This window comes from Mytilus galloprovincialis, chromosome 9 (assembly GCF_965363235.1).
Source record: "Mytilus galloprovincialis chromosome 9, xbMytGall1.hap1.1, whole genome shotgun sequence".
Classification (NCBI taxonomy): Eukaryota; Metazoa; Mollusca; class Bivalvia; order Mytilida; family Mytilidae; genus Mytilus; species Mytilus galloprovincialis.
In genome coordinates, this window is record NC_134846.1 from 40,639,515 (window position 1) to 40,711,603 (window position 72,089).

Consider the following 72,089-nt stretch of genomic DNA (forward strand, 5'->3'; position numbering starts at 1 on the left):
TACTCCGTGTGTGTTGGGAACTATGAAAATGACCTTATAGATGTAATACCAATTGGCAGCGCAGTGCAACGTGCTAAACCTGCTTCAACAAACTGTCATGGTTATAGAGAGGGTGATTTCGGTGCAGTCAAGGGAACTATATCATATTCGTCAACAGTCCGCAATGTTCAATGTGCACTCCTTGTGCAAGGCAGAGACATATATACATATATATGTGTATATATGTCTCTGTGCAAGGTCACAGATGTTACCAGTGCAGTCAACTGAGACGTATTTTAGTAGGCAGGAAGTACAGACAAGAAGAAAAGCAACGCAAAACTCAGGAAACCTCAGGCCCAACCGACTATACAAATCCTTGATTTCCCTAAATATTTCGATTTATTTTTGTAGACAGCACAAGAAATTTTTATTATTATTATTTTGCTTTAATATATGCTTTTTCATACTGATAAAGTGAATAAATTGAAGTATATAACTTTAAACTGTTAAGACAATATATAGGTTTACGCTTATTGACCTTTTACTATCTACGTTATTACTAGGTTGATGCGATGTGTGTATTATTCTCCGACAATACTTGTGAAGGTAAAATGTTATTTGCAGATTGGTAATTAGCTTGGCCTCTAGGGCACTCCGTGCCAGGTGCGACTGTCTATTCTATTCGGATCAGTGGATTATAAGACAGGAGGTCGCGTTTAATACACAAATTTAAAAAACATTTTCAAGGTGTTGACAAAACATTGGCGGGGAAGGGAATTTTTCAAACAAAGATTGGTTTAATAAAGACTGTAAAAAGGTTAGACAAGAATTTCGAAAAAGCAGAAGACTTTATAAACACTATGGCTCGAATTTACTTAAAGAAAGACTTCGACAGTCAGAAAAACATTACAAAAAAGTCATGGAAGAGAATATTAAAAAATATAACGAAAACTTGCGCACTAAGATGAGACAAATGCGATTCAAAAACCCCAGGGAATTTTGGAAAATTTGGAATAAAGTCAAACATAAAAACAATTGTAATATCACAACTGAGTCATTGTTTACTTTTTTTTAAAGATATAAACAAAAATAAGTATGAAGGAGATACTTATGATATTAACAATGATGTTAGTCAAGAATCTTCAAATTCTATGTTAAATGAAAGTATTACAGTTGAAGAAATATTAAAAGCTATAAAACATATAAAAAATAATAAATCGTCGGGTGACGATATGATTGTTAATGAATACATTTCCTCGTCTATTGATTGTATGATTGATATTTATGTGTATATTTTTAATATTATTTTTGATTCGGGTATTTTACCCGAGGCATGGATTATAGGTAATGTCATACCAGTCTTTAAGAACAAAGGTAGTTCTGCCGAACCACAGAATTACCGTCCTATCACTCTTTTGTCATGTCTTGGTAAGATTTTTACTTCTATTTTAAACACTAGATTATGTGATTACATGTATCTTGATGAGTACTCTATTTTACTAGAAAATCAAGCAGGTTTCAGACATGGATACTCAACTACTGATCATTTATTTTCAGTATATGCACTATTCGAGTTACTAAGATTAAGAAAGAAGAAACTTTACTGTGCCTTTGTCGACTTTGAAAAGGCCTTTGATTTTATACAGAGAAATTTTTTATTATTTAAACTTTTAGAGAATAATATAAATGGCAAATTTTTCCGTATTATACAAAATATGTACGAAAATGTAAAATCACGCATTATATTAAATGGTGAGAAATTAGAGTTATTTACTTGTGAAATGGGTGTAAGACAGGGAGAAAATCTTTCCCCTGTTCTGTTTGCAATATTTTTAAATGATTTACAGCACTTTTTTGAAGGCAAAGATGTACTTGGTGTAAATTCTATTAGTGATGACCTCGAACACGAGTTAACAGTATTTTTAAAAATATTTATGTTATTATATGCGGATGACACTGTGATGTTTTCCGAGAGTAGTGAAGATTTACAAAACATGTTAAATGAATTTGATGATTATTGTGAAAAATGGCAACTCAAAATAAATGTTAACAAGACAAAAGTTCTTATATTCTCCAAAGGGAGACAACCCAAAAATATTAGATTTGTTATACAGAATAGAGAATTAGAAATTGTAACTGAGTATAAATAGCTCGGTATATTTTTTGCTAGAAGTGGTTCTTTTTTAAAGACCCAAAAATATATTTGTGAACAAGCTACAAAAGCAATGTAGGGTATTTTAAAAAAGTGTAGACAAAACAGTTTGACTATAGAATGTCAGTTAGACATGTTTGATAAGATAGTTTTACCTAAATGTCTATTCTTCTTTATGGTTCGGAAATTTGGGGATTTGAAAATTTTGATTTGATAGAACGTGTACATTTAAAATTTTGTAAGCTTGTTCTACATCTAAAACAGAGTACACCTAGCTGTATTGTTTATGCGGAATTGGGTAGATATCCTGTAATTGTTAATGCCAAAGTTCGTATGGTTAGTTTCTTATGTAGATTACTATGTGACAAAGAAAGTAAAATTTCATGTCTTTTATATAAACTATTGTATATTAATTTTCATAACTATGGTCTTAACTGTAAATGGATATCATTTGTAAAAACTGTTTTTGATACATGTGGAATGTCAAATATCTGGTTGAATCAAATGTTAGATAAATGGGTAATTAAGAGTATTGAGTTGAAACTTAAAGACCAGTTTTTGCAGAATTGCCTAAGCGAAATTAACACTACTCCTAAATGCTTATGTTATAGAATTTTTAAAACTGATATTAAATTAGAAAGCTATTTTTCCAAATTGTCATTATATAATCAATTTTTATTGTGTAAATTTAGATGTGGAAGTCACCGATTACCTATCGAGACGGGAAGGTGGAATAACATATCAAGAAATGATAGGTTGTGCCATCTTTGCGAATCAAGAGACGTAGGTGATGAATATCATTATGTTATGTCATGTAATGCTCTAACTCAAGAAAGAAAGAGGTTGTTACCATACTATTGTACTCTTCGTCCAAATATTTATAAATATCAACAATTAATGAGCTCTAATAATTATATTGTTCTTGAAAAACTTTGTAGATTCATAAAAATTATAAATGTGAGGGTCACTCCTCCTGGTTAGTTTGTAATTTAATGTTTATGTTTGTATTGTTCACATGTGCTTCAATATTTAATGTAATTGTTTATATATTCTCTGTAACTATGTAATTTGTAGTTTATGAGAAATAAAATTCATTCATTCATTCATTCATTCATTCATTCACAAATACAAGTGAATCGCCGTGGAATTATTTAATTATAGTTGATGCTATTATTTTATTTGAATTCAAATAAGTAACTAAACTAAAAAAATGAACCGGTTAAAGTATGGAAATTAAATTTAGTTTTCGGAATAAAATGATAAACACTCGTATGATTTATTTATGTTTTTTTAAAAAGGGAAAATAGAACTAGTTTTACAAAAGCATTTTAATTGTCTTATAAAGGCAAAAAATGTACGGGAACACTTAAATTTAGACATTTGAAAGCCATGATCAAAGAAAGGTTATTATTAATTATCTGATATCATTTGGATTATGGAAGGAGCTATACTATAACAAGAATGTGTCCAAAGTACACGGATGCCCCACTCACACTATCATTTTCCATGTTCAATGGACCATGAAATTGGATAAAAAATATAATTAGGCATTAAAATTAGAAAGATAATATCATAGGGAACATGTGTACTAAGTTTCAAGTTGATTGGACTTCAACTTCATCAAAAACTACCTTGACCAAAAACTTTAACCTGAAACATGCACTTTCATTTTCTATGTTCAGTGGACCGTGAAATTGGGGTCAAAAGTTTAATTTGGCTTTAAAATTAGAAAGATCATGTCATAAGGAACATGTGTACTAAGTTTCAAGTTGATTGGACTTCAACTTCATCAAAAACTACCTTGACCAAAAACTTTAACCTGAAAAACTTTAACCTGAAACATGCACTTTCATTTTCTATGTTCAGTGGACCGTGAAATTGGGGTCAAAAGTTTAATTTGGCTTTAAAATTAGAAAGATCATATCATAAGGAACATGTGTACTAAGTTTCAAGTTGATTGGACTTCAACTTCATCAAAAACTACCTTGACCAAAAACTTTAACCTGAAGCGGGACAGACGGAAGAACGAACGGACGAACGAACGAACGAACAGACGGACGGACGAACGAACGAACGAACGGACGCACAGACCAGAAAACATAATGCCCCTCTACTATCGTAGGTGGGGCATAAAAATACATAAATTTATTACCAATACACTCGCAGGGGCGGATTTAGGCGGGGGCGTGGCGGGCGTGCGCCCCCCCCCCCCCCTAAAATTTGCAAAGCATGGGTTGACTTCAACATATTTAAGTATCAGAAGAGACCATTCAATCTTTTTTAACATTCAAAGTATATAAGTCATATAAAACAGTCAGTTTAACAGAATCAACGTGATTACTAATCAACTGACCTACGCTTTATTAAAGTTCTATAAATAACTTCAAAGGAAGGTGTCAAACGCGGAGCTGCGTTTGATGACAAATATAATAGGTTTTTAGTAGTTAAAGTAAAAACAAATGTTACATTGTATTTGCGGTTTTTATAATCAATTTGTTTGATAATCGAAGTTCCAAAACATCCCTTACTCACTTTCACAATTTCATCATCATACACGGTCAAGAAAACAGTGAGATTCTTTTATAATATCCCGGCTTAATGAAAGATAGAAATACTGTTTCAAGCGAAAGGTTAGTTTATTAATTTGTTTCTCCAGATGTCTATATTTATTTCTCACTTGCAACCTAAATATTTAGCCGAATTCTGTACCGTATTACTGTAAGCTTGGGATCCCAAGAAAATAAATATAACTGTAAATGCATCTCATTCTGATTTTAGTTGTTTGTGGCGAACACAGTGAAGTCTGGCACGACCTCCGAAAATCAAAAAAGTAAAAAACAGATAGTATGAAAGGACAATTAAAAATCGCTGGTAAAAGTAGAAATTTTCGTTTGAAAAGCATATTGGTCAGGTGAGCAATTGTGATCTGTCTCGTCTCACTTTGCGTCCGTCTGTCCGCTCGTCTATCTGTAGATTGTTGTCAGGTGAAAATTAAGGCGGTTTCAGCTGGAAACTTTAATTTCTCGCTAATTTTACCACACAATAGTTCGAAATATCTACATTTCACCCCTTTAGAAGAATATTTCAATAGTTTTACCTAAAAACACCTCCAAAATTTTTTCGCCTCGCTCCGCTCGGTGAAAATAAAACTTTGCGCCCCCCTAACTGGAAATCCTGGATCCGCCCCTGACTCGAGATCAAAGGTTGTTAATTTTGCTGTTCAAGTTAACTTTTACTCACATATTTTTATATTTTGATTCGAGCGTAATTGTTTTTATATGACAGTTTTTTCAGTTCTCTTATCTCGTTAGACGAAAGCAAACCTGCACAGTATATTCTGCATTTGTATAGTCCGGAGTTTACAAATTAATATTCTTATTTCACATGTAAAATGAATGAACAGAAACTGTTATTAAAATAAAACGGCATTCATTTCAAAATATACTACTGTTTTCTAGAGTGAAAATGAAGTCACTAGTTAAAAACTAGACGAATTACTTATATGAAATAACGGGACTAAAAATTATATATAAAAACGGAAGAATAGGTGCTGAAATATAAATAAAAGTAAAATTGAAATTAGATAACAGTGGGATATAATAATCCGAGATCTCGATATAATAAATCGAGATAACGATTTAATAATCCGAGATCTCGATATAACAATTTCGTTTTATCGAGATAACGATATATTTTTTATCGAGATCTCGGTAAAACGGTAATGTTTTATCGTGATCTCGAATTTAAAAAAAAGTTTTCTTATGTTTTGTGTGTCCCCTTACGGCTTCCGTAATAATCTATACGTATTCTTACAATCGCTCTTAAAAAAATTGTTAGATTTTGTACACAGGCCGTATATCACGGACAGTTTTATATTGGTATATTTTATAATTTTACCTGTGCACACCTGGTTCACTCGCGATCACGCATGTGATTCATTGACCTTGTTCATTGTGTATTAAATTAAACAAGCCTGCCAGGAAGTCGACTGTTAGAATACCCGAATATGTCACATTTACAATACCACGGTAATTACCTGTATTAAGCAATGCTGATAACAAGAAGACAAGTTTTTGAACGTGGGTCAAGTTAATTAAAAACCCAAAATAAGCTAAAAATATAGGTTAGAAAAAAAAAGCATTTAAAAAAACTTTTACATAGGAGATAAATCTCAGTTTATAATAAGTATCTCCGGACTTTTTTTCACTTTATTGAGACTACTTTAACAGTATTATAGCATAATTCATACAATACTTGATACTGTATCTGGGTGCCAAAAATGTAAATTTATTGACCAGCTAAAACCATTGTACGATATTATGTCATTTACAGCTTTTTAACCTGACCTCAGCATTGTACGTTGAATATTTAACCCTCTTAAAAAATTAAGATGTTTTTTAAAGTATTTTTTAATTATTCTTATCAATCTTAGTGAAGCATTACTTGATTTGATGATCTTGAAAACTATGTAGACTTCTTCAGCTTCCATTACTTGGTCGGGTAGAAAATCCATCAGCTTGACAAGTCATATTAACACTGATTAACGGACATGACGCCGTGTACTAGGACTTTGTGGTAATTAGATATCCGTGGTCATTAGTCTTCAAGATGGCGTCTTGCCGAGAATTTAGAGTCGATTTTAAAAATCTAATAACTCACTTATCTAGACAAATAAAGCTTTAATATTTTGAGAATATGCTTATTTATTTAGGATGAACATAATATCAAATTTTTATTTTTTTGCGAATTTTCCCTTTAAATTAAGCTACAATGTACACTTATAAAAGCAATTACTATATGACGTTATTTGTACATTACATACACTAACTATTTATTATTATATAATTCTTCAGAATATCGTCGGCTAAAGATATCGATGGAGACAAACTGGCTTAAAAAATTCTGTCAACGAATTTTAAAAGACAGCATAAAATTGTCAACCTCAGCGTTGAGTATATACATTTTCTTAACACAAAACACGAACCAGTTTACCGATCTTAGTTAGTTGTTATACAAGATTCACATAAGCTGATACATCGCTTGGTGCAATATCATTATATCTCCTACTATTTGAAGGTTTCTGTTACCTACCATTCGCAATACGTTGAATGTGTTTGCTCTAAGGATTTTCAGTTTGTTGTCCTCGCAAATTTGTGGGTGACCCCTCAAACTTTCTACAAGTAGCGTAAACAGTTAAGTCGGGGTATAATTTTATGAAATCAAATATGGACGGAAAATACGTTTATTTAAAAATTAAATGCTTCCTTTTGTAAATTTATTGGAGTGTATTAAATAAAAGCGTTGACTGAAGTAGATTTTGTATGAAGCGCTTCATTCTAAAAATATACACACGGTCAACGCTTTTACAACCAAATGAAATTTCCAAAAGAAGCATTCAATGCTTATAACTACATTTATTTGCTATGATCATGAGAACGCAATTACGATCAAGTTTTTCTTTACCTGTGCACTTAATTGTAAGTAGACGCTCGTACGCGTGTCATCATGAATGTTACAATCTATTTTTTAAATGAAGGGTGATTTCAAAGTGACGCGAGATTGCTGTAAACCAATCAGAATAACGTATTATACGGAAAAATAAATCTAATAGATTCACGGCCGACACTCGGCTAACCGAGAGTATGGAACGCCAAAACTGTCTTGTTATGACCATTTTCATTATATGATGTGTATTTACCTTTATATGATGTGCACTTGTCATTGTATTATGTGCATTTACCTTTACATGATGTGCACTTGTCATTATATGATGTGCAAACACCTTTATATGACCTGCAAATATGCTTATATTATGTGCAAGTATCTATATATGATGTCCAAACATCCCTATATGATGTGCAAATATACTTATATGATGTTCATAAATACTTATATTATGTTCATAAATACTTAAATGATGTGCAAATGTTCTTATATGATGTGCAAACATACTTATATGAAGTGCAAACATTCTTATATGATGTGCAAATATCCTTATATGATGTGCACATATACTTAGTTATATTATGTGCAAATGTACTTATATGATGTGCAAACATCCTTATATGATGTGCATTTTCCCTTATATTATGTGCAAACATCTTGATATGATGTGGTTGTGTCATTATATTATGTGCTTGTAATCTTATATCATGTAGTTCGGTTAACTTCATTATATTATGTCGAAACGTCATTATATGATGTGCTTTCATCGTCGTTATGGTCAATGAACATGATTACGATTAGAATGATTACTGTCTACGTCATAACTGATTCCGATCTGCTTCTGCAGAATTAATATAAACCCGGATCAAATCTGTAGGTATCGTTTGGAAAATGGTTGAGATGTAAAAAATAAAAAAAAACTTGACATGTTTGTTCCTCGATTTAAGATATACTTTGTTGCCAGACGAAAACTTTTTAGAAATAAGGGGCCAAAACGGCACTTAAAACAAGCAATTCTTAGTGGTCTTTGATATGTTGAATCTAGCAATATATTTTGATTTCGGATATTGGACAATATAAAAGGTAATGTGTCACAAACCTATGATGCGTCAAATATTGAATAATGAATAAATTAAAATTCAGACCTGTATAAAGCTGGAGTGGTTATGTCCATACTTGCCTCAACTGTTTAGGGTTCGACCCTCATCGTAAAAATTAATAGTTTTGACTTGAAAGACGTCAATTTTACGCCTAGCTCCGCTAGCCTCGTCTGTTAAAATCTAAATCCTTATTTTTTCAACAAATAATTATTCCAGCAGAGTATGTTTAATCTTAAGCTAGTAATATTAAATGAAGGTGTGATAAATATCAATGAGACCATAACCGGCATATCCAAATTAAATTCCAAGTCGCAAACAACTTCCACACTTGAAGTTTTAGATACACTATTGACGTGCTATTTCAAACTTATATAATGCAAAAGGAATTTAATGTGTTTTTTTTTGTTATTACGAACAAAATGACAAATGTATTGAAAAAGGTGTGATTTTGTTCTCTGGTGGGTTTTTTTAGGGGGGGGGGTGTAAAGTATTTGTCTTTGGAATTATTGTGTTTTCCCCCTATTTCACGTTAAAAAAATTATTAGAGGAATTCCCATCTTTCCTATCCCGTCCCCACCACCAATGGTGAAAATTGAAAATGACAATAATTATAATTTACTTATTTTTAAATCTGTTTTTATAATATAAAAAAAGAAGATGTGATATGATTGCCAATGAGACAACTCTCCACAAGAGACCAAAATGACACAGAAATTAACTACTAGGTAACCGTAAGTCCCTCAACAATGAGCAAAGCCCATACCGCATAGTCGGTATAAAAGGCCCCATGATGACAATGTAAAACAATTCAAACGAGAAAACTATTTTGCTAAGACACGGTTTCTCGATAAATAAGTATCAAGATAATATGCAATAAAACAATAAAACTCATAAGAGCCAAAATGGCCCAAAATTATACTTAGAAAAATTAAAAACACAACTATCTATCTGCCAGGGACCACCAGGCCTCAGTAAACAAAAAATAAATACAGTGTGTTTATGTTCATTCAGACACAAATCTAATTAAATTACAGATATTGTGTGTCCAAGCTATGCTTACGCGGATCTGAAAACGCTCCATTCTATTTTCTGTTTAAAGACCATTGGGATTCTCGGTTTTGTCGGATTTATATACACCTTCAAAATGTGAAGGCCGAATTTCATTAGCTGATGTAATATTTACTAGAACAAACTGTATCAAAGGACTGAAGTACTGAACATCATATGACCGCAAGTTCTCGTGGATGGTCAGAAGCACTTGTCTTAAAGAAAATCACATCTCAATACCTGAAAGTGAGGTTAACTTACAGAGATATATTTTTTTTTGAGACAAGTTCGTGCTTGGATGATGAATAAACAACAGGGAATTCAACCTCACCGTATTCACAATTATATTGTAGTGATACAAATCAGTATACTCTGGTTTGTTGTTATATATTAAAGTAATATTTGTATATAACAGTTACATGTATACATAATTTTGATCCAAATGCTATTCTACTATTCTAATAATAGTGCAGTGCAAGTGCATAGTGAAAACTCTTCTGTAATAATTCGGATTTTCTAATAGTTTGGATTTATGTAGGTGTCACCGGGGAAACTTGGTGACTTGTTAGGATGTGTAACAAGAGCCTGACTGAATGGCCTCTTGTTACTGAAACTGTGTGATGCACCTGACCACACAACGAATGATTGCTGTGAATAGCAATGAGAACTCTGAGACTGAAACTCTGGTGAAACCTAACTTCTGAGACTCTGGAACTAGCGACGAATAAACCAATAATTCAGCATGGAATACTAATACTTTTATTACAGATGGACTGTGTTCAGTGTAAAGTCCTGAGTCCGAATCTTGCTTATTAAAATTATAAGCAAGTATTTATACACAATTGAAATGACAAGAATAGACATAACAAATAACAATTAAATTGAGTGATATTGTTCACTGACAAAGGTTAAACTATTTTTAGAACTTGAAGAATAGATATTAAATGATAATCTGATTATGACAATTAAGAACATACATTATGAATAAGGTAAAATGTCACTAATTAGGTAACAGATTGAAACATGTCACTCAATGTCCAAACTAAGAATTAAAAAGCATGATGTTGATTTTAAGTCCTGGATACGAAATGTAAATAGAAAAGAAATTATAAAATAAAATGAATTATAAAACACAGAGAATTAAAGTCTAAAATATCACAATTGAGAATTTTGTATTAAAGTCCAAAATAATAAACGAAGCTGCTTTTTCCACTGTCACATATGCCTCTCCTCCCAATTAAGTCCGTCCTCGGACTTAGCACTATCTAAATCGGCCTCCTCTGCGGTTGGTATAATGTCTGTTGTTGTAGTTAGGTCGCTGTTGGTGTTGACTGGAAGACAACATATAATTTTCATGCCGAAGGCTTTGCAGTTCTTCTGTCAGCTGTTTGACAGAATTTTCTTGAGATTGAAGTTTAGAATGAAGGTCTGATTTGTCATTTTTTAATGTTTCTATTTCGTCCGTAAATTCGGTTGAACGCATAAAGTAAAGATCTTGCACCATTTTCACAGTCTTGTCTTTTTCAATTACTTGGTCCTTTAATTCTTGAATTTGATTCACATATTCCTGTACGTTTATACGCGAGGCATTTTCTTCTTTATGTTTACTAATGTTTGCAAGCTCTTGCTTAAACTGATCTCTCTCGGATTTAACACTCTCTAGATGGTTCATTTGAAATTTTAAGTCCTGAATGTACTGTTGATGTTCTGAATTTTTCCGTTTTTCCTCTGATAATTTCGACTTAACACTATTTAGTTCTGTTTTTAACACATTTGCAATGTCCAAATGTTGAATGAAGGCCGAATTTCTCATACCTGAGAACGGTAAAGCTCGGATGATGTTTTTGCGCTCAATATAGCTGTGTATTCTAGCTATATCACGTTCTTTTTGTTTTCTAGATTTCACATGAACTGGTGTACTTTGTCTGTCTTTTGTTGCTTTTGAAAAACACTTACTTGAGAAATGTCCGAATTTTCTACATGAAAAGCACCTTTGATTGACAGAATTACAAATATAATGTTTATGGAATTTACCGCATCTCCCACATGCTGGACTGTAACCTGACTGGACGTTCCATGGTCTCCATTGTGGTCTGAAGCTGTACTCCATCACTGAATATTGTTTACGCTACTTGTCTGGGGAACTTGCTTGGCTGCTTGAGGTCTCTGGATCGTGTGCTGAGCATAGAAGTCAGCACGCCGTCGTCGTCCACCAATCTGTCACCGGGGAAACTTGGTGACTTGTTAGGATGTGTAACAAGAGCCTGACTGAATGGCCTCTTGTTACTGAAACTGTGTGTGATGCACCTGATCACACAATGAACGATTGCTGTGAATAGCAATGAGAACTCTGAGACTGAAACTCTGGTGAAACCTAACTTCTGAGACTCTGGAACTAGCGACGAATAAACCAATAATTCAGCATGGAATACTAATACTTTTATTACAGATGGACTGTGTTCAGTGTAAAGTCCTGAGTCCGAATCTTGCTTATTAAAATTATAAGCAAGTATTTATACACAATTGAAATGACAAGAATAGACATAACAAATAACAATTAAATTGAGTGATATTGTTCACTGACAAAGGTTAAACTATTTTTAGAACTTGAAGAATAGATATTAAATGATAATCTGATTATGACAATTAAGAACATACATTATGAATAAGGTAAAATGTCACTAATTAGGTAACAGATTGAAACATGTCACTCAATGTCCAAACTAAGAATTAAAAAGCATGATGTTGATTTTAAGTCCTGGATACGAAATGTAAATAGAAAAGAAATTATAAAATAAAATGAATTATAAAACACAGAGAATTAAAGTCTAAAATATCACAATTGAGAATTTTGTATTAAAGTCCAAAATAATAAACGAAGCTGCTTTTTCCACTGTCACATACAATCTGTCACCGGGGAAACTTGGTGACTTGTTAGGATGTGTAACAAGAGCCTGACTGAATGGCCTCTTGTTACTGAAACTGTGTGATGCACCTGATCACACAACGAATGATTGCTGTGAATAGCAATGAGAACTCTGAGACTGAAACTCTGGTGAAACCTAACTTCTGAGACTCTGGAACTAGCGACGAATAAACCAATAATTCAGCATGGAATACTAATACTTTTATTACAGATGGACTGTGTTCAGTGTAAAGTCCTGAGTCCGAATCTTGCTTATTAAAATTATAAGCAAGTATTTATACACAATTGAAATGACAAGAATAGACATAACAAATAACAATTAAATTGAGTGATATTGTTCACTGACAAAGGTTAAACTATTTTTAGAACTTGAAGAATAGATATTAAATGATAATCTGATTATGACAATTAAGAACATACATTATGAATAAGGTAAAATGTCACTAATTAGGTAACAGATTGAAACATGTCACTCAATGTCCAAACTAAGAATTAAAAAGCATGATGTTGATTTTAAGTCCTGGATACGAAATGTAAATAGAAAAGAAATTATAAAATAAAATGAATTATAAAACACAGAGAATTAAAGTCTAAAATATCACAATTGAGAATTTTGTATTAAAGTCCAAAATAATAAACGAAGCTGCTTTTTCCACTGTCACATAGGCATTCATTTTCCCAACATAAACGTTCTGGAGATATTATTTCCGCATGCGATAACACAATTGTTCTGTACGTGTGCATATATATTACTTACAAATGTATAAATACATTTCTAACGACACAACATTTTCATATTATTATATATTCTAAAAAAAATGTTTTTATGAGTATTACTTGAAGCGACAAATAATGTTATTTTGCACTCGATTATGTCTGCGTTTTTATACGATCAATTACATGTACCAGTCAAAATCGAAAGTCAAATCTCTGTTGCGACAATACATCGGAATGCCCTCACGGTCAACGTGATGTAAACATGAAGTGTGGGCATGAGGACGTGTACTTCCTTGTTCCAGGACAAACATATTTTTAGACTTTAATGAAAAAACTCTTTTTTAAAAATAATATAGTTTTTTTCTTAATTTCATTATTGTTTTATTTTTTCTCTCATTTTCAATGGAAACAATTATTTTGATTCCCCCCTGAAAAAGATAAAATAACTTTCAAGAAACTTGGAATCAAACATTTACAAAAAAAAACATGCCCCCATTTCCCCTGCAATCACCAAAAAAAAAATGGTCAGTATGTTAGCCCTGTTTACGCAGTTGTATATCTGAACGGCTTTCCTTTTATTTTACGGGTAACTGTCTAGTGGCGGTGCTTTCATGGTAGCATGTTAGCCTCTAGTGTTGCTGGTCGTAGGTTCGAATTCCGGCCGGTTCAAAACCAAAGAATTTAAAATTGGTATTTGCTGCTTCCCTGCTAAATCAAGGAGTAAAATCAAAGACTTGTTCGGCTCGGAATCAGAATAAACTGTCCGGGTAACACCGTAAGGTGAAATGGATTTCTGCGAAGTAGCATGCTAAAAATCCGACTCAGGGTGCCGGTCTAATACAAAACAGGGTTAATATTCATTTCACATTAATTTGTTCTCGTACGAATATGCACCTGTCCCAAGTCAGGAGCCTGTAATTCAGTGGTCGTCTGTTGATGTGTTACATATATATACCGGTAATTTCGTTCATTTTTTGTACATAAATTATGCCGTTAGTTTTCTCGTTTGAATTGTTTAACATTTGTCATTTCGGGGCCTTTTACATCTGATTATGCGGTATGGGCTTTGCTCATTGTTGAAGGCCGTACGGGGACCTATAGTTGTTAATTTCTGTGTCATTTGGTGTCTTGTCGAGAGTTGTCTCATAGGCAATCATACCACATAGTCTTTTATTTATCAATTTTCCGCTGGACGTCAAGCATACATTCATAATCATGTAAGTGTGCAATAAATGCATGAATAAAAATAAAAAAGATGCAAGCAAATGTCATGCAACGAGTTGAAGGTCATCCCATATCTCCTTTCATTCCTTTTTTTTTTTTTTAGGGGGGGGGGGGGGGGGCTCGGTGGCCGAGGGGTCCAAGTGTCTAGCATGTCAACACTTAAATGTAGGTTGTGAGTTCGAATCACACACGTGGCAGGTAAGCTCGACTCCAATCACAATTGAATAGAATTATTAGTTTTTCGTACCGAAAGTCGGTGTTTCTTTCCGGGGACTTCGGCTTCCTCCATCAATATAAACTCACCACCACGAATTAGCATGATAGTGTTAAAAGTGGCGTTAAAAAGCAATCAATCAACAAATTAATCAACCAATCATCCATACCGGTATAATTCTATATGCAAGAGAGGATAATATTGTAGCTATCGTTATAAAATATTTTTGAAATTGACTTGTGAGTTCATAGGTGTCTTTTGAAATGAATAGAAATAGGAAGATATGATATGAGTGCCAATGAGACAACTCTACATCTAAGTCATAATGTGTAAAAAGTAAACAATTATAGGTTTAACTACGGCCTTCAACACGGAGCTTTTACTCAAACCGAACAGCAAGCTATAAACAAGAGCCACACAGTTTGTTTTATTTTATTTTCGCCGCTGCCGGGAAATACTTCAACTAGTTCCTGCATTAATTGATCTTTATCTTCCGCCGAAATGTTTGAAACTTTAATTTTTGTTAAAATGCACTTTGTTTAGGGGCCAGCTGAAGAACGCCTCCGGGTGCGAAAATTCTCGTTGCATTGAAGACCTGTTGGTGACCTTCTGCTGTTGTCTGCTCTATGGTCGGGTTGTTGTCTCTTTGGCACATTCCCCATTTCCATTCTCAATTTTACTGTCTCACTTTATCTTAAAAATGCACTTTCGCTTAAAAGATTACAGATTTATTTCTAAAACGTAATAAGTTAACTGTATGCTCATTATTGTAGATCCCGTATATTCATTATTGTAGACCCATCGATAAAAATATATAATTTGACAATTTTCCATCAATACTTGGTGTGATTTTTTTCATCTTGAAAATCGAGGAACAAACATGTCAAGGTTTTCCTCTTTTTAAATAACCTCAGATTTGATCCCGGTTTATATCAATTCTGCAGAAGCATATCGGAATCAGTTATGACGTAGACAGTAATCATTCTAATCGTAATCATGTTCATTGACCATAACGACGATGAAAGCACATCATATAATGACGTTTCGACATCATATAATGAAGTTAACCGAATCACATGATATAAGATTACAAGCACATAATATAATGACACAACCACATCATATAAAGATGTTTGCACATAATATAAGGGAAAATGCACATCGTATAAGGATATTTGCACATCATATAAGGACATTTGCACATCATATAAGTACATTTGCACAGCATATATGTACATTTGCACATCGTATAAGTACATTAGCACATCATATAAGTATGTATACACATCATATAAGCATGTATGCACATCATATAAGTATGTATGCACATCATATAAGTGTAGTTGCACATCATATAAAGATGTTTGGACATCATATAAAGATGTTTGGACATCATATAAAGATGTTTGGACATCATATAAAGATACTTGCACATAATATAAGCATATTTGCACGTCATATAAAGGTGTTTGTACATCATATAATGACAAGTGCACATCATATAAAGGTAAGTGCGCATCATATAATGACAAGTGCACATCATATAAAGGTAAATGTACATCATATAATGAAAAAAGGTCATAACAAGACAGTTTTGGCGTTCCATACGAGAGATTGGTCGGTTAATCTATATTGAGTATGCGGCTATATCGGCGGTTGGTCTGTTAATCGGGTTGGATAAAGTCTGTTAATCAGGTGTTATCGAGAAAATCATTGCAAGTTCAGTATGTTTCATTTTATAACTTTTTAAATATATTTTTATCATAAAAAATATTTATGTCTGACAAAATAATTCAATGTACTGAATCAAGTGGTGTAATTATTTTTTTCTACCTTCGATAAACGATCTATAAAATGAAAAGGCGGTTTACTCATCAATAAATTTATACACATTTTACACACACAAAATGACACGATGGTTGAATCTACTTGCTTGCAATATTTTGAACATCGAAAAAAGACAGGCATTATGTTTGTTTACCGTATTAATATCATTGTGTGAAAAATCTACACGAAAATCTGTATTTTGGTGACAGTAATCATTTTTTTTATTTTAAACCTGGTCTGTTAATGGGTCGGATGTATAAAACCCGGTCTGTTAATTGATCTGTTAAGAGTTATGAATGGCAATACAAGTATAATTTTATTGTTATATGGGGTGTTATCGGATCAAATGGGTAGGCTCAAGACGAGTGGATAAAATATACAGAAACATCACATGAACAATGAAACATAAAATATACGGAAACAACACATGAACAATGAACAATTTAGACAATGAAAATTGAAAATTGATAAAAATGGTTTCAAAAAGTGTAATAGTAAAGTAATAATAATTTCATCCAAGAATGGTCGCATATATCATGTGGATTCTGTTTAATTGTCATGAATGACACCAATTTGTCATCTTCATTTGTAACCAGTATATAAATCAGAGATAAACGTCGTAATGTAACTAAACATTAGTAAGTAAAATATACTGAGATGCTAAAATATAAAGAATAGAGAAAGAATAATGAGTAAATAAATTAAATCTAGAGAAAAGTGACCGCATGCTAACAATTTAAAGAATACAGAAATAAACAACACCCCCTATCCGGACCATCATGGTAAACACGAGAATCTGGATGGAGACGCAGAATATAGAATAATAGATAAGGACAGTAGAGAGTGATGCATTGCTAAAAAGAGAGAGAAAAAATAATAATTGTTTAAGAATACAGACATGAAACACACCTGGGTGTTGAAACAGTAACGGATTGCGATGTACTCAAAATGGTGACAAATGCTAGAAGTTTACATGCGGACAACTGCAGTTCTCATCTGCACGTATGTAGAAAGGAACTAAACGGATTAAAATGAATTAAAACTTAAGATAACCAAATGTAGCTGCATTCGCTCCTTTCCATTTACTGCTTTAGAATGATTTGTAAACAACATATGATTAAGTAATAGAAGAAAAGAACCAATTTGATAATGCTGACGAATTAGGGTTTAATGTCCAGTGACAAATTTCATGTACATATGAGAACGACAACACGTTATATGTACCCTGTGTTGTATTAGAAAGACACTTTCAGTCGGATTTTAGAACGTGATACTTTGAACAGACACCAAAAAATAAGGCTGATTGAAAACGTTAATAATAAATTCATGCATATTCCAGCGGCCATATTCACGCTATATTGAAGTGACACACCCTAATGAAATGCAAAGAAATTCAAAATAAAAATGCTCTTACTGTCGTAGTGTCATTTTTTTTTACTCAAGACCATCTCATTCTTAACTTTTTCAATGGGATAATATAAAGGTAGCAAAACTATTGTCGTGGCTAAATAACTCTTAACTGACACAATTTTAATTATCCAACCCATTAACAGACTGTATTCCCATAATTTTCATTAAAACTTGGTATTATTCACGTTATATTACAATTATGAAATATTTACTAATGTCAATTTATTCTTTAGAACCAGAGTACTATTTTGTGTCCTTCAAATGATATCTAAAATTGTTTGTTTCGCCTTTTATTAAAAAAAAATGCTATATAACGCGTATAAGCATAAATACTACATACTTACGCGACGCCTTTTAGTTTTACTGAAAACTGCGCAGACTATGAAATGTTTTTACAGGTGAAAAAATGTTCTATGATAGATATCATTTTGTCAGACACTTTTCTTTTTTTTATTTGATTCTTACAATAAGCCAAACATCTGTTTATTTAACAGAGTTTAACATAAAATTGTGCATTTTACTCTTAACAGACGTATAACCAACCCGATTAACAGACCAACTGCCAATATAGCCGTATACTCAATATAGATTAACCGACCAATATCTCGGTTAGCCTGGTGTCGGCCGTGAGATTAAACTACATTCATTTAAAACCACATTTACGTTGCAATCATAGGTGCGAGACGACTTTTTTAAACATGTATGTTTATGTACTGAATGCACTTAATAATGTCCTTAGTGTTTTTATTATAAAAATTATGTACACATATTTAAACCATTCCGTCACACACCTGTGTACTTACAAACATATAAACATTCCAAAATTGAGTCATTTACCTTTAAAATTTTGTGAGTATACGTTATAGTGGATTAATTGTCTCCTACTTGTACATTGTAACTTAGTTTCAAAGTGAGTAATATGTATTTTCATTAATAATTTATACGGTTCATATTAGAGTGGTAATTAAGCTTTTGTCTAAAATAAAAATTAGTATGGCGAACCGGAAATGAATTGTAGGTAAGTGAACAGACACACCTATGCAATTGTGAAATAACTTTTAAAACATGTCTGGACCTAGATCTATAACATACAAATGCATTTTGTGTTTCGTATTAAAGTAAAAACGGTCCTTGAATGTGGAGACACCCCCTTGGAAAAAAAGATATCAAGATCGACTGATTTTCCACTCAAATCATCAGTTTTTAGTGTAAATTTAAAGTACGCAGGTAGGTTAAGGCACTTTTAAACGTAAATAGGGGCAAAATGTGATATTTCAAGAATAAAATTGTTTTAACAACAATTCATAAATCTTATCTTTACTACATGAATATATAAATTCAACAACTATCAGTAAACCGAAATTTTGGTCATGATCGCCTAAGTCACGTGACTTCCACAGGGGTAAAATGCCTTAATCAAATTGGCAAAAAACGGGTTACTACACTGAATAAAAATCAACAAAGTTTTTTTTAAACGAATCCTTGTGCTTTCCCGATGCTTAAAAGTGCTGCGCGATTTTCCAGAAGTGAACATATTAAATTAAAATAATATTTTTAGTTTACCCGGCAGCATATAACGTTAAATTTGTACATAGTTTCGTTCTTAATTTGATTACTGTTTCATATTCATTAATCGCGCAGCACTTTTCTATTAGGTAATAACTATAGCTTTCTATTTCAGTTAATTTTTTTGAGAAATATCGTCTCTGGTAACCCGCTTTTTGTGAATTTAGATTTCGTAACTATGGTTTCGATAAATATGTCTATGTCATTCAAGCGCACTGACGACCCGAACAATCATCAAAGAACCGCAACTCTGTTGTCACAGTTAACAATTCTGGAGTATTTACATTATTAAACCTCAACATAAATTGATTTTATTGACAATATCCGTTGAAATCATTTGAACTTTGTAATAACCGACGATAGTAAAACAAGTTGTGCGTGTTTGCCGCACTTCTTCAGGTTTCAACTGTATGTAGAAAATCGAAAAAAGACACTGACAAAATATGTGCAGTTCCACCTTCATACATAAATTGTAATACCAATTTCTATGCAAATGTGGGTGCTTAAACTTTGAAAAGTAGTCTTATAGTGTATATGTCGGTTGTCTGAGTTCTAGATATATATGTCAGGAGCGGATCCAGCCATTTAAAAAAAGGGGGGGGGGGGGTTCCAACCATATGCTCCCATTCAAATGCATTGATCGTCCAAACAAAGTGTGGGGGGGGGGGGGGGGGGGTTGCAACCCTGATTCCCTGATCCGTCAATGTATGTTATGAGTTGTCCTTGGTCCAGTTAGTCAACCATTTATTTTCCTCCAGCCCCAGGTGATTAATGACTATGTCAGACTGTTTATTTTGGGTATAGCTAGATCTTGCTATATAAATCACTGATCTTTTGCTAAATAAATCCTTGATCTCAACATATTTAAATCCTTTCTATTAAATGTGGATTTGTAAATTTATGCTAATAGTATGCATTAAACGTTGAATATTATATACATTTGTAAAAGAAAAAGCAGTTCTGACATATTCAGTTGCAAAATATGTTTGAAAATCAGTAATACAAATTCAATCAGAAGTCTTGAAAAGTATAGAGAACCAACTTAATTTTAAATGGAAGATAATTTCTATTCAGGGTGAGGCAACTTCAAAGTTTTCTATCATATGTAGCTACACAGACAAATTTTTTTTGGTGGGGGTTGCTCACTGTTGCTGTTGCTGTGTGAAAAATTATTTTCACTTTTTCCCTCCATTTTGTGTTTTTCCAATTCTTACTTTAATAAGGCAAGGATATTCATTTCCAAAATTGATGTCCCAGTCAGTACTCGCATACAATTACATTTCATCTATCATGTATTTTGTGTATATATCAAACATCACATTTCATTTTGTGACCAAAAAAAATATTCCGTGTTGGTGTTTTACAGTTTTAAAGGGACAGTGGCTTGCTTTAATTTGGTTCATGTCTGTAGACATATCTGTTTTTTTTATACATTAGGCTGTCAAGTTTCTCAATTGATTTTTTTTTTATGGCCAAGCCATATTTAGTCCACTATTCAGTATGAATTTTCTCATTGTCAAAGGAGGTATTTGCCTATAGTGTAATTACTTAATTATAAAGCTATTTCATTAGAACTTGCAATTGGTGGATAGTTGTCTCAATGGCAATCATACTACATCTCCTTATTTGATATAAAAACAGACAAATTGCATTAAAGTCTTTGTGTGACCATGTATTGCTTACATGTTTCTTGTTGACCCGCGCCCCTCTTTAAAAAATCTGGATAAACTTAGAAATTATATAACCAACACTAACCAAATTAAATTTCACATAAATATATATGTTGATTTTCAACTTTATATTTTTGAAAAATGATTTATTATTTAAAATAAAATCATTTTATAAAACATGTAAAATCAGGATACCCAGCAATTTTTTTAAAAACTGTAAATACTGAAAGTTTTGCATGCATCTATTAGCCTCTCAGATAAAGCTAAAAAAGCATATTTTGCATTGAAGTCAAAACTACCATATAGTGAAAATTTGTCTGTTAAGACTTGGCTCCAGCTTTTTAATTCAATGATAACTCCTATTTTAACTTATGGATCAGAAGTATGGATATCAGAATTCAAACCAAATTTTGAAGCATTAGACAAAAGTAAATTAGAAAAAACACAAAACTCCATATTTAAAAACATACTTGGGGTTCATGGAAAGTCTTCCAATCTAGCAGTGTGGTGTGAATTGGGCACTTTACCCATTAGCATTAAATGTTATCAACTTATGTATAAATATTATGAGCGTCTCAGTGATATTGGTGAACGGTCTGGTGGTCCGCATGAAATTCTCAAGGCTGCTTTTGAAGTGGACAAAACTCTCACAAATAGAGAAAATTCATGGTCTTATAAACTATCTGAATTAATGAAATATATTGGAATACCCTTTAACAAGCATTGTAATAGTAATTTCAAACAGAAACTAGAAGATTTCTACAAAAATAAAATTATATTTGAACTTTCTAAGATAAAAGATGGAAACTGTGGTAAACTTTTATTTTTTAGTAATATTTATACTAAATTTAAACAACAAGAATATTTAAATTTTAATATTCCTAAATACCTTAGAAAAAAACTCACTAAATTAAGAATTAGTGCACACTCATTAGCAATAGAAACTGGGAGGTATGCAAGACCAAAAATACCATCTAATGAGAGATTTTGTAAATTTTGCACAGGAAAAATTGAAAATGAGATTCATTTCTTGATTGAATGTCCGCAATATAACAAAATTAGATCTAAATATAAAATTAATGATATTAATTCAAATAATTTGAATGAAAATTTTACCAAAATGTTAAATCCTATGTCTGAAAAGGAATTAAAATCTATTTGTATGTATATTGAAGAAGCTCTTGATTTGAGAGACCACCATACCGTTTCACCAGATAATAATCTTTTACATTAGTTTGTGCATATGCATATATATATATATATATATATATATATAAATCTTATATTGTGTGTTTTAAGTAAATATATGAAAATCTAGAATAATACTGAAATATAAGTTTATGGTATCAATATCAGTTTATTATGTATTTGTATACATAGAATTGGCTCATGACTTGTTACATGAATCTTTATTTCATTTATGTGTTGTTTTAATATTATAATTGTCTGTATTTGGATCACGCCTCTATTGTGCTCTTTCCAATAAAATATTGAATTGAATTGAATTATACTATTTCCAGTATATGATTATTTATTATTGTATTTATTCAAGAATGTATGCCTTAGCTGTTATCTGCTTTTTGGTTGGGTTGTCTCATTGACATGCACATTCCCCAAATTCCATTCTCAATTTTACTAAAAAATGTTTATTTATTCAGACTTGTAATTATTCCTCATAAATGTGCATGTTTTAGTTACAAACGTTTTTTATTGCTATATTTACCTAGTCACATTATTCGCATTCAATTATTTCTGAATTTTCAGTACTGTACATGTATAGTTTGAGTGGTTTATAATAGGCAAAATGTGTTATGGAACTTTACGGAAGAAAAATATATAAGCGAAGACATTGATAGAAGTCTCATCTGTGTCTTATTTTGATAATGGAAATGGCAATATTTTATGATTACATGTACGATGTATCTGTATATTTAACATGACTGAAAGTATGTTTTCTGTCCAAATACAGTCTAATGGAACATACTTCAAGTTCAACTTTTACTGGGATTCATGTTTAGTACCAAATTGTTGCTTTTATATATGTTTAACTTCTTTAAATATTTCTTTGTCCTTGTGCATGTTTTGTGTGTTTTACACCAATCAAGTTTGATTGAGCTATTGATATACTTTTTCTTTTTTCTGCATTGTCTACAGCCATGACCGAGTTTGAACTTCGTCAATTGCTGGTATTCATTGATATCTAAAAATGTACATGTCATTCATGTTGACCGACACTCTTTACCTTATAGTAGATTCTTTTAAATACAATGTATATTGCAAGAATATAAAAATCCTAAATTTAGCTGGTGAATGTACATGAAACTTTCCGTAACATAAGAATTAAAAGTACATGGTACCACCTTCTATTGAACAACCTGCATCTCAAACTTTGAACCTGTATTCACCACTGCATGTTTCATGTGTTTCATTTGTCATTATTTACATAATTTTCTAAGGATTTCTCAAGGTTGAATTTTTTTTCTGGTTTCTTTTTATTGAATTTTGTACTGCAATTGTTAAAGGCAGTACAATTTTCAAGACGAGCATTTCAGCTAAATGACTATGTTGTATGAAATTTGCTCATACATGTAGTTGTAGGCCTAACACTGACCTTTAGTTTTTTACTTTTACATCATTTAGTTGCTTGCCCTTATTTGGGAGAGTTGTCTCATTAGCAATGAAACCACATTTTCTTAATTTTGTATGTACCCATACATGTACATATTAAATGCCCTTTCTTAATCTGATATGTTAATGTCACAGAAAAACTCTCAAAAACATGTTTACAATCACATGACTATTGTCTCATTGGCAATCATACCACATCTTCTTTTTTATATTTACTAAGTCACATTTTATGTGCCAGTCTCTCAACATGCTTAAGCTAAAGCTTATGTTGTTCTTTTTTGGTTGCTGTCTGTCATTATTTGTTAATTTGTTTATTAAAGGTAGCATAACTCATGTACAAATGTAATTGTATGTATAAATGCAAATGATAAAGAGTTTTACTCATTGTTGAAAGCTGTACAGTAACCTATAAATAGTTGTGATGAACATGATGAAACATCCAAGAACTTTCATAAAAATCTGAAATCAAACTGGCCTTATTACTCATGAAATTGTAATGCAAATACAGTGCATAAACAATGATAAATAGAAATATTTAATCAAATTAATGTTTTGATACACAGGCTTGACAAAAAATTAATGGATGATGTTACTGTTCAAATGTTGATACTGCAGCTGTTCTTATGAACATAATGTAAATTTACAGATATTTATAACATTTAGCCCTTTTATGTTGGTCTTCTGTTCGTAATAAATTGCACATGTAATTTTTCCACTATACAGGTACAAAATTGTACAACGTACATGTATATGAGCACAAATTCTTTTTAATCAAATTGTACTTGTTTAGATTAATCTCTGTGTGACATGTCTGTGTTCATGTTGAAAACTAGAACTGTTCACCTTTGGTCATCCCTAACTGCTGTGGAACGATCTCTACGAGGCTGCTACAAGATGTTGAATTACTTTATAGATTACATGAGGTTTTTTCTTTACCCGTGTTTCACTTTCTGCATTCTATTTAAATGGAGGGTTTTCTTTCTGTCCAGAAAAAACAGGCAAGAAAAAGTGGGTGTCAAAAACTGGATCCTGCTTTCACCTTTAAGCTGAGTCTTACTATATTGTTTTTAATCATTTTTAACATGCTGTTTGACATCACCATGATCACACTGTGGAACGTCTGGTTGGAAAGTTATCTTTATTCCATTTCAAAAAGTTATGTTGCCCTGAACATGCTGAACACATGTTGTCCATGTTTTCGGTTCGTACATCCTGCAGTCACGTATTGCGATGTACATGTAAGGCTTATCTTTTGCACTTTTGTTCTCATCATTGTCATCTTGAACCTGTAATAAAAAAAAGTAACAATTGACAATCGTGTACACAAAAAAAAAACATCTAGTAAGCAGTATAACAGTATTACTGATACAAATATTTTTCATATACATGATATATATAAACATGAAGGACTAATTATATTGTAATCCAAACTTACATGTACATGCAAAAATTCTGTGAAAAGAGATGTGTTAAAACTTAACAATATCCACCTAACATTTTCAGGGTTGGCAAAAACCTGGGTTTTATGAGTATTGCCCAGCCCAGTGGGAAATACTGGGAAAACCCGGGTTTTACTGGGTTTTACTGGGTAATAGTGGGCAATACTGGGTAATATAAGATACTGGACTGAATTTAAAGAGGATTCAGTAATCAAACACAAATACAATACATTTAAGATATATATATATATAAACTTATTTTTAGTTATAAATAAGTTTACTTGTTTGAGTCTTATAATACATGCATGTACAAATGTATACATTTGAGAGCGAATTATTTTAACAACTCTGAGAATTTTTTTTTTCAACTAAATATAGCAAGTATAAAGTATTTAAAAATTACATGTAAGAAAAATTATTTTGAAATAATTTATATGTACAAATGTACAATACTCATTAATAAGTAATTATTCAGATTAGAACATAGATATGTTTATATAACAATAATCAGCCTTTTCATTTCTATAAGAGTTAATGACAAGACCCTCTGGGGTGTTTGTTTAGCAATCATAATTGCATATATAGCAATTTAATTTACAATCTTCATAAACACTGCAATAAAATGTTTAGATTATTGAAACAAAACTTCAAAATTAACAAGGAATTGGGCAAATCTTGCATTTTGCCTTCATAGAATTTAAGTGGAGAAGAGAATGAACTTGTATTTTTAATCTGCTAGAAATGACTCTCTATGGTTATCTGTATAAAATGTATATATTTAGCTATAATACTATGAAACTACAACAAGTCTTTACTATTTTGTGTTGAAATAAGCTTAAAAATTAACATTGCCCAGTATTTCCCAGTATTACCCGTTTCTGGGAGTATTGCCCAGCCCGGGAAAACCCGGGTTTTCCCGCCCAGTAAAACCCGGCCGGGTAATACTTTGCCAACCCTGAACATTTTTGTAAAATAGTCACTAACTATCAAAATAACAACTTTTTGCAAAATTAAAATATCTCCGCTACATTATGTATGTATGAAAATATTTGTGCCTGTCTCGTTTGATCATGTTGAATTGTTTTACATTGTTTAACATTGTAATTTCGGTGTCTTTTATAGCTGACTATGCGGTATGGTCTTTGCTCATTGTTGAAGTCCCGTACCGTGACCTATAGTTGTTAATTTGTGTCATTTTGTTCTCTTGTGGATAGTTGTCTCATTTGCATTTATACCATATCTTCTTTTTTATATTAGTTAATTCAATTTAATTCAAACCGAAACGAATTTAAATTATATGCTTGTTTCCAGCCTCCAATTTGAAACAAAAAGGTTCAGGTAGTAATTCGCCTTTTCAATAATCTATATATAGGACTGGGTAAATGGTAATCTCATTGTTCGTACACCAAAATGAAAATAACGCCACATCATTAAATGTAATTCAAATATTCGGTGGGGGGGGGGGGGGGCACCATGAACCATGATTTTTTTTGTTTTGATATATATATAGTTGCGAGTGTGTACTAGGTATGTTTTTTTGGAAGGGGGGGGGGGGGGGGGGGGGGGGGGGTTCAGATCATCGTTTCTGTATTTCGATATGTTTTTTACTTTTTCACTTAACTTCCAATTGATCTTTAATGAATTCGACCTAGACATGCATCAAATATTTGCAGAACCTTCTTTTAGAAAAGTTGTTTCAAATATGATGTTGTTTTCCTCGTTTTAAGTAAAAAATTCTAAGCTTTTCCAAGGATTTGTATAGTAGCACTATACACATCCTTGGTTTATTCTATTTTTCTCTTCTATAACAGTAAAATAACCCCTTACTTGAAGAAGGGTTCTTCCAAACCTGATTATAACAAATTCAAGTCATTTATCGGCCTTTTACACCGGCTAGGGCTATGACCCAGACTAAACAGCAAGCTATAAGGGCATAAGGGACCCCAACATAACTAGAGTACACAATTCAAACAGGAAAACCAACAATCTAATATATATACAAACTGAGAAATAACAGGCTATGAACCACATCAACAAACTACTGAACGACAGGCCCCCAAATCAATCCTGACAGGTACATAAACATGCAGCGAGTATGGGTTGTTTTGTTCTGCCGGCATACAACATATTTGCAATATATTTGCAATTGAAGCCAACTGTTCTTTAGAAGTTCTGACAACGAACATATTTTGTAAGTAAGGGGAAGGAAACCAATGTACAGGCATTTTTTCCTGTTATATATTTATATCGGAGTACTCCCACTTGGGATACAATGTACATGTATATAGGTTTAATTATTAATAAAAAAAATTACACAAGATATTTATACAGTGTGGTCGGGGGGGCTTATAGGTTTTAAACAATAAATACAGGTAAGACAGTGATTTGAAAACAAGTGTTAATATCTTTTTTATAATATTTACAAAAAATGATACGGGAAATGGACATGACTACATTTCCAGATGCGGGAAGGGGGAATATATAAAAAAAAATCCTGTTTTGAAAAAAATGTGCGGGCGGGTTGGTCAAACAAGGAATTAAATTGGTGTGGCCTTTATACATGTTACTTATTTCATAAAGACTGTAACATGTGTAACTAGTATAGCAACAGAATAAACCTTATTCTGGTAGTACAAAAAGAACTTCTGTAGCTGTCTCATGATATATGATTATGTACACACAAAATGTACAATGTACACCCTACAGGCCCATAACCAGGAATTTCCAAAGGGGGGTGGGTTCGTTGGACTCACAAACTCAACCACAGTCACAATTCGAACAGAACATTGACTTTAACAGTGCTTTTTTGTTTTTTCTTCTCCTTTTATTCATATACCGGTATATACATATTAAAGAACTTAAACATGAAGCATACAGAATAAAATAAGGGTATATATTGTATATATATAAGATTTACACTTGGGTACAGGACAAATAGCCCAGGTTTTTAAAAACTTCTTTTAGGTCTGTCAGAATTTCTATTCAGTAAAGTTCTACATTTGCTTGTACACTACAGACGAATAAGAATACGTACTATCAGACTATGCAAAATTTTCTTTAGAAAATAAGAATCTGGCCTGCGGCAGCCTAAGAATAAAACATCAATCAGCATACAGTTACTCTTAAGTCTTTCAAGTCTTTATGTGAATAGAAATCTAGAATTTTTGTTGTTTTAAAACGTAAAAAAACTGACCTTGCATTCATGATGCAGCTTTGAAATTGAGGAAAATGTAGTTTGTACATGTACATACATGACATAGCCATGATAGCTAACTTTAGAACATCTGGCAGTGTCTTGCCTACACACTGTCTGCAAAGTTATAAACTCTGTGATAATAAAGGTGCTCACTACAGTTCCTATTGATAATATTGAGGTGGGGTCTTTGTTGAAAATTTAGCCTAGTGTCTTCTTCTACAGATTCAAAATTTTTAGACCAGCAACTTATTATTATGATTGCCAATCTCATGTTCTTATATCACTCGCTCTCAAAAAAAATTATATCCATGATTCATGAATTCAAACAGATTGACTGTCAGCTGGCCAACCATGGAATGATGCATAGACTAGACCTTAATTTTTTTTTACATCAACAAGTGAAACTATAGCATAACAAACTTCCTGGACAGCTCATGGGTATTCTAAAACTTCACCTAAATTGCACATAAACACTGTGGACCATGAAAAGACTTGCAATTAAGACAGTTCAGGCATAGTATACTCAGAGGCGGATTTAGGGGGGGCCAGGGCTCCCCCTTTTTGGGAAAAAATTTGGTTGCTTATATAGGGAATCATTGAAGCGTGACTGGAGCGGGCCCCCTCTTAGGTCAGTCAGTGGGCCCCCACTTATGAAAATTTCTGGATCCGCCACTGATACTATTCAATTCCTTGGTTCAGGGATAATTTCTAAAAGCAGATGAAAAAAGGGGGAGAATTTCAACTTCAAGGGTAGATTTTTGTCAAAATGAAGATAGTCGGGTACAGAAAACAGCAAAAAGACGACAGAATACTTACTCATAGTCAAGTTATGGTGTACAATTCGGCTTGTAAGCTGAAATCCGTGGGTACATAGGCCATTATTCGTCTCTTGCAACAAAAACATTCCGTCCGTTCAAAACATGTGGGTTTCAAGCTTCCTGTTGAATCGGTTTTCCAAATAAGGAAAACAAGCCACGCCTCCGTTGCGAGATCGACAAGTAGGATTTTCATAAACTACAACAAGGCCGTAGCTAGGGTCTGTTAAATAGTGAGGCAAGATCCTTTCGCGGAGAGGAGCAAGGCGAAAAAAATTTGGCAGGGGGTCTGGGGGCCGCACAAGGTCCCCAGAAGCTCTGGGGTAAATGGTGCAAAATCCTGCTATCTGGGCGTTTCCTGGGCCTATATTAGGGATATCGATCATATGGGTTTCATGTGCCATAAAAGTGATAAAACATTTTTTTTTTCTTGGGGGGGGGGGGGGGGGGGTTACTTATGTGTAAAATGAATAAATTGGAACCTCTTTATCTGGTAAATTATAAATGTGGTACTGTTTTCAAATGCACGGTTATGTGCATTTTTATGTCATATGTAGATATTATCGGCGATTATGGCAAATAAAAACCAGATGCTCCGCAGGGCGCAGCTTTATACGACCGCAGAGGTTGAAACCTGAACGGTTGGGCAATTAAATAGTTGACACAGCATAGGTTTCTGACACAGAATGAATGTGGTCTAATGAACTTAAAATATTTTTTTTGCCTTTGAGCAATTCACTATGCTGTTGAAAAAATGTTTGAAGAAATTTTCTTTTTATTTATGAAATCTGAAATAAGAAAAATTTACCCCCCCTTTTTTTTCTTCACATACCCCCTTTCCCTTTTTCTAAAACTGATCTCAATTCAAATTTCTAATGGAGTTTGCAACAATAACTACTCATTTAAACACATCATAAAATATTAAAATGTAAAATAAAGTGCTTGTTATCACTGAATGGTAAAGATTGTTTTAATTTATCAGTTGGTAGTAAAAGTGAATATACATTGTATATTGTATAAAACAATGATTTAAGTTGATTCAACTACTCTTCTGGACAAAGAAAGATAACTCCAATTGAAAATTTCTTGCTATTGCACAATATTGTGCAATTAGATATTTCATGATATTGCCCAATACTGTGCAATTGAAAATATTTGCTATTGCACAATACTGTGCAATTGAAGATTTCTTGCTATTGCGCAATAGTGGCAATTGAAAATTTCTTGCTATTGCACAATACTGTGCAATTGAAGATTTCTTGCTATTGCCGAATACTGTGCAATTGAAAATTTCGTGCTATTGCACAATACTTTATATAATAATTTTGGATCCTGATTTGAACCAACTTGAAAACTGGGCCTATAATCAAAAATCTAAGTACATGTTTAGATTCAGCATATCAAAAAAGCCCAAGAATTCAATTTTTGTTAAAATCAAACTTAGTTTAATATTGGACCCTTTGGACTTTAATGTAGACCAATTTGAAAACGGGACCAAAAATTAAGAATCTACATACACAGTTAGATTTGGCATATCAAAGAACCCCAATTATTCAATTTTTGATGAAATCAAACAAAGTTTAATTTTGGACCCCGATTTGGACCAACTTGAAAACTCAATAATCAAAAATCTAAGTACATTTTTAGATTCAGCATATCAAAGAACCCCAAGGATTCAATTTTTGTTGAAATCAAAGCTTAATTTTGGACCCTTTGGACCTTAATGTAGACCAATTTGAAAACGGGACCAAAAATTAAGAATCTACATACAGTTAGATTCGGCATATCAAAGAACCCCAATTATTCAGTTTTTGATGAAATTAAACAAAGTTCAATTTTGGACCCTTTGGACCCCTTATTCCTAAACTGTTGGGACCAAAACTCCCAAAATCAAAGCCAACCTTCTTTTTATGGTCATAAACCTTGTGTTTAAATTTCATAGATTTCTATTTACTTATACTAAAGTTATGGTGCGAAAACCAAGAATAATGCTTATTTGGGCCCCTTTTTGGCCCCTAATTCCTAAACTGTTGGGACCTCAACTCCCAAAATCAATCTCAACCTTCCTTTTGTGGTCATAAACCTTGTGTTTAAATTTCATTGATTTCTATTTACTTATACTAAAGTTATTGTGCGAAAACCAAGAATAATGCTTATTTGGGCCCTTTTTTGGCCCCTAATTCCTAAACTGTTGGAACCAAAACTCCCAAAATCAATCCAAACCTTTTCTTTTGTGGTCATAAACCTTGTGTCGAAATTTCATAGATTTCTATTTACTTAAACTAAAGTTATAGTGCGAAAACCAAGAAAATGCTTATTTGGGCCCTTTTTGGCCCCTAATTCCTAAAATGTTGGGACCAAAACTCCCAAAATCAATCCCAACCTTCCTTTTGTGGTCATAAACCTTGTGTTTAAATTTCATAGATTTCTATTCACTTTTACTAAAGTTAGAGTGCGAAAACTAAAAGTATTCGGACGACGACGACGACGACGACGCCAACGTCATACCAATATACGACCAAAAAATTTTCAATTTTTGCGGTCGTATAAAAACTGTCAGAGAAAAAAGATAAATAAAATAAAGACAAGACTTGTGGTCATTAAACTGTTTCTTCCAAAAATCAAAATTTCACACATTTATAAGGGCTATATTTCATTTAAGTGAAATCTTCTAGTCAAATGTCAGCTTTCCAATCCGTCTGTGTCCAGTTCTATTGAATCTTAGTAGAATATCCTCCCGTGAAAAATCCTTGTCCTTGTGAGTATGAAGCATTGCCAGACCACAAAGGCGTTCCTCACTCATTGTGGACCTTTCCCACGTCTTCAGTCTACTGAGTCCTAGAAAGGATCTTTCACAACAAACCTCATCGGGTGACAGGCATTGTCAACAGTAGCACAAATATCCGTCTGATATTTGGACAAAAGTCTTGATGTGTCTGTTTCAAAGAAGATTTGAGTGTTCCTGGTAATTTGGCTTTCGGGATGTCAGAAAATTTAACCTTCCACTTTGTTTACTTCTTGTTCCCATGTATTTACATCTGGCAGATCCGGGGAATAAACTTGAAACGTCTTGTATGGTATCATTAAGATTTGCCAATTTTGATGGAACCAAGTTTTGGTCTAACATCATCTGACGTTGGTCATGTGGAAAACGTCTCTCCATCTCGGTACAAACATGGTCTAAGGACGCAAAGTAGATAGTTGTCCATCCACGTCTTTTAGGATTAGTTTTGGTCATCACTCATTATTTGGATATATAAATGAATTTTTTTAAACATCAATACCATACTTGGTCATTTTTTTAGTGAGGCATTTGCCTCACTTGCCTCAATGGATGCTACGGCCTTGTACAAGTTATGGCTTGTAAAATAATGTGACATTTTATTTTTATTTTCAAGAAATTATCATTATTGATCTAATTCTGCATAGTTCATCAATAAAAAGATCAAAATACAAGAGCGATTGACGACCAGAGAAATGAAGCGGACAGCGTCGTTACTATGGAGACGCAACGTTACTCATTAATATTCATGAGCATCACAAGAGTTATTTGCCCCTGAAAAAAATGCCTTAACATACCCGCGTAAGTTAATTAGTAAGAACTTTCGAATAAGCATGTTTTATTTAGATAATGATTATTAAAATATATAGTGTATTGATTGGCATGGCCAAATGAGAGACAATAGACCTTGTATATATCTGAACAACAAATGTTTGTTCCCTACGGAACTTGGAACTTTCCGTTTTGATTTTTTCTTGATATTTCTGCTGGTTTGAATTTTTCTGTAACAAATATTACTATACTCTGCCTGCTTATTTATTTTGTCTTTCGATTTTTTGATTTTAGTGTTCAAATGCCTCTTGTTGTTTATAAAAATTGTTAACATAAATTCGGAGTTATTAATGGGTGTGTTTACTCCTTTTCTCACAGTTTTACTTTATACGTGCTGGCCGTCTATTCGTATGTGGAAAATGAGAACAGATGGACATCACGTATACATGATTGTATTTGTAAATGTACACCGTATGAAAACACATCAGTTACATGTACTATATATATATAGTAAGTTAAAAAAAAGTTAAAGGTTAGGTTAAATATAATAGTACAAATAATTTAGACACGGGGTAGGGAGTCCATGACCCTAACGCGTGTTCTTTAACTTAGTACGGACAAACAAGTCGACCGAATAAAGTCCTTTAATTTGACACTAGCAATGAAAAAATGGCAGATAAACCAAAGATTTAGACAATATATCAAATTCAAATTATTCCAGAAGTAGCTTGAGTTGATTTTTGTCCAGTGGACAAGCTGTTAACAATATATTCCCGTGAAATAAGTTACAATTAGTTTTAAAAATAACTAGTTGGTATAGATATTCGTATGGTCCAGCCCTTTAATATTCAAACGAATATATACATTATAATATCTAGACGAGGAAACTGGTGATCCATTCGATGGATCTGTCGTAGACTTGTTTAGTCGTATTTAAAAATTAATTTTCTGTGACTGCATCTTACATGTACGATCTTTTACGACACATAATTATATAATCTGCAATTAATTTCATCTTCATGTCTAATGAATCATGTACTGTGTTACAATTCTAGATTCTTCTGACGAGGAATGACACCACCAGACTATCCAACGCTTAGTTCAGTCTAGGTAGTCGAGTGGTCTAGATCACTTGACACTGTACTAGTGTAGGCGGTGTTGTCACGATATCCCAATAATATGAGTTCGAACTCCGGCGAGGGAAGAACAAACATTTGATTCTTGCCTAATATATCCTGGTATGTGTTGCTACTCCAGATATACTGACGAGGAAACGTTACGATAAGCCACCAAAGGTGAATTGTTATTTCCGTCTAGGTGGCTGAGTGGTCTATAGAGCACTGGAGACTGTGAGTTTGAATACCGACAAAGGAAGAACAAACATTTGCTCTTTCAAATTTGCAGATTTAACATTGCTGTACTGATACTTAGCATTTTCAGAGTAGTTTTGAATATTATTTGTTTTCAGCCGTGTGTCAAAACCTTCACTGGTGATCAATGGATTGAATTGTCACTTGTTTATACGTACTTTTCAAATTATTATCCCAGACCCGTGACTGCAATCAGTCTAGTTAACAGAATAATCTAGAGCGATGACTATAGTGTAGGTGGTGTTGTCATGATATCCAAATAACACATATCAGTTCGAATCCCGGCAAGAGAAGAACTTTGCTGATTTAACATTCATGTACTGATATTTAGAGTAATTATCCAGATAACTTAAAATTATGTTTGTTGGCACAACATTGGCTTTTTGTTGGCATCTTTTTGGTCAAATGAAGGCAGCCATTGTTTTTGGCTCAACAACTTTTATCCCACATATTACATGTAATGCCAACCATATGCTATCCATAAAGCCATGGATAATATGTTGGGCTTTCATTGGGCCAACACGTTAATTCAGTATATACAGATGAAACATCATTAATTAATGAGATCACATTTCATTTTTTTTATCATTTTTTTTTTGGCGTTGTGCTTTTGCTGCTACAAGTATTGTACCCTTAGGTCTATCTCTCAATGAATACTTTTCCTCGGTATGCTGAAAGCACAGATAAATGTTAATTGAATAATTTATATTTCCTTGCATAACGTTCAGTTGCAAATATTTCTTGCATATGCAGGACAATGGTAATGTTGTATATGGTTGTTTTGTATAGTACAATATAATATGTGTTTTTCTACCAAGATAGTTTTATTGCTATATTTCTATCGCACAAATGTAAAACAGTTCAAACTAGGAACCTAACGGTTTGGTACCACTTAATTGTCGAGACGACACATTTCATTGAATCTACAGATACACCGAAGACAAACAATTTTGAAGTCAAATTGTTCATGATGTGTTTTATTTTTTTCTTTGCAGAGGTTCAAACGAAAAGCAGATGATACACTGTTTACCTTTGTCAGAAACGAAATTCCTATAATTGTAGTTGTTTAAACAATGGTATCATTAAAGAAAACTTCTAAAGATATACAACTGAGGAGCAATTTCACTATTGAGCGTAATACGTCAGTTTTCATTCTGTGCTCGGACAGGGAAAGCGACTTATTATGGACTAAAGAGTGTGCTAAATACTTAAAAGAGGCTGGAATAAAGAACCTTAATACATCTTTTGAGCTGCAAATAGGATGTCGTGTATATGATGAATTAGAAATACACTTAAAAACTGTCAATAAGCTGGCTATTGTTCTTTCACAGCAATCACTGAATGTTTCAAAGTTTAAGAGGATGATGCAGTGCGCGATTTTATTTGTCCAAGAGGAAAATGAATCCTGTCGAATTATACCGATTCTACTGACAGAAAAAACAGTGTTGCCGTTAATATTACGAGAAACTGTACCATTTTACGCTTGGCGTGATGCAATTACAAAATTACAACAGGCAATAATTGTAACAAACGAAAACCACCTCTTAAAAACATACGTTAATAACATATGCCAAATTTCTTGCACAGGGCAATATTTGCACAGTTTAAATATTAAATGCATTCGTCCACAAAATATCTGTACTCTAGCAAAACAATTTGCGATCGATGTTTTAGAATGGTGGGTATAAAGGTGATTTCAGATGTGAGATCTATGTACATGTAACAGCATATTTCCGTCCGACAATATTTAGATTTTACGTGGATTTACAAATTTTCATTATGTAAACTTTTACACCTGTCATAAGTCAGGAATCTGATGTACAGTAGTTGTCGTTTGTTGATGTAATTTATACATGTTTCTATATTCTTGTTTTTTTTTATATAGATTAGACCGTTGGTTTTCCCATTTGAATGGTTTTACACTTGTAATTTTGGGGCCCTTTGTATAGCTTGTTGTTCGGTGTCAGCCAAGGTTCCGTGTTGAAGGCTGTACCTTGACATATAATTGTTTACTTTGATAAATTGTTATTATGATGGAGAGTTGTCTCATTGGCACTCATACCACATCTTCCTTTATCTATTAAGAAGATAGACATTTATTTGATCAATTAGTTGATATTTATTTGAAATGCTTAAAAACAGTAACCCTTGACTTTGAATTGAGATATAATATTGGTATTACTAAAAACGCCATTATGTGAAAATTCTAGTAAGACCCTAGCTATAATTGGTCCACTGTTAAAATGCTTTAGTTTAATAACCCATTCAAATATCCACTATTCCAAAATGGAAGCGCTTGAAGCAAGAGAAAACTCGTTAAACACATTTCCAGTAAAAAGTAGTACATTTCGCTCCAAAATTGCAGATGCTGGTTTCTTTTATTTCGTTTTCATAGATTACGTGCAGTGTTACTGTTGTGGTGGATGTTTGAGAACCTTGAGCATAGACGACGACCCGTTAGAAAGACACATAGAAAGGTTTCCATATTGTTCATTCCATGTTGATATTAGAAAAAGTAGCAATGAAGAATCAAGCCATGGACCGATGCCTCCTTTTATTGATGAAGCATAACATTCAGAAACTGTAGAGGAAATGGTCGAGGATAAACTGATCCAAAAATATGACAGTAATTATTATAGGGAAAATTTCAGTGAAGTTACCAACCGACGTTTAACGTTCGAAAAGTTTAAAACTAATACCGATGTTGAAATTGATGAATCGGTGTTCCAGCAAAACGCGGAAGCTGGGTTCTTTTATTATGGTGTAAAGGAAGATGTTGTTTGTTTTTCCTGTACATTAGGATTGGCACAGATAAGTAAAGATATAAATCCATGGGCTCCCCATTTACAATATGCTCCAACTTGTATATATGTAACATCAAATATTGATCAATTTAAAAGTACCGTGACAGAAACGCAGGCCAGTGATGCAACAGATCCTTGCATTGAATTTGAACTCAACATGTATTAGTGGCTGAAATAGCATGCCAAATTATTTTCCTAATCATTCTTTGAAATTAAACTAAAACAATCTGTTTGGTCGCTTTTTATTGAACCTTTCTTAAAATCAGTCTGAAAATGTTTCGGGCACAGTTCACGAATATAGAACGGTTTCTGACAGACGCAGTACTACTATCCTTGACAATTTTAGTCACAGTGACTTCTATTTACAACCGATTCTGACAGTTCTACCAAAGAACATTTTTGGCTGTTACTGGTCTACACTAGAACTGATTATGCCAGTTTTACTCCGAACTAGTTTTTACCGTTCTTACCTAGATATGATTCTGAAATGTCTACCAAGAATAGAACCCGACAGTTCTATCTCCAGAACAGTATAGGCCAGTTTAATCTAATAAGATATTTACCTTAATTTCCCTAAATTATATTTATAACTGTGTTTTATTATTGCATTACTGCATTAGTTATTTTAACTTTATTTTTAGTGTTTTTATTGTCTCGCCTTGTTAAAAAGTGTGACTTGCCGATTCCGTCTATATATATAATAAGAATTGCAACAACTTACAAAATTGCTAACAAAATGTGACTAAAATCATTGCCTGATTAAAGATATATATCATACATGAAAAACGAAAAATTCAGATTGCAGTCAAGAACAACCACTGAATTACAATATCTGACTTGGAACAGTCATATACAGAATGGAATGGTTTCAAACATCATGATAGTGCGCGTTCAAATCGGTTGCCTTACTATGAAACCAGTCAAATCTCTTCCAAACAATGGCGGACATTTGCGGTTTGTCGCATCACGTGACTTGTTGTTCATTTAAATGTATATACGGCAATACCACGAACACCTCCACTGCCAATAATCCGTGGTGTAAAAGCAAACACGCTTAACGATTTAGTTATGTTAGGCCAAAAAAGGCAGCATTATGACAAAATTTAAAGAAATAAAATGCAAAACTTACTGATACATGTAGACAACAATAAACAGAAAACAAATATGATACATACATTTATCGGTAATTCGTATATTTTCCCTTTGATCATACTGCCTCATATTTTCGAGTACCAACGTACTGGCTGTATCACTGAAAATATTAGGCAATACATTGTGTGACGTCATAATTACATATAAACAGAATAATAGGTAGTTTCGTTTTTGATACTGACTATATAATTTGGAATATCTTAGCTCGCCCCTAATGGGCTCGTCTAGATATTCCACATGATATAGTCAGTATCAAAAAAAGAAACTACAGTGGAGATCACTTCTAACCTCTCATTAGAACCGTCAGAATAATCTGTCATAGAACTGTTCTAACCTGTCCTAGAACAGTTTTACCTATAACAGTTCTACCCTATAACTGTTCTAAGTAGAACTGTCAGAATCAGTTCTAGGTAGAACTGTCAGGATCAGTTCTAGGGTAGAACTGTCCAAAATCAGTTCTAATCGTAGAACTGTCAGCAGAACTGACTAAATCAGTCGGGACTGTAGAACAGTACTAAATGACTTCACTGCAGTAAGGGTACTTTAGAATTTATAAGAAAAAACTCAGTTCCAATAACTTTACTATATAATAGCAGAATTTCTATATTTTTTACTGATCAAACGTTACATGTACATGTACAAATATCGAAGTGGATAGAAAGGTTATCCAACTCATCGGAGAAATATTTTTATAAAATTGCATGATAAACATCATTGTTTACGTTTCTTTGTTCCCCGTTTTTAACAGTCTCTTCCTCAATATAAATAAATTGCATTTAATTCATGGAATTTTAATCGTAATTTACCTTGTTTGCCTTGGATTTACATTCATAATTTAAGATTCTGTCACGTTTGACAAAAGTTCAAACGAAAATTGTACAGTTGATGAATTATGGGATATTAATAAAAAAAAGTGTTGTATTTAATTCATGGAATTTCAATCGTAATTTACCTTGTTTGCCTTGGATTTACATTCATAATTTAAGATTCTGTCACGTTTGACAAAAGTTCAAACGAAAATTGTACAGTTGATGAATTATGGGATATTAATGAAAAAAGTGTTGTATTTGGTTTTCATGTTATGTTTGTTATTCTCGTGGTGTTTTGTCTGATGCTTGGTCCGTTTCTGTGTGTGTTACGTTTCGGTGTTATGTCGTTGTTCTCCTCTTATATTTAATGCGTTTCCCTCGGTTTTAGTTTGTTACCCCGATTTTGTTTTTTGTGCATGGATTTATGAGTTTTGAACAGCGGTATACTACTGTTGCCTTTATTTGTATAACGTAAAAAAACTATGTACATTTGCACCATCTCGTCAATTTAGCCAGACTTATCCATAACGATTATAAATGATATCTGGGAGTCTGCAACTCAGAAAAATATACTGGATTTGAACATGAATGAAACATTTGCCCCTGGACGTTCGGCTACAAACAAAATCGTGCATTTTTCTTTGCCTTCTTCAAATTATATTAACAGTATACTATTCCATGAAGAGAAATTCCCATACATGTACTTTTTATTTTATTTTTAAAATAAAGTATATGAATCAGTCATGTGAGTGTTGGATGATGCCATTAAATAGTTTTGTTTTAAAAAAAAAACATCACAAACTACTGACTTAAACATGTTAAAAAGTCACTTTAGCATGTTTAATGACGGTTCATTATTATGGATACAGAGAGAAAATAACGGCCGCTAAATTCTTAGATATGGTATAAATACACCTTGTCGCTATTTGTCTGCCATTACTGGATATCACACAGGTTCCCGTAAAATTTTGACGTCATAAAACAAAATATCTAAAGCCACAATGGAAAAGTCATTGTTGTATGCTTCAAAAGTTCAAGAGGCCGGATCAGCCAGGATTAGCGATAAGGTGTATTGTGTTTCAAAGTTGGTGTCATTTTTATCATACGATCCGTCCTTACATAGAAATAATATTGGTTTACCATGTTTAAAATGAGGCCATATTCATGTACATGTATATTTACATGATAAAGTGTAAATAAGTTCAGTTTTTGGTTGATGCGGTCAAATAATTTTGTTAAAACAACTCTCACTCAGTCTGATATATCGAAACCACTGAAATTTGTTTAAAATTCAATATTTTAAATAAAAAAGGACTTGAATGACTTGCTGATATTCTAAATTGATGTGGAAATTTTTTTGTAGCCAATGTGTTCCAATATTCATTGATATTGCTGTCATTTGAATTATGCAATCCATCGTAATATGTATTACTATAAGTGATTTAGTATGCGGCTATATATATACATGTATTAAGATTTACATAACAAAGTGTAATTATGGTCAGTTTTGGATGATGCTGTCACATATGGTCAGTGTTGGTTGATGCTGTCAAATATGGTCAGTTTTGGTTGATGCGGACAAATAATTTTGTTATATTCATGAGTCAGTCTGAGATATCAAAACTACTGAAATTAGTTTATGATTCAAAATTTTGATGAAAAAGAGGACATGCTGGCACTATAAACTGATGTGAGCATAATTTTATTTTCCAATATTGCTTTCATTTATATTAAACAATCCATCCTGATATAAAAATATAGGTGATTTACTTTGCGGGTATTAAGATTGACATCATGTACATAATAAAGTGCAAATATGGTCAGTTTTGGTTGATGCGGACAAATTATTTTGTTATACCAGTCAGTCTGAGGTATGAAAACTACTGATATTTGTTTATGATGCAATATTTTGAATAAAAAGAGGACATGCTGGCATTCTAAATTGATGCAAATGAAATTAGGTAGCATTGTGTTCCAATATTTCTATCATTTGTATTTTCATGATTTTACAATCCATCCTTACATAAAAATATTACAGATTTACTATGCGACTATAAGAGTTACATAAAAAAAGAGCAAATATGGTCAGTTTTGGTTGATGCGGTCAAATATGGTCAGTTTTGGTTGATGCTGTCAAATATGGTCCGTTTTGATTGATGCAGACAATAACTTTGTTACATGATTACATGTTACTGTCAGTCTGAGGTATGAAAACTACTGATATTTGTTTCTGATGCGATATTTTGAATAAAAATAGGAAATGCTGGCACTCTCAATTGATGCGAGAGAAAAAATTGTGGTCATTGATTTCCAATATTGTAGTAATTATATACTACAGTCCCTCTTCACCTAAAATTATAACTGAATTACTGTACATGTGCAGCTATTAGATTTACATAAAAAAAGCAAATACGGTAAGTTTTGGTTGATGCGGTCAAAAGATTTTATTATACGACTCAGTCTGAAGTATGAAAACTACTGATATTTGTTTATGATTCAATATTTTGAATAAAAAGAGGACATGCTCATTGGCAGATCAACAGGGGGGTTCAGGAGTTGGAACCCCCTTTTTTTGGGCGATCAATGCATTTGAATGGGAACATATAGTTGGACCCCCCCCCCTTTTTAAAATGGCTGGATCTGCCCCTGCATGCTGGCACTATAAATTGATGCGAACAAAATTGTTTTCCAATATTGCTGTAACTTGTATAGTACAGTCCCTCTTGACCTAAAATTAAAACTGAAGTACCGTGTGCAGCTATATAGATTTGCAGAAAGAAAGAGCAAATAATGTCAGTTTAGATTGATGTGGTCAAAGGATTTTTGTTAAACAGGTCCGTCCGAGGTATGAAAACTACTCGTAAACAGATATTACATTTGGTTAATGAGGTCAGATAATTTTGTTATGTGATAACGAGCCATCACAGAATAACAAATGTAAAACAATTCAAATAATAACCCCAACCCCCCCCCCCCCCCCCCCCCCACATAATACTAATTAACGGCCTAATTTATGTACAAAAAAACGAAAGAAAAACAATTATTTTATGTTACACATCAACAAAAGAAAATCACTTAATTACGGGCTCCTGACTTGGAACAGGCACATACATGCAGAATATGGCGGGGTTAAACATGTTCTCTTGCCGATTATAAATCTGAAATAAAACCGGCAAAATAGCAAAACTCTATATAATATTAATCGCTATTTTGCCGAAGCCTTTATATTAAGACAAATATTTTTTAAAACTTATAACTTAAAACAAAGATTTGGTCAGTTCTAGCTAGAACTATCTAAAACTGTTCTAGGGTAGAACTGTCAGGATCAGTTCTAGCTAGAACTGTCCAAATCAGTTCTAGGTACATTGTAGAACTGACCAAATCAGTTCTAGCTAGAACAGTTCTAACCTAGAACTGACTAAAAGGTGTCAGGCTGACAGTTTTACATACTGTTCTCCTGACAGATTCTGACAGAATTTATTAGAGGTTAGAACTGATCTCCACTGTATTTGCACTTTATTTATATGTACATGATGTAAATCAGATCTTAATAGACGAAAAGTAAATCACTTATATTTTTATATCAGGATGGATTGTTTAATGTAAATTAAAGCAATATTGGAAAGCAATAACTACGAAATTATGCTCGCATCAGTTTATAGTGCCAGCATGTCATCTTTTTATTCAAAATTTGAATCATGAACTAATTTCAGTAGTTTTGATATCTGAGACTGACTCATATAACAAACTTATTTGTCTGCATCAACCAAAACTGACCATACATGTGTGTGACAGCATCAACCAAAACTGAACATATTTACACTTTTATTATCTTGTAAATATATATATATATATATGGATTCATTGTAAACTAAAAACATTTCTATGTCAGGATGGATCGTATGATAAAGATGACACCTGAACTTTGGAACACAATGTATACCACATCAATTTAGCGCACCATTATTTCCTCTCTGTATCCATAATAATGAACCGTAACTAAAGTGACTTTTTATGTCAGTAGTTAGTGATGGTTTGTTTTTTAAAACAAAGTTATTTAACGGCATCATCCAACACTCTCATGACTGATTCTCATGTATACTTTATTTTAAAATGAAAAGTACATGTATGAGAAGTTCTCTTCTTGGAATAGTATACTGTTAATCATGTAAATATAATTTAAAGAAGGCAAAGAATTTTGTTTGTAGCCTAACGTCCAGGGGCAAATGTTTCATCCATGTTCAGATCTATATTTTTCTGACGTTCCAGACTCACAGATATCATTTATAGTCGTTATGGATACTAAGTCTAGCTTAATTGACGAGATGGTGCAAATGTAGTGTACATAGTTTTTTACGCTATACAACACTTTTTTCATTAATATCCCATAATTCATCCACTGTACAAATTTCGTTTGAACATTTGTCAAAACAGAATCTTGAATGTAAATATTTCCAAGGCAAAGAATGTAAATTACGATTAACATACCATGAATTAATGCAGAGTTATATTTAGGAAGAGACTGTTAAAAACGGGGAACGAAGAAACGTAAACAATGATGTTTCATTTGCAATCTTATAAAAATATTTCTCCGATGAGGTGGATAACCTTCTATCCACTTCGATATGTGTATATGTATATAAACGTTTGATCAGTAAACAATATAGAAAATCTGCTATTTATTATATAGTAAAGTAAGTGGAACTGTTTTTTCTTCTAAATTCTAAAGTGCCCTTACTGCAGTGAAGTCATTTAGAACTGTTCTACAGTCCTGACTGATTTAGTCAGTTCTGTTGACAGCTCTACGGTTAGAACTGATTTGGACAGTTCTACCTAGAATAGTTTTAGACAGTTCTACCCTAGAACTGATCCTGACAGTTCTACCTAGAACTGATTTAGTCAGTTCTACCTAGAACTGATGCTGACAGTTCTACTTAGAACAGTTCTAGGGTAGAACTGTTCTAGGTAGAACTGTTCTAGGACAGGTTAGAACAGTTCTATGACAGATTATTCTGACAGTTCTAATGAGAGGTTAGAAGTGATCTCCACTGTATGTCTTTTGCATACTTACATTTCTTTGTACAAGAGTATGCATAATAAGATTGATTCCGAGGACTTTAATGTTAAATTAGCATGATTAATTTTACAGTTTCTCAGCTCCATGTGTACAATTTGGGAGTATCTTGTATAGAACGCCATGACTGCCTTATGTTAATGATCAGCATTATATGCAGTGGTCACAACATTATATGAAGTGCTCACAACATTATATGAAGTGCTCACAACATTATACGCAGTGGTCCAAACATTATATGTAGTGGTCACAACATTATATGAAGTGCTCACGACATTATATGAATTGCTCACAACATTATATGAAGTGCTCACAACATGATACGTTTTTTGTTGATGAAGGTGATGATTGGTGATGGTGATGATGATGTTTGATGTATGATGAGATTGATGTATGATGAGATGATTCGGGGCTTTTTTTAGCGGAAAATAAGCGAATCCATATTTGGTAATGCCCAGCAAACAAATTCAAACAGTTATTAAAGTCATGTTATCATTAAGACAGTATATAATATTTAAAACTGATTGAAATAAGGAAATTAAGAAGTATGATCAATTTACCACAAATGTATTCCACGCCAGGGCAATTTAAACTTATTTTGATTATTATTTTCATCATATTCACAACTTAATATGTATATACTTTAAGTGTTTAATCAATTGCTTCGCCGAACGCAGCTGGATACGACCGCAGAGGCCCAATCCTGAACCGTTGGGACAAAAATGGACACACTATTCACGCTTGATACAGGTCTGAATTTGGAATGTAATTAAAAATTTGACACATAATAGGTTTCTGACAAAGAATAACTGTAGTCGAAGAACTTAAAACTGATTATATAATTTGAATTTATACTTTTTTTTTTGGTGTTGCACTTCGCTGTTGCGAATTGCCCTACCCCCTCCAAAAATTAAAAAAAAATACCCCCCTTTTTTGTTGATTTTGTGCAATACACTATGCTGTTGCATATTGACCCCAACCCGAAAAAGAGAAGGAATGTATCCACCACTTTTTTTGCAAAAAAAAAATATAGGAAGAAATGTTCTTTTTAATTACTTTTTTTAATATTTTTATTTATTAATGTTGGTCAGCAATGTTATTCGAAATAGAATTTTACCTAAACATTTACGATTTTCAATCTTATTTTAAAAAGGCATAGCACAGCAATGTTTAATGCAAAAGGACTAGTTTGTGAATTTAAATCCTTTTAAGTATATAATCGGACTATGCTATACATAAAAGTCAAAATAGTTTCAACAATTTCCCGATTTTTACCCCGTGAGTGATCCATATACAGAAGAAAGAATCCCCACAGAAACAATCAAGATCCATCGTCAAAAGTAACTTTCCAGATAACGAAAAATATTCAGATATGAAATTTTCAACCTCTTACATTGATCCTTAAATGGGATATATGGAAAAAAAAATGTTAGCAAAAATAATAGAAATCCCCAGACTATAGACAAGCTTGTTTGTGAGAAGAGTTAGAACGTCAATAACAACAACGAGAAGAATTCACAGTAAAACAATACTAGCAGTTCTCCATTAATATAATTATATTACAATTATATATTGACATAATAACGAGTTTCGTCTTTTTTTGTGCTTCTGTAACAAAAATGTTGTGTGGACCTTCAATGAAATCAAAGAAGTGTTCAGCAACAAATAGCATTCCTCTTTTATGTGTTGTTGCTATCATCTGGACCTTAACACAAATTTGAATCTTTTTTCAAGGTCCATTGTTATCAAAGAAGTGCGATCTAAAGATATCATTCTTCTTTGACTTGTAGTTGATTAGAGATTGTATCTAAATGTATCTTAACCAGAATTAATTTAGGTCAAGATGACTCTTTCTTCATGGACAATCGTTACTATCCATAAATAGTAAATCATTTTTTTTTACTTACAGTTTGTTTCAATCTTTACCTAAATGCAAAACTTAGATGCATGATTTTTTTTATTAGTTGTTAGTGACTTTGAACTAGCTGTCAGTAACTGCCAGTACTCTCAGATCAGTACTTAGTGTCTTTTTGTTGTTGGGATATACAAGTACCCGGCCACGTCCACTCTGTTTTTTGTTTGATGTTTTTATATTTGTATCCATCGATCTGATGAGTTAAGCCTTTTTCAGCTGATTTTCAGAGTTCGTTCGTTACACCACTGTCCCAGGTTAGAGGGATGGTTTGGATCCCGCTTACATGTTAAAACCCGCCACATTCTGTATATATGTGTCTGTCCCAAGTCGGAAGCCTGTATTTCAGTGGTTGTCGTTTGTTAATGTGTTACATGTTCGTTTTTCGTTCGTTTGTTTGTACATTAATTAGGCCGTTAGTTTTCTCGTTTGGAATGTTTTACGTTTATCATTTCGGGGCCTTCTATAGCATAGCTGACTATGCGGTATGGGCTTTGCTCATTCTTCAAGCCGTACTGTGGCCTATAGTTGTAAATTTCTGTGTCATTTGGTCTCTTGTGGAAAGTTGTTTCATTGACAAACATACCACTTTTTTCATATATTAACCGTGCAGACTGACGAACAAACGTAGTTAACGTTTTATTCACCCCAACAAACTCAGTTTTCATAAGAGATGATAACTTTAAATGAAAATGTTAAACTGGGTCTTGAAAGGTTATTTTTTTCTTATGAAAGTTTGTATCTCTCTACAAGACTGCTGGTCACATTTAGAAGACAAACTGCTTGGCGTGCTTAAAAGCTTGTTTAAAAATTGGAATAATTGATGTAAAGTTGTGTTAAACACCTACAATGAAATGCTTTAAACTGCATTTTCCATATCTGTTAGATACTTATTCATGTAAAAATGCCAAATTCTGAAAATCGATGCCAACAATGACTCTATCATGACATATATAAGCTAGCGTAATATGGCTTGTTATAGAAAACTGACTATTTTATTTAACAGGCGATTAAGCTTGTTAAAACTGAGTACTGACTATAAAGTGGCACCTTGCTAAAGTTCTTCGGTAGAAAATGAACTCAAGGCATATATCATACAAATTTCCTTCGATATTTCATTAACTAAAATTTCATTATTTAACTTAGATTATGCCATGCGTATTTCTTACGATGAACATAACTAGTTCATTCATTCACCTCTTAGTTTCATATTTTCCTCAGAATGAACTTCAAATTAATTAATAAAATTATATCTGTCCAATTGCAGACAATAGCAGGCGTAATTTTTTTTTCTGATATAGTTTTCAATCGAATTGCCTCGATAACACGACTTCAACAACTGTTTCAATTTGTTTGCGGGGCACTATCAATTATGACTGTAATCGGAAATTTCCGCTAAAAAAACCGAAGTTTACCGAATCATTTCTCATACATCAATCTCATCATACATCAAACATCATCATCACCATCACCAATCATCACCTTCATCAACAAAAAACGTATAATGTTGTGAGCACTTCATATAGTGTTGTGAGCAATTCATATAATGTCGTGAGCACTTCATATAATGTTGTGACCACTGCATATAATGTGTGGACCACTGCGTATAATGTTGTGAGCACTTCATATAATGTTGTGAGCACTTCATATAATGTTGTGAGCGCTGCATATAATGTTGTGAGCACTGCATATAATGCTGATCATTAACATAAGGCAGTCTTTGCGTTCCATAATCTTGCAATACTGTTAATTCTGATATTCAGAACTTATTATGAGGTTTTAATTAATGCAACTGAGAGCTGTATCTCATTCTCATTTCTGATACATATCTATGAGCTGAAGATCTAGACCAGTGCCGAAATTTTCTCACTGCATTAAAGACCCATAGGTGACCTTCGGCTGTTGTCTGCTCTTTGGTTGTGTTGTTGTCTCTTTGACAAATTCCCAGTTTCCACTTCCCATTTTATAACATATGTATGCAGATTTTCCTTAAATTACAATAATCAATCACGCAATTTTGTCCATTATTCAAAATAAGCAAAAATAAAGCTAGCTAGATGGTATGCCGGGACGGATCCAGCCATTTTCAAAGATGGGTTCCCAACCTAAGATTTAAGGAGGGGGGGGGGGGAGTTTCCAACTTTATGTTCCCATTCAAATGCATCGATTGTCCAAAAACAAGGGGTTCCAAGTTCAACTTCCAACCCCTGGAATCCTCCCCCCTGGATCCGCCACTGGTGTGGCTTTTGCTCATAGCTGCATTTATATTGTTACCTATACCTTACTTGTGCATCATTTGGTCTCTGGTAAGGATAGGCCTACAGAAGAAGGTTCAACTTGCAATTTGCCAGATTATGAGTCTATTTATCCAAAAATGTAGAAGAAAGACATGCATAATAAAAACCAAAATAATTATGTTCAAACAATTAGTAATTGTAACAGGATGCTGTTACTAAGTCTTCCAAACAAAGCTCCCATAACTCGTCATTCCTATTGTCTCATATTCATTTGATTTGTTTAATGGTCTCATACAACAAGAATATATATGGTTATGGGGGGAATCAGGGATCCGGATTTTTTTTCACCTTACCACTGGGGATCTCAACCATTTAAAAGTTTTTCAAACATGTGAGGGTGGGGGTTACCCCATGGACTTTCCCTATATTTCATTTGATGTGTTTTATTGTTCCATACAAGAATATATGATGAAGACTCAGGTAAATGTCAATTCAACTTTTATGGTATCCAAATTTTTATCCTCCAACGTTGTATAAAATTAATGTGCAATTAATTTATACCCGTCAGATAATACAAAATATGTTGGATTGCAAAGTCTCAAAACTCAGATTTATCTTTTTTGACGACCGTGACAAGAACCGATTAGAAGCAATACAATCATGGAGCTTTTGCATATTTTTTCTCTAACTAAATTAGAATGCATTACTAAGAACTTGGTTGCTGATGAAATTTAAAACTGATTAAAAGAAGAAAAAAATCTGTGACAAGATACCAAAAGATACCAAATCAGGTCAACTTCAGAAATTAACCGATTCAAAAACTCAAAACTCAAAAAAATACAAATAAAAACAAATCCAACAAATTGAACAAATTAAAATGAACTGGAAAACTTAAAGAATTTCATCTGGATTTGTAAAAAATTTAAAAAAAATTGTAAATAAACACCATTTCTATTAAAATAAGTAACAAGTTATACAAATCATACGACCTGCATATAAGTTCTCTTATTTGCGGGTCTATGTAAACCAATAGCGTTACAGCCCTTTGGATACGAAAAAAAAATACGAAGAGTCCACTAACAAAATCGGCAATTAATGTTAAAATGAAAAAAAAAAATACTGATCTTTAGTCATCAGCCAATTAATTTAAGACAAAAAACACTTTCTGTAAAATAATAATCTAGGAACCGATGACATTAACCTGAGTCTTCATCATATATGGTTTAGGGGTGGGGATCTTGACCGTTTTCAAGTTTTCAAACAAGAGGGAGTGGGGTGACCCCCTAGGGACTTCCCTTTTATTTCATATCATGCATTTTATTGTCCCCTATATATGGTTTAGGGGTGGGGATCTGGATCGTTCACAAGATAATAGCACATTGTCAAATTGAACGGGGTGGGTGACCCCCAGGGACTTCCCTTTAATTTCAATTGATTTGTTTTATCGTCCCAATCAAGAACATATATGGTTTAGGGGTGGGGAACTACAGTTTACAAGATAATAGCATAATCTCAAATTGGAGGGGGTGGAGATTACCCCCAGGGACTCACTCTCCCTTCTTTATAATATACCCCTTAATAGACCACAATGCACATATAATTTACATTATTTTCCTTGATTTACACTTAAGAATACAGGTATACATTTTTTAAGATAATACAACTGACAACCACAGTGGTGGATCAAGAAATTGTCATAAGTGGAGCCCACTGACTGCCTAAGAGGGGGCCAGCTCCTGTCATGCTTCAGTGATTCCCTATATAATCATACCAAACTTAATGATAGATATCTTAATCATTGGAAAGAAAATATATTTGGTGATAATAAATCAGTACACGGTAATAAGCTGAGAACATATATAGCTTACAGAAAATTATAAATTCAAACCTATGTATTGTTAAATATAGACCGAAAAGTAATAGGGCATTTTGCTAAAATTCGCATAAGTAATAGTGTTCTTAGAATTGAACAAGGGCGACTTAGGGCGTCACACTAAAACTCATTTAGAAGAAAGAATTTGTCCTTTGTGTCTCTTAGAAGTAGAAGATGAATTTCTTTTCACTTTAAAATGTACAAAACTAAATATAATTAGAGACCAATTGTTTTCCAAAGTTAGTGAAGTAGTTCCCTCTCTTTTGAATATGACTGATGGAGCAAAAATTATTTTTTTGTATATATGTGGTGAGACTCATATAATTAGAATTATTGTAAAATGTACATTTCTAGAAATTCTTTATTAAGTACTAAATAACTTTGTGGTACCACCTTCTCATATATATATATAATGTTTCAAATTTGGTATGATATTATATGTTTGTATGTTTGTGTATATTAAAGGCAGTCATGGCGTTCCATAGCTTCACCCTCAGTTGCCACTACATATGTAATGCTAAAATTGAAAGAAAAAAATTGTTTTCAACTAAATGTCGCCAAAAAATAGATTGTTTTTCGACGAAGGCAAAAAAAAAAAAAAAAAAAATTGTCCGGGGAAAAAATCCATAGCAGTTTTTTTTTCAGGGGTCAGCTGAGGACCACCTCCATGTGCAAGATTTTCTCCGTGGGTTGAAGACCCATTGGTGGACTTTCCGATGGTCATTATTTATCAGCTGAGGGGGTCTGTTCAAATATTCACATCAAAAGTTAGCAACCCCCATAAATTTTATAAAGCACATAATGACCCCCCCTCCTTAGAACGATGTTTCATAAGTATGACCCCCCCCCCCCCCCCCCAAAAAAAAAAATCCCTATTAATTAACAGTGAGCAAATAGCTATGAGAAGTATGAAGACATTGACACTATCTGCTATGAGTGAGTATGGCAGAAATAATTATTCCTTGATTTCAGTTATTTTCTTTGATTTTGTACTGATTTTTTATAGTACATTATAAACAATAGTTCTATTATTTCATATATATTTTAGTTTGTCGGTGTCTTCAACCTATGCCAACATTTGATAAAAATATATTCAACCTATGCCTACAAACAAAATACAATAGGTGTTGTTATAACAATTACTAATTAATAAAGGTATACTGTCAGTATATTTAAGCATTAAATATTACTCTTTTAACATTCAGAAACAAAAATAAAGTATTTGCAAATTATGTTGTAGTAAAAATGGAATAATACAAAAAAATCTAAAATGATTAGGTTTGAAAAGTATTCCGTGTTTTTTTATTCATTATATTGGGTTGTGAGAATTATAGACATTTGGTGTCTCTAGCTTGGAACTCTATCATCCGAATGATAATTAGATACATGATGTAAGAATAAGATAATTTGCAAAATTAATATAAAAAATGAGTGAAATTTATATAAACACATTTGTTACTATCCTAAGACCATCATAAGAATCCTCTCGTGTAGTCCTTACTTTGTGACCAACTTAAAGATGTCCAAATTTAGGACCACTTTGTGAAACCCTCTTAGGACTAGAATATACCATAAAACCACCCTAAGACATGTCTTACTCCTGAGATAGTTTTGTGAAACTTGCCCCAGAGACTGAAGGAAAACAAAACGACATCAGTTGATTGGACAGATGCAGCATCATATCTTATACCAGAGACATAAACTACAATAATTGGATTATGTGTCTATGCTTATACTATGACTTTTGAGACAATCATATATATAAGTGAAATTTATCTTATTCTCTGTACGTGTAGGAATTAATAGTGAACATTTATAATAGATATTTTACATGAGTCAGTATTTATGAAATACACGAGTTTCAATGATGTTGTATTTCATTGTATTTGAAGGAACGTATTTTAAATAAAATTTAATATTTTTATCATATAAAGCAGTCATTAATAACTGATGTTCTCTAAATATTTTCAAATATTATTATTGGATAAAGCACATAAACTATAAGGTAAATATTATATTGCTTTGGTGTTCTTCACGACCTTTAGTATTCTATGTTTTGAAGCTGATTGAACTGATTTTGTTTAGTGAAATCTTAAGAATTTAAGATAAGTCGGGTTATAAATTTTCACATCTTATGGACAATGAATTTTCGAACCATATAACAGATGAGTGATCAGATTCACTACCCTTAATTGAGAGATTGGGCATCCTGGTGGTGCTGTACACTATCACTTTTTTAAGATTTAAAAATGAGAGAAATTATCTTAAAGATTGCATGCTTACTTCAATGTCAACAATTTATATACTTGACAGACATAAAAACTTTCATTGTGTGACCCCCCCCCCCCCCCGTAAGATAAAAATTTTGATGGTAACCCCCCACCCGCACCCCCCAAGATGTGTGATATTTTTGGTAATGACCCATGCCTAAAATGCACCGACCCATTCAGCTGATAAATAATGACTGTTCCCTAACCAATGTGTATTGTCTTGGTACATAGCCAGAAATAAATAGTGCTTTTGCTAATTAACATTCATAATATGTAAATGAGAATTGTACCACGTGATTATAGTTTAAACTAGACTGGCTTGATACATTAAAATCTTTAAAACACGGATATTATAAGTTGTCCGTCATAGAGTCCTTGTTTATCATCACTCTGATATTTCCGTAAAGTTGTCAGGCGCCAAAATCAAACCAATGAACGCGAATTAAGTGAAATATTCGTGTTCTCGTGAGTATATTCCTTTTGAAATATTGGCATTTTAACTTTACGTGGGAACCTAGAGTTCAACGACTACACATACAAGGTTTGGACTTGCTTATTCTTTGGACATCCAAGTTTTAAGTTTCACCCGGCAACTTGTTTTTCTAATGACCTTGCTAGCCAATTGTCAACACAAAGTTTGCAAATTTGACGTTTCAGCCATTTTAGCCTGTATTTTATACTGCAATGTTAAAAGCCTCTCGCTTCGATTTTCAAAATAGCTCAGGAACCTTGATTTTTGCAACGACAGTCATAATGTTTCGTATAAATGGTGTATATTGTTGTGTATATTATTTTCTGCCCCGGCAACCTGTCTATCACTTAAATTAAAGTTAAAATAGACATTTTTTTTCAAAAATCCCTATCATTTCAATATAATTTTAGTGACCCGTATCCGATTTCATTAGTATAATATTCAAATGAGCAAAGTGGCGTTGATTTCTGGATATGATCAATCCTGTCATGCCTGTAATTTTGGATTTCAAACCAATAAAAATTACTTACTTACTTACTTACTTACTTACTTTAACATTTTTTTTTCAAAAAAAGGGGCCCTGAACTCCTGATCAGCCCCCCTTTTCCTCATTTCAATCACCCTGATATAAATTTAGTTTTATTGTAAAGCAAAATTATATCCGGGCGAAATTTGATCCGGAGGAAAAAATGTCACAGTAGTTATTTTTTTATCCGGAAGAAAATATTTCCCTGGGATATTTTCTCCTTTGCCGTGAAATTCTATCTGGGTAGTTAACTTATTGCATAGTTATTAGAAAAAAAATATTCTTTACAAATACTATGAAATAATAATAGTGTATTTGAATTAAACCTATTTTGTAAAAAAAGTATATTTTATTAATTATCATTGAAAAAATTTCCAGAAAAATTTCAAGTAAATATCATTTTTTAAAAAAAAAAATTATCATTAAACATAAGAAAGAAAACCAGAAATAATTTCAAAATTCGTAATTGTGAAATAATATCATGATTAAATAAGGTAAGTGAAATACATGTTAAAGTGAGTTGTTTTCAGATCTCAGTACAAATATAAATTAAAACGTAAAGGTAGACATATAGTTGCATTACTACTGTTAACAGTAATGGAAGAATTTGATTATGATAATATTTTTAACTATATAAATAGTCTGGGGACAAAGATGTTGTTGATTATATTGAAATCAGATAAATTATAGCATAACAATATATTGGAACAAAAGCAATTTTAACAGCTGGATAGTATTTACCTGTGAAATGTTATCTGTCTTATTAAAAATTCATGTTGTAAGTCATCTTGTTATATAAATGAATATTTAAAAAATAAAATTCAAGGAACATTTTTACTATGAAATAGATTCAGGGGGAATATATTATATTAATATCTTTAAAATATAAATTGCTCATAATTACCTCCCTTTGATAAATTATGCAAATTTGTTCTACCTTTGTGAAACATTTTATAATTAAAGTCAGGTATATATTGATTGCGAGTAACTTACATACTGGTTAATGGGACAATATTTCACAAGGTTCTGTGAAATATGATACGCCAAATGTATACCGGTACATACTATCCGCATAACACACATATATTTTAACTCCTCTGGAAAAATTCTACCTGTGAAATCCCATGCCTGGAAACAAATTACCGTGACAAATTATCCGCAGGATAAAATATCACAGAGGAAGAAATAAACCGTTACATTATCACTTACAATAGGAATGGTTTAAATTCTTTTTTTCTATATTTCTAATACTTAACACTTTTTTCCATTATTCTCTTTCTTTCACTATTCTTTATTCCTTTTTTTCTTTGCCCGTTTTTCTCTATTCTGTTAATTCACATCCATACCCTCTTATGTGTACTTTCGGTGGTTTATTTTTTAGTTTTGCAGAGAGAGAAGAAAAAAACAAGATATGCCAAAAGAGAAGAAAATAGAAGCTTTGGTGACTATGTCTTAGCCACATATGTTTATGACACAGTGCTTTGCTCCCACCATCCGTATAGGCTGAAACTATCTACCGCTCTGTTTGGGATCCATACTTACAACATGACATAGATAGAATTGAAAAAAGTTAAGGAGGGCTGCGCGTTTTGTTACCAACAAATACAGAAACACCTCAAGCGTCTTGAATGGCGCACTCTCTGGCAGAAGAAAAGACTCCAGATTGGTAATGCAAATACAAAATTGAACACGAAAAGGTTGCAATACCTAAAAATAATAAATTAATTCCACAAAAAAGACAAACAAGACATTCTAATTCGAACAGCTTCCAAATTTCATCCTGCAAAACACAGCACAGAAAAGAATCCTATTTTCAAAGAACTATTACCGACTGGATCAAACTACCGGATAACATTGTAAATTGCACTTCAGTAGACTCTTTAAAATCTTCAATTTCAAAGCATCAATATTAACTCAATTATAACATCTTATTATACAAAACATTTTATTTTTTAATTTTTCGTATTTTTTTTTAAAAATGTATACATTTTTCAATCTATGTCTTGTTGTAAGTTTCCTCCTGTGACATAATTTTCAATTTGTTGAAGGCGGTCACTATATGGTAGAATAGAGTAGAACACGTACCAGTAATGGAGCAGAAGCATTCCACAGGAATTATTATGAACTGGACAATAAAGTGAAGTTACAAGCTACTAAACATATTAAATTGGGAAATACACATGCAATATAGCAGTAAGAAGAAAGTATGTTTCAGAAAAGGAAACATTTGCCTGTGAACTGCCGGTTCCAAGTCCGAATAAAGGAGGAGGAAAGTCATTTTTATTCTAATTGGCGCAAGTGTATGTTTTAATGACACCATGTAATTTTAAAACAGTTAGCGCAAACGTAGCATTAGAGGAAAAAAGTTGTGGCGCAAAAGGACGCATTTTTGGCGCAAACGGATCTCTCCCGTTTACCTATGCTTGTAAATAAAACTGGGCAAACCAGGATAACACCTATATTCGAATATATGAAGAGCAATAGGTATAAAAAAAATGAAGAAGAAAGGTTAAAAGTAAAAGAAAGTCGTTGAATTAATTATTTTACAATTGTTTAAATATAAGACGGAATGTTTTAGGCGAATTGTCTTTATTTACAGATAAAGGAATTTTAGTTCAGGAAATCAGTGATCTATTCTTCTTGCGGCTTCAAATATTTTTTTTATCAATAACTTCTACACAAGGAGACATTTTTGACTTTTGACAGCATGAACCCTAGTTGATTAGCAAACAAATTAAGAAACAAAATTGTTTGCAATTAAATTTTATAGACGGAAAAGGGGGGGGGGGGGGAGGGGGTAATACGCTCACATACTTCTAAAAAGATTTGCATACGTAAGCTGTCTAAAGATATAGTACGGCGGCTTTGTGAAAAATTGTGCACATCCTGATACAAGCATGAAATTTGGCATAGACCTTCCTCATCTATTACTCTTTTATTTCAGATAGGGAGGCATTTGAAAAAATGTCGCACTTCCGGTAAAATCCAAAATGGCGGACTTCATACTTAAATCAGCCCAATATCGAAGGCTAGTGTGTGAAAGGGTGTTATAATCATGCTACTATCATAATGTTTGGTACAAACCTTTGTTTTTTACTGCTTTTGGATAAATTATATAGATTAGATGTCTTGAAAAATCTTAATTCCGGTTAAATCTAATATGGCGCACATTGTAATAAAATAAGCTTATTTTTTAGGGAGGGTAATTGAAATATGTTTAAACATATTGCTACTATCATTACATTGTGCAGGAACCATTTCTTTGGTGCTTCTCATGGAAACAATGTATAAGACACATTTCTTTAAAACCCTTACTTCCGGTAATATCCAAAATGGCGGACATAGAAATATCATTTTTTTTTTTATATATTCAACTTTTTTCAAAATGTAAAGAAAATGTTTTTTTATTGTACTGGCTTTACGTTATACTCAAAACCACTTATTCTATTCTACTGTAAATGTTTAAATACAAAGTTATCACTTCCGGTAAAAAAAAAACAAACAATCTGGCGTAAATTTCAAAGATGAGTCTTCGGTGTAGAGTTTTGGATAGATTGATTAAAACAAAATAAAATTACTTAAGTACTAAAACATTTTTAAAACTGCTACTACAATTCGGCCAAAAAGACATGTTCATTCACGATCACTACCTCATGCACACAAGGCAGTCTACGGGAGACACGATTTTTCACATCATCCTTTCTAACATCCACATGTACAAGCTTCTGAAAGAATGATGAGGCCTCAGAAAGAGTTTTTTTCAAAGGGATCCTCTTTGTCCCTTCGCCATCCATTAGCGCCTGGACTGAGTAGCATAAGAGCCAATTCCAAGCTCGTCCCCCTAAATACCTGCCTTAGTATATTGCACGTTTAACATGCTGGAAAAGACTAGATCAAGTTGGGGGAATAGCCTCAATTAACCTTACCTTTTGCGCAAATAGTTATTTTCTTGCTTCGTTAACCATGTTAACCCAATCTGTTAAATTTGTGGTGCGATCTTATAGTAAAACCCCGGTGATTTAGGTTGATCAATCATCATTCTTTATGTTAAAGTCACATTTTCAAATGCCACCAATGTCTGTCACGCAGTCTTTTTTCTTTTCGAGCAAAGATAGAACTGTATCACAACTGGTAAAGGCATGGATCACAATAAGTGTGTGTGATCACTCATTGCCTAGTGCATTTGAAAGGTCATTGATAGATATTAATTTAAAGTTTTTTGCCCTCCCAAACACAATCAATAACTTCGTCTACCCCTATGTCACGGAATAGCGAAACAGTAATGACAGCATCATCAGTAACGACTGTTCGAATCATGACTCGTTTAAGTACGTGTTTCACTGCATCAGATACATGCACCATGATTCTAGTGTCATCATTTGTTGCTACAACTACCATACGCATCCGAGAACTCATCCACTCGTGTTACAGGTATTTTATTAAGGACATAATACCCAATCAGCATACTCGTTAGCCTGCAAATACATGTTTATTCACAATCGAAGAGCTGATTTTCCACATTTACAAGGACTGGTATTGTTTCTTACATTCATAATGTACAAGCTCCTGATAAGATGAAGAGGCCTCACTAAGAGTTCAAAAGGGTTCCCATGGATCATATTTGTTCCTTCGCCATTCATAAGCGTCTGGACTAGTTAGCATAGGAACCAATTCCAAGCTTGTTACTCATTCATAGCCGCCATGGTATATTGCACGCTTTACATTCTGAACAAGACTAGACTGAGTCGTGGGAATAGCCTCAATAAGTCTTTCCTCTTCCAAAAACGCATGTTTTTTTGCTTTGTACTCATTCTAAATGCTTAAGTCACATCTTCAAACGCCACCCATGTCACCAACGCAGTTCCTTTTCCAGCAAACGTGTAATCTCTCAATGCCTAGCGCATTTGAAAGGTCATGTATAGATATATATCTAAAGTTTTTCCCACTTCAAAATGCAAACCAAAGTTCGTCTGCCCCTATGTCACGGAATAGCAACATAGCAATGACATCAGTATCGACTGTTCGATGGTGCTAAACTTGAAGCATCATCAAGTGGTGGATAACACTGAACATCCTGAGCATTTGTTGCTACAACTATCTTAATTTTCCTCAAAATTTTATTGAGCAAGCTGCTGTGAATGAAAACTAAATATTTCTTTCTTATTGTCGTCATCTCTCAGAACACTTTGCCAATTTTGAGGAATTTGGTTTGACCCTGGATTCGTCTGTGTATTCTCTTTTCCTAAAATGTAGCTCTTGCTTCTTTTAGCAGCCTTCAAACTACCAGTATTGTCTATGTACGCATCCGAGACTATATCCACTATTGTTACAGTTTCAAGGTGTTTCCTAACGAGTATGCTGATTATTATGTCCTTACCTTAATAAAATACCTTGAAACTGTAACAAGAGTGGATGCAATTTTTGATGAGTATAGTAGTTGTAGCAACAAATGCTCAGGATTTTCAGTGTTATCCACCACGTGATGTATTTCAAATTTAGCACCATGTTCACATTAAGAGGCTGACAGTAGAATCATGGTGCATGTGTCTGATGCAGTGAAACACGAACTTAAACGAGCCATGATTCGAACAGTCGTTACTGATGATGCTGTCATTGCTGTTTCGCTATTCTGTGACATAGGGGTAGACGAACTATATGGATTGTGTTTGGGAAGGAAAAACACTTTGGATTACTATCTATCAATGGTCTTTGAAATGTACTAGGCCATAAGTGATCACACACACTCATTGTGACCAATGCCTTTACCGGTTGTGATACGGTTCTCTCTTTGCTTGGAAAGAAAAAAGACTGCCTGGGAGTCATTGATTGCAAATGTGACTTCAACATAAAGAATGATGATTGATCAACCGAAATTACCGGGGTTTTACTTCACATAAGATCGCACAATGGGCTAACATGGTTAACGAAGCAAGAAAATAACTATTTGCACAAAAGGGAAGGCTAATTGAGGCTATTTCCTCAACTTGGTCTTCTCTTTTCCAGCATGTAAAACGTGCAATATACTAGGGAATGTGTCTAGGGGGACGAGCATTGGATTGGCTTTTATGCTACCCAGTCCAGGCGCTAATGGATGGCGAAGGGACAAAGAGAATCTCTTTTAAAAAAACTCTTTCTGAGGCCTCATCATTTTGTCAAAAGCTTGTACATGTGGATGTAAGAAAGGATGTTTCGGTCGTTGTTAATGTGAAAAATCGGGTCTCCAGTGCACTACTTTGTGTGCATCTGGTAGGGACTGTGAATAAACATGTATTTTTGACCAAATAGTAGTAATTTTTAAAATGTTTTAGTATTATACTGATTTTTTTTTATCAATCTATTCAAAACTCTACATCGAAGAAATGGATTGAGTACTCATCTTTGAAATTTACGCCATATTTTTTACCGGAAGTGTCAACTTTGTATTTGAAAATTTACAACAGAATAGAATTAGGGGTTTTGAGGATAACTTAAAGCCAAAATATTAATGACCAGCACAAAAAACAACATTTTCTTTACATTTTGAAAAAAGTTGAATATTCAAATAATGAATTGATAGTTCTATGTCCGCCATTTTGAATATTACCGGAAGTAGGGGTTTTAAAGACAGATTTATTATACATTGTATCCATGAGAAGCACCAACGAAAGGTTCCTGCACAATGATAGTAGCAATACGTTTAAACACATTTCAATTACCCTCCCTAAATAATAAGCTTATTTTAGTACAATGTCCGCCATGTTGGAATTTACCGGAAGTAGGATTTTTGCAGACATCTAAACAATATAATATATCCAAAAGTAGTACAAAACAAAGATTTGTACCAAATATTATGGTTGTAGCATGATAATAACACCTTTTCAAATACTAGCCTTTGATATTGGGCTGATTTAAGTATGAAGTCCGCCATTTTGGATTTTACCGGAGGTGAGACATTTTTTTCAAATGCCTCCCTATCTGAAATAAAAGAGTAATAGTTGAGGAAGGTCTATGCCGAATTTCATGCTTGTAGCAGGATGTGCACAATTCGTCTGAAATATGCTTGTAGCCGCCGGATTATATGTTAAAGTATTTCAGGAGTTTTGAAAAAAGAATATATATATATATAATTGAGAATGGAAATGGAGAATGTGCCAAAGAGACAACAACCCGACCATAGAAAAAAACAACAGCAGAAGGTCACCAACAGGTCTTCAATGCAGCGAGAAACCCCCGCACCCGGAGGCGTCCCTCAACTGGCCCCTACACAAATATATACTAGTTCAGTGATAACGAACGCCATACTAATTTCCAAATTGTACACAAGAAACTAAAATTAAAATAATACAAGACTAACAAAGGCCAGTTTAATTATTTCTACTGCTACACAAAAAGTGATTATTTTTAAAGATTAATCATTAATCATTTGGTAGGTACTTTAGTTTCTACTCAAAATTTCTTTTTGAATTGTTAGATAGCTATTTAGGAGAATATTGTATCTGTTCTTTATGTAATTATGGTGATATTGGCGACGACAATCATTATATTATACATGTAGCAAGGGTTTGTACAAATCCTTGCTTATAGAATGTTCGGCAATATAAATAGACGAACGTAGACAAACACTTATTAAACGGGGTTTATATATTTTTAGTAGCATAATTATTAAATTGATCTATCTTTAATTAAGAGGTTCTCCGTAATACTTGGAAAATCGGTTACACTCCCCTATCACCTGTAGTACGGCGGCTTTGTGAAAAATTGTGCACATCCTGCTACAAGCATGAAATTTGGCATAGACCTTCCTCAACTATTTCTCTTTCATTTCAAATAGAGAGGCATTTGAAAAAAAAATGCCTCACTTCCGGTAAAATCCAAAATGGCGGACATCATACTTAAATTACCCCAATATCGAAGGCTAGTATGTGAAAAGGTGTTATTAACATGTTACTATCATAATATTTGGTACAAACCTTTGTTTTGTACTACTTTTGGATATATGATATAGAAAAGATGTCTTCAAAAACCCTACTTCCGGTAAAATCAAACATGTCGGATACAATAAATCAATAAGCTTATTTTTAGGGAGGATAATTGAAATGTGTTTTAAAGTATTGCTACTATCATTATATTGTACAGGAACCTTTCTTTGATGCTTCTCATGGATACAATGTATAAGACATATGTCTTTAAAACACTTACTTCCGGTAATATCCAATATGGCGGACATAAAAATATTGATAATTTTTCATTTTTAATATTCAACTTTTTTCAAACTGTAAATAAAATGAATTTTTTGGGGTTGTCATTAAACTTTTGGCTTTAAGTCATCGTCAAAACCACTAACTCTATTCAGCTGCATATGTTTTAATACAAAATTAACACTTCCGGTAAAAAATCAATATGGCGAAAATTACAAAGATGAGTCCTCAATCCATATATTCGATGTAGAGTTTTGGATAGATTGATTTAAACAAAATAAAATCACTAAAGTTGTTGAACATCTTTAGAATGACTTATTTATGGCCGCATATACATGTTTACCCACAATCGGAGAGCTTATTTTCCAAATTTAAAAAGATCGTGGTATTGTTTCCCACATCTATAATGTACAAGCTCCTGATAAAATTAAGAGGCCTCACAAAAGAGTTGTTGAAAAAGGTGCCATGGATAATATTTTCCCCTTCGCCATTCATACGGGATGGACTAGTTAGAAAAGGAACCAATACCAAGCTTCTTACTCATTCACATCTGCCATGGTATATTGATAGTTTTACTTGCTGAAAAAGACTAGACCGAGTCGTGGGAATAGCCTCAATAAGTATTTCCTCTACCAAAAACACATTTTTTCTTGCTTCGTTAACCCCATCTGATAAGTTTGTTCGATCGTACAACAAAACAACGTATCGTTCTATCATTGACACTGTCAAATCCATATCTGGTGATGTTGACTGAACAGTCATCATTCTAAATGATAGAGTCACATCTTTAAACACCATCCATGTCACCAACGCAGTTCCTTTTCCAGCAAACGCGTAATATCTCAATGCCTAGTGTATTTGAAAGGTCATAAATAGATATATATCTGAAGCTTTTCCCACTTCCAAATGCAAGCCAAAGTTTGTCTGGCTCTAGGTCACTGAAACAGCAACATCAGTATCGAATTTTTGAGTCATGACACAGTTAAGTCTGTGTTTCACTGCATCAGACACATGCATCTTGATTCAAGTGTCAGCCTCTTTACGTGAACATGGTGCTAAGCTTGAAACATCACCATGTGATGGATAGCACAGAATAGCCAAAATCTTTTGAGCAAGCTGTTGCGAATGAAAACTTAAAAGTTCTTTCTTATTGTCGTAATCTTGTTTTGACTCTTGATTCGTCAGTGTATTTCCTTTCCCCTAAATGTAGCTCTTGCTTCTTATAACAAATGCTCATGATATTCTATCTTATCTACCTCGGGATGTATTTCAAGTTTATCACCATGTTCACATTAAGAGGCTGACAATATAATCATGGTGCATGTGTTTGATGCAATGAACCACGAACTTGCACGAGTCATGATTCGAATAGTCGTTGTTGTTCCGCTATTTCGTAACAGGGGTAAACGAACTATGGATCGTGTTTGGGAGGGCAAAAAGCTTTGGATAAATATATTTACAAATGCACCTGGCAACGAGTGATTATGTAAAGCAAAATTATATCCGGGTGAAATTTGATTCGGAGGAAAAAATGTCACAGTAGTTGTTGTTATTTTTTATCCGGAGGAAAATACTTCCCTGGGATATGTTTTCCTTTGTCGTGAAATTCTATCTGGGTAGTTAACTTATTGAATAGTTATTAGAAAAAACTTATCCTTTAAAAATACTATGAAATAATAATAGTGTATTTGAAATAAAGCGAAATTGTTAAAAAAAAAATGTATTATAATGGGAAATAATTTCACAAATTATCCTTGAAAAAAGTTCCTGAAATATTCAAGTCAATATAATTCTCAGTTTAAAAAGAAAATTATCATGAAACATAGAAGTAATTTCAAAGATCGTAATTGTGAAAATAATATCATGATTAAATAAGGTTAGTGAAATACATGTAAAAGTGAGTTGTTTTCAGATCTCAGTACAAATATAAATTTAAAAGTAAGGTAAAAAATATAGTAGCATTACTACTGTTAACAGTAATAGAAGAATTTGATTATGATGATATTTTTAACTATATAAAAAGGGTTGTCTGGGTACAGAGATGTAGTTGTTGATTATATGGAAATCAGATAAATCATATATATTGGAACAAAAGCATGTTTAACAGCTGGATAGTTTTTACCTGTGAAATGGTATCTGTCTTATTAAATCAAATTGTAAGTCATCTTTTTTATAAATGAATATATGAAAAATAAGATTCAAGGAAAAATTTCACTATAAAATAGATTCAGAAATATATTATATTAATATCTTTAAAATATAAATTGCTCATAATTACCACCCTTTGATAAATTATGCAAATTTGGTCTACCTTTGTGAAACATTTTATAATTATAGTCAGGTATATATTGATTGTGAGTAACTTACATAGTAGTTAATAGGACTCTATTTCACACGGTTCTGTGAAATATAGTACGGCAAATATATACCGGTACATACTATCCGCATATATATAACACAGATAGATTTTCACTCCTCTGGAAAAAATCAACCTGTGAAATACCATGCCTGGATAAAAATTACCGGGACAAATTATCCTCAGGATAAAATATCACAGAGGAAGAAATAAACCGTTACAATAACACACACTTATTGTGCTCCATGTCTTTACCAGTTGTGATATGGTTCTCTGATTGCTTGAAAAGGAAAATAAGACTGCGTGGGAAACATTGATGGCATTTGAAGATGTGACTTTTACATACAGAATGATGATTGATCAGCCTAAATCTACAGTTTAAATGGGCACATACTACAACAAGTCAAGCATAACCCGTACCTATGCCTACAAGTTTCGGAAGACCTCAAATGGACCACCTACATATTAAACGTGGCAAAGAAAGTAAATTCAACACTAGGTTTTCAAAGAAGAAACTTGAAATACTGCCCACAAGATTAAAAAAAAACCAGCTTTCATCGATCTCGCTCGTTGATCAACGATGGAATGTGAAGCCATAGTATGGGACCTCAACATGGTAACAAACAGAAATAAGCTAGAAAGGATACAACGTCAAGCGGCAAGATTTATCACCATAGGTTACAAGTCAAGAGAGGACGGGTGTGTCTCCAATATGCTTGCCAAACTTGAACTACAAGACCTCTAGACAATTGCAAGACGAACAAGCTAGAAGTTGATATTTATGTACAAAGTGGTTTAGGGGCTGATTCCCGCTATTTAACCAGACGAATTTCTCCAAAAAGCATGTCCTAAGAGAAATATAACTGCAAAAAAGTTCGGAGAATACCACGCAACAAATATTGCGGAAAAGCAAGTAAAGAATCACTCTAAGTGTTTTGACATTCCACTAAGCAAAACACCACAATACTCAAACTCATTCTTTGTAAAGACAGTGATCGCGTCGAATCAGCAAGACGACACTGTAGTGCGCACATCAAGCGTATAGAGCGTCAAATCTGCTCTTACTCCTCGTCAATAAATCGGCGGCGCTCTCTCAAACCGTTATATTAAAGCCAAAATTGGTATTGACAACGCATTCATACAGATACAGATACAGAGGATGTTAATGTGGAAAATCGGGTCTCCTGTGCACCGTTTTGTTTACATGTGGTGGTGACTGTGAATAGACATGTATTTTCAGCCAAACAGTAATAATTTGAAAAATGTTTTAGTACTTCAGTAATTTTATTTTGTTTAAACCAATCTATCTAAAACTCTAAATCAAATATATGTATTGAGGACTCATTTTTGAAATTTCCACCATATTGGTTCTTTTTTAATACCGGAAGTGTGATTTAAAAATTTACATTAGACAAAATTTAGTGGTTTTGAGAATAACTAGAAGCCAATAGTTTAATGACAAGCAAAAAAACCCAACAAAAAACATTTTCTTTACATTTTGAAAAAAGTTGAATATTAAAATAGAACTTTGATATTTCTATGTCCACCATTCTAAATTTTACCGGAAGTAAGGTTTTTAAAGATATATGGCTTATACATTGTATCCATGAGAGGCACAAAAGAAAGGTTCCTGCCCAGTGTTATGGTAGTAGCAATACATTAAAACATATTTCAATTACCCTCCCTAAAAAAGCTTATTCTAGTACTATATCCGTTATGTTGGATTTTACCGGAAGTAGTGTTTTTGAAGACATCTTATCTATATCATATATCCAAAAGTAGTACAAAACAAAGGTTGATACCAAATATTATGTTAGTAGCATGATAATAACACCTTTTCACTTAATAGCCTTCGATATAGGGCTGATTTAAGTATGATGTCCGCCATTTTGGATTTTACCGAAAGTGAAACATTTTTTTTCAAATGCCTCCCTATCTGAAATGAAAGAGTAATAGTTGAGGAAGATCTATGCCAAATTTCATGCTTGTAGCAGGACGTGCACAATTCGTCTGAAATATGCTTGTAGCCGCCGGACTACTGTGATTCTTTGTTTTTTAGGTGACATTCTAAAAAAAAAAGGTGTGTAAGTTTGCATGATTAATAACAGATATCGACTTGTTACTCGGACTACTGCCAAAAACAATTTTTCAGTTCACTGATTTAGATGGAAGGTAAACGGACAGAAAGTCGCAGGACAAAAAGTCACAGGACATAAAGTCACAAATTTGATAGGACAAAAAATCACAAACAATTGTTGACAATTGTTTGAATTTTATATGAAAAAGATTTGAAATATTTTCTTTTCATTACATATATTCATTTTTAATTTAAAGAAATTGCTCATAAAGCTCGATAAACATGATAAATGGACAATGTATTAGATTTTAATCATGCAAAGGATATATGTATTGCCAAATTAAAGCCATTTTCAAAAGTACCAAGCCACTTTGACATTTTCTTTTCATAACAATAATTTGATTATTATTGATATTCATTGAATAAATTTTGATTACTAAGTTGCTTCATGTTTAAAACTTTAAGAAAAATACAAAAAAAGTGTTTTCTTGTTCAAAGAAAAATAATCTCAAAACTGAATTGTGACTTTTTGTCCTGTGACTTTTTGTTTGTGACATGTTGACCGTGACTATTTGTCTGTGACATGTTGACCGTGATTATTTGTCTGTGACATGTTGACCGTGACTTTTTGTCCTGTGACTTGAATAGGGGTTTGGTTGACCCAATCTCCCTCTATCTGAGACTACTATCTCAGTGATGAGCTTAATGTTTTATGTATTGTGCTTGTCATATAATATGTATGTCGGATAAAAGATCTACCGAGCTTATGTTGTATTGTAATATGTATAACCAACTTTAAATAAATCTTTTTTGCTAGCCCCTAACAACTAACAAGTAAGAATTAAGTTTCTTCTTTTTGTAATCAAACAATTATTACGTCTTGAAAGTATTTTTTTTTACTATGACGGCGTCCAAGAAAAAAGTTGAAATAGCCATGCAAGACTTCATGATCATTTGGACAAATATTATGACACATATTGTCATACCACAGGGATTTGTGTCAATTTATCTGTTTTTCTATCCTCTGACCTCATTTTCATGGTTCAGTGGTTATCATGGTTACTGTGAAGTTTTTGTAATTTGGTCGTGTTTTCTAATATTGTATGCAACATGTCAAGTATATTTGTTGTATGAATTTTTTTTAGGGATGTACATGTTAGTCTGGCATATTTTATTCAATCTTGACCTAATTTTTATGGTTTATTGCTTAATGTTACCTTTTTGATTTTTTTTTTGGCAAGTTTTTCTATTTTCTTATTTTCAAATTAGCAAAAGGTCAACTAGGTGCATATGTCTGACTGAGAAGTTTCATCTTACTTTATCTTCATAGTACATAGGACAATATAAAAAAAGAAGATGGGGTATGATTGGACAACTCTCCACAAGAGACCAAATGAAACAGAAGGTCCAGAAATGACAATGTAAAACAATTCGAACGAGAAAACTAATGACCTTATTTATGTACAAAAAATGGAAAAACAGTTATATGTTACACATAAACAAACGACAATCACTGAATTATAGGCTTTGGAACAGGCGCATACATTACGAAGTGGCAGGGTATAAGGAACTATGAAAATGTTTAGTTTTTGTGGTTTGGTATATTTTCCGGATACTGTAAGGAAATAAATAAGGCCCCTTTATTTAGTGAACGGAATGATTGTAAGATGCACATGTCTGTCTGTCATATTTTATATGAACTTGACCTCATTTTCATGGTTCTTTGGTCAATGAAACACTGCATTGTTTAGTCTGTATCATATGCATAAAGTTATAGGTAGATTATATTTGGTGGATACTAGTACATAGTTTTCTCACTGACCCCCATAACCCCTCTTAACTTAATTTGGGGAAAATTGATTGACCATTACGGATATATGTAAAATCGATTTTAGATTAACAAAACTTGCAGGAATGTTGGACCCCCCCCCCCCTTCAAACTATTTGATTTAAGTTTTTTATCCTACATCGATCTTTTGATGTCGTCCTTTACGTTTCTTCGTTCCCCGTTTTTAACAGTGTCTTCCTAAATATAACTCTGCATTAATTCATGGAATTTTAATCGTAATTTACATTCTTTGCCTTGGATTTACATTCATGATTTAAGATTCTGTGTTGACAAATGTTCAAACGAAAATTGTACAGTGGATGAATTATCTAATTATGGGATATTAATGAAAAAAGTGTTGCTTAGCGTAAAAAACTATGTACACTACATTTGCACCATCTCGATAATTCAGCCAGACTTAGTATCCATAAAGACTATAAATGATATCTGTGAGTCTGGAACGTCAGAAAAATATAGATCTGAACTTGGATGAAACATTTGCCCCTGGACGTTAGGCTACAAACAAAATTCTTTGCCTTCTTCAAATTATATTTACATGATTAACAGTATACTATTCCAAGAAGAGAACTTCTCATACATGTACTTTTCATTTTAAAATAAAGTATACATGAGAATCAGTCATGTGAGTGTTGGATGATGCCGTTAAATAGTTTTGTTTAAAAAAAAAACATCACTAACTACTGACTTAAAAAGTCACTTTATCGACGGTTCATTATTATGGATACAGAGAGGAAATACTGGTGCGCTAAATTGATGTGGTATACATTGTGTTCCAAAGTTCAGGTGTCATCTTTATCATACGATCCATTCTGACATAGAAATATTATTAAGTTTACAATGAAGACATATATCATGTATATATTTACAAGATAATAAAAGTGTAAATATGTTCAGTTTTGGTTGATGCTGTCACACACATGTATAGTCAGTTTTGGTTGATGCTGTCAAATATGGTCAGTTTTGGTTGATGTAGACAAATAAGTTTGTTATATGAGTCAGTCTGAGATATCAAAACTACTGAAATTAGTTCACGATTTAAAATTTTGGATAAAAAGAGGACATGATGGCACTATAAACTGATGCGAGCATAATTTCGTAGTCATTGTTTTCCAATATTGCTTTAATTTATATTAAACAATCCATCCTGATATAAAAATATAAGTGATTTACTTTGCGGCTATTAAGATTTACATGATGTACATATAAATAAAGTGCAAATATGGTCAGTTTTGGTTGATACGGACAAATAACTTTATTATAAGTCAGTCTGAGGTATGAAACTACTGATATTTTTGTATGATGCAATATTTTGAATAAAAAGAGGACCACCTGGCACTCTAAATTGATGCAAACGAAATAAGGTAGCATTGTGTTCCAATATTTTTATCATTTGTATTATACAATCCATCATTACATAAAAATATTACAGATTTACTATGCGACTATAAGAGTTACATAAAAAAGAGTAAATATGGTCAGTTTTGGTTGCTGCATTCAAATATGGTCAAATTTGGTTGATGCAGACAAACAATTTTATCATATGAGTCATTGATTTCCAATATTGCAGCTATCTATATACTACAGTCCCTCTTGACCTAACACGATAACTGAATTACTGTGCAGCTATATAGGTTTACATTAAAAAAAAGCAAATTTGGTCAGTTTTGGCTGATGCGGTCAAAAGATTTATTACACGACTCAGTCTGAAGTATGAAAACTACTAATATTTGTTTACGGTTCAATATTTTGAATAAAAAGAGTACAGGCTGGCACAATAAATTGATGCAAACAAAGTTTTGTGGTCATTGTTTTCCAATATTGCTGTAACTTTAAAAAAGAAGATGTGGTATGATTGCCAATGAGACAACTGTCAACAAGAGACCAAAATAACACAGACATTAACAACTGTTGGTCACCGTACGGCCTTCAACACTGAGCAAAGCCCATATCGCAGTCCCTCTTGACCTAAAATTATAACTAAATTACTGTGCAGCTATATAGATTTGCAGAAAGAAAGAGCAAATAATGTCAGTTTATATTGATGCGGTCAAAAGATTTTCGTTAAACCATGCAAACAGGTCCGTTCGAGGTATGCAAACTACTTGTAAACAAATATCACATTTGTATACGATTCGCTATTTTGAATAAAAAAGAGGACATGTTAGTTCTATAAATTGAGTGCAAACAAAATTTTGAAGTCATTGTTTTTCAATATAACTGCTGTCATTTTTACGATACATCCTTGCTTAAAAATATAACAGGATTACTGCAGTGTGCGGCTAAATGTTAATAGATTTACATGATGAAGAGTAAATATGGTCAGTTTAAATGTTTAAGTTTATTTAAAAACATTTTTATTTATAATAACGGATTGGGAAACAAGTTATTACATTTGATTAATGAGGTCAGATAATTTTGTTATGTGAAACGAGCCATCCTGACTCCCTAATGACACAAGTAAAACAATTCAATTCAAATAATAATGTCACCCCCCACCCCACCCCCATCCCCACTCCCCGATAATACTAGCGGCCTACATTGTAATTTATGTACAAAAAATGAAAGAAAAACAAATAATTTATGTAACACATCATCAACAAAAGAAAATCCGGCACTGAATTACAGGCTCCTGACTTGGAACAGGCACATACATGCAGAATATGGCGGGGTTAAACATGTTCTCTTGCCGATTAAAAATCTGAAAAAACGGCAAAATAGCAAAAATCTTTATAATATTAATCGCCATTTTGCCGAAGCCTTACAAAGAGTTCTTAAAACTTATAAATCAGTTCTAGCCGTAGAATTTATAAATTAGTTTTTGCCGTAGAATTTGTAATCAATTCTAATCGTAGAACTGTTCTAGAAGTAGAACTGTGTAAAACTGTTGTAGGGTAGAACTGTTAGGATCAGTTCTAGGTAGAACTGTCCAAATCAGTTCTAGGTAGAACTGACCAAATCAGTTCTAGGTAGAACTGTCCAAATCAGTTCTAGGTAGAACTGACCAAATCAGTTCTAGGTTAGAACTGTTCTAGCTAGAACTGACTTAAAGGTGTCAGACTGACAGTTCTAGGTACTGTTCTAGAACAGTTCTCCTGACAGATTCTGACAGATTAAATGAGAGGTTAGAAGTGATCTCCACTGTATAACCATGACCACATTTTATGGTTCTTTGGTCAAAGCTAAGTGTTCTTGGTTTTATCATTTTATCAGATATTATAAGCATAGGTCTACTTTTTGTTGTACCGAATGAATGCAAGGTGTCATATAAAAATAAGAAGATGTCTGTCTGCCAAGGTTGATTTTACTAAGACCTCATTTTCATAGAACAATGACAATATTAAACAGCAAGAATGAGGAGCAAGTCGACGTTATATACAAATGAGGCAAAATTTTTAGTTGCCTACAAATAATGTAATAGCAGTTATTTTTGTCATTAAATGATAATGTTTACCCTTTTATGTGTAGGGCAAGAACATTAAAGATAAAGGGTAACTATAAACAGAAGAAATTATCAACAAAAATAGAATTACAGAGGTCAACAAAGCCTCAACGGTAAGTCCACTGCTAAAAAAAAGTTTTTGCCCTTGAATAATGAATAAATATTTATTAAAATAAGATGTGGTACGATAAATTAGAAATCTATCCATGAGAGTTTAATTAAGTGGATGTAAGCATTGTAGTTACTTATTAGAGGCCAATGATGACCTGTAAGTGAGTCATTTTCAAAAAATGTGGAATTTTGAAATTGAAAAATTTATCAAAAGTTACGTATCCAAACAACCCTCTACATAGGCAAATCAAAACAAACGGTACTATAAGAACAGCATATTAAAAGATGCAATCTTAATGATGTCATACAAGAATATCTTGAAACATTTTTTGATCGGTGGTACAATATTTTGTCTATTCTGTTACCATTTTCAAAAGAAATATTGGATTATTAAGAAAAGGTTTAGATAAAATGTTAAGCTTGTTTTACGTAGCCAATTAGATGGTTTTCAAGATAATAAATTTCTATATATATTCATTATGTTAAATAATAGATTATTTTCCAATTTTCTAGGTTGTACTGAAAAATGCCTCTAAAAATTGGTTTTCAAAGGTTGTAAAAATTACCACCAGTAATGCAAGTCTAAGATAGCAATTTACATTGTTAGGCATTTTTTCACCCTTTCAAATAAACCCAACATCAAGTAAATCCCTCACAAGTTAGTTTACTTTTC

General features: G+C 32.9%; 2 long non-coding RNA genes across 2 annotated transcripts; one reads left to right on the forward strand and one right to left on the reverse strand.

The window, feature by feature from the left end:
• Positions 1-18,843: 18,843 nt before the first annotated feature.
• On the forward strand, positions 18,844-36,144 carry LOC143045005 (uncharacterized). Its single transcript, XR_012968839.1, has 2 exons — positions 18,844-18,951; positions 35,274-36,144. It is a non-coding gene; the product is annotated as an uncharacterized LOC143045005 (long non-coding RNA).
• On the reverse strand, positions 24,428-29,459 carry LOC143046805 (uncharacterized). Its single transcript, XR_012969288.1, has 2 exons — positions 29,357-29,459; positions 24,428-25,191 (listed from the first exon to the last, which is right to left on the reverse strand). It is a non-coding gene; the product is annotated as an uncharacterized LOC143046805 (long non-coding RNA).
• Positions 36,145-72,089: the final 35,945 nt, after the last annotated feature.